Source organism: Amblyomma americanum, chromosome 1 (assembly GCF_052857255.1).
Source record: "Amblyomma americanum isolate KBUSLIRL-KWMA chromosome 1, ASM5285725v1, whole genome shotgun sequence".
NCBI lineage: Eukaryota > Metazoa > Arthropoda > Arachnida > Ixodida > Ixodidae > Amblyomma > Amblyomma americanum.
In genome coordinates, this window is record NC_135497.1 from 173,047,975 (window position 1) to 173,111,563 (window position 63,589).

Here is a 63,589-nt window from a genome sequence, read left to right on the forward strand (position 1 = left end):
TTTTTAACGGCAGGCTCATGATTCACCCAAAGATGAGGAAGACAAGGTTTGCGACGTTCCGCAATGTGTTCATCTCTAAAAACTCAAATTTCCTTTAAATAATATATAGTACACTTTTTACGCACTTTTTGGCCTTCGCCGGATTCTGAGCTGATCCCTCTTAATGGGAGTGAGTCATTAACCTTGCGAGACCAACGACAACCAAAGACGGTTGACCACAAATCACCTACTCCTTCAGTGCAGACGCCCGCCGCGGTGGATCCGTGGTTAGGGCGCTCGACTACTGATCCGGAGTTCCCGGGTTCGAACACGACTGCGGCGGCTGCGTTTTCATGGAGGAAAAACGCTAAGGCGCCCATGTGCTCTGCGATGTCAGTGCACGTTAAAGAACCCCAGGTGGTCGAAATTATTCCGGAGCCCTCCACTACGGCACCTATTCATTTCTTCTTTCACTCCCTCCTTTATTCCTTCCCTTACGGCGCGGATCAGGTGTTCAACGATATATGAGACATACTGCGCCATTTCTTTCCCCCAAAAACCAATTATTATTATTATTCAGCGCAGATCGGGTTTGGGGTAGATGTCGCATTTGTAAATATACCAGCGCAAAACGTAAGCCCATGTTACGGCAGAAGGGAAGACATCCATTGCTCTCCTCACTGTAGTCGCGTCTCTTTTTGTGTACTCACTTCGTTTTTACAATGCGTGAGTACCGTTACAACTGATCCTGGTTGGACGAGCGTAATGAAAACGCCTGCTCGATGCTGCGGGCATCTTGGAAGCCTTAACGCGGGAAGCAACGCGCAAGCTGTGCAACATACTCTGAATAGCTGTTAAAATTGTATGCACTGAATTTCGCGAGATAGGGGTCACAGTCATGTTCTCACAAAAAAATCCTCAGCATATTTAATCCAGTTAATGAACAATTTCGAGCGTAAGGAGGCCCGTACCAAATCGTACTCAGCTTGCCACCGTTACAAATGCTGGTAAGGAATTGTATGTTTTGCTGCTGGGGCCTGATGTTTAATTCACAGGAAGAGTTTTTAAACACCTGTTTTGATGCACAGCACGGGGAAGGCGCAAATGCAACCATTTTTCGCTTAATTTTGTACACTAGGTATGCGGATATCCATGGCTATTGAGGAAGGCTCCAATTTTGTTCCTCTTACGTTATGTTAAGGTATGTTTACACGATGAACACCATATCGGAGACGCCGCAGTGCCTTTGGCGGTCGTCTGCTGATGCCAAGGTCCCCAGTTTAATTAATGCCGCGGCGGCCATATTTCGAGGAGGCGTAATACAAAAATACCCGTGTTCTGCAGCGACAAGTGGCGCATGTTAAAGATCCCCATTTGTGCTAAATTATTCTGCAGCCCTTCACTACGGTGTTCCTCATACCCCATGTGTCGGTTCGAGACGTTAAACTCGACAATTACAAAAAAGAAAATCTGGAGACTAGTTTTTATGGAGGAAAAACGCTAAGGCGCCCGTGTGCTGTGCGATGTCAGTGCATGTTAAAGATCCCCAGGTGGTCAAAATTATTCCGGAGCCCTCCACTACGGCAACTCTTTCTTCCTTTCTTCTTTCACTCCCTCCTTTATTCGTTCCCTTACGGCGCGGTTCAGGTGTCCAACGATGTATGAGACAGATACTGCTCCATTTCCTTTCCCCCAAAACCAATTAAAAAGGATCAGTTTTTGTGTCGCGAAACAGGCTTCGCGTGACGTTCTACTTTCAGTTCGTTAAGTTCGCGCCTGGCCCGTATCTGGCCTGGCCCCGGTTGATGATGATGATGATGATGATTTTGGCCTCTGGTTGAATGGTACGTACCCACGGTGGGGGATTGGACAGGGTACATTGGCCCCGGTTTTCTGCGCACCAGGGGTTCCAGCAGAAATTCCGATATCCTTTTTTCTGACGGCGGACCCCGGATCCTTGGCTGCCATGTTGGTGAACGTCGCACAGTGAAATGTGATGCGCATGTCTAATCCTGTTATCAGCACCTGTGATGCTGGAGGTCGGAGCAAGCGGCTGTAAGTGGATTAGGCATACGCACGGCCTGTCGCCGTGCTACGTTCACCAAACATCAGACAATTGTCCGCGGGCAGTGTGCATACCTAACGCACCGAAAGCAGAACACCGCCCGGACCAAGGAACGGCAAGAGGCCCGTTTTGTGAATCACATTTACTAAAGAATTCCATGATCCATCAAAAGTATCGATCATTATACCTAGTAAAATCACTGCAAGGATGACCAATTTCTGCGCAAATTGTCTGTGTTAATAGCTTGCTGTTCACCAGGAATATATTGGCACAGCCACCCAATCTGAACCTGAAAACGTTTGGCAGAAGGTTAGGCGGGCGGATGAGATTAAGAGGTTTGCAGGCATAAGGTGGGCGCAGCTGGCAAAGGACAGGAATAACTGGAGAGCCATGGGAGAAGCCTTTGCCCTGAAGTGAGCGTAGTCGGGCTGATGACGACGATGATGATAATGACCCACCCAAACCCTCAATCCAACCTCCCATACCCACACCCAACCCCTTCCTCCCAATGGGAAGCCACTGTTTCGAGAGCACAAACCAGGATGACCAACGCAGACTGATCGAACAGGCAACCCCGATTGGAACAGATAATGAGGCCCTGGACTCAGGTCTCTAACCTCTTGGGGCTACAGTCAGGCTGCTGCTGCTGCTGCAGATGAGAATGAAATAAAGTTTTCCAATCGGTCGGTAACATTCAAACTTTAGGACCGACCGCACGCGCACAAATCGAAACTGTAGAAAAGTGAAAAAATTATGCTGCAGAATGCACGTTAGTTCTTTCGAGCGAAACCAATTTCGAACACCGAGAAAAGAAAGTAGAAGAGGCCGAGTTTGCCCCTGCAGCCAGTTGAGAGAACCCCGTTGTGCCGGAAGCTTTGCGAAACGAAAAATAGTTCGCGTTGTACGGCGCAAATCCTTTACACGGCATCCTGTACGGGAAATCAAGGCCTTATATATAAGCTCTGAAGCGCATTTACTATGGCAGGAACAGGCTGCGGCACTACTTTTTGCGCTATTGAGTCGACACACGTACACATAGGAACAGAGTTGAGGAAGAAGTGAGCGTTGATGCGGCGCAAGGCTACAAATACGCGGACCCTTGACCCGGGCAGGCAGTCGGCATCTTGACAGCTGAGTCTCGGAGTGGCATCGAACATGCGCGAGATAGTCCACATCCAGACAGGCCAGTGTGGCAACCAGATCGGGGCGAAGGTAAGCCACCTCTGCTACCTCGTGGGTTATTTCACGGCTCAGGGGATCGCGGTTGCCATTCGGTCCCAGTGCCGGTCCCGGCGCGTTTTACGTTGGTGATTACGTTGCGTCCTAAACGCCACGTACTAGAATCTCGTTTCAGGATACGGGCGAAAGCAACTGCCTGTGAAGCAGTCGCGGCTTTTACCGGACGTACTGCTTTCGTTCTAAGTTGTGGCCTCTTTGCGTTGGACAATGTTGAGCCCTAGCTAATGCTCATCGAATCTCTTGTTCTTGACCACTCCTTTCGCTCTGACCTTTTAATTACTGCTCGCGGTTTGAGAGCGTTGAGATAATATTGTTATTTTATGGCATATAGCTCAGATTTTATTCCCGGTTTTAAAAAATTATAGACAATCGGTCTTGGCGGAGAGGTGACATGGAACAGTTTTATGGCAAATGACTGCCGAAATGCGATCGGCGAGGATTCTTTGCCGGAATTTTTTTTCGCAGGACCTAGTTTTCGCGTATGATGTAATTCAAAGGCCTCAAGTGATCTTAGGCTCTGCCGGGTTTCCGCCATCAGCAAGACACATGGCGGGTGAGAATCAATGGCAGTTGACGAGTTGACTACAAAAACCAGTTGACAAGGGGAACTGTAGCAGTTATGTTGCTTTCGCTGTGAATTACAGCCTATAAATATGCTTTGACTGTCGCCACTGCGCGATGTGACGCCGCTCTGATTACTGAAATCTTTTCCCGTCTGCAGTTTTGGGAGGTGATTTCCGATGAGCATGGCATCGATCCAAGCGGGGCGTACCATGGCGATTCGGACCTCCAGTTGGAGCGCATCAATGTCTACTACAATGAGGCCTCCGGTACGCGTCTGGCTGTATTTCGGCTGATAATTTCACTTTGAAGCTTCCCCGTCGAGTTGATCTTGCCTTGCGGCTTTTTCGCACTGCTAAGCATTACGGAAATTTGCCGGGCCGTTTGCCACATGACTTCTACAGAAACAGCAAGAGGAAGACAAAACCGAACGCTGTGTGTATGGTTGTCCCTTTTTCTCGGTCTTGCCTTAATAGAGCTGTTTGTGCTGATAAGCTGATATCTGGCCTGTCAATGGAGCTTCTTCAACGGCAGGCCATTGCTCTTCAAGCTTCAAATTCTACAACCGATCGCGCAAATCTAGTTAGGTCAAAGTGCAACGTCTAGTGACCTCTTCTGCTTGCGGCATGTTATGTTAGGCCATTGCAGCTTTTCAAGTTGCATTGCCACAAGTACCGCAGGGATTAGCTTGAAGGTTCTTGACCAAAGGCTTTTTTCTCATAGGCAATGAATGTTCACAACGCGAATGAGTTTTTAATAATAATAATAATAATTGGTTTTGGGGGAAGGAAATGGCGCAGTATCTGTCTCATATATCGGCGGACACTTGAACCGCGCCGCAAGGGAAGGAATAATGGTGGGAGTGAAAGAAGAAAGGAAGAGAGAGGTGCCGTAGTGGAGGGCTCCGGAATAATTTCGACCACCTGGGGATCTTTAACGTGCACTGACATCGCACAGCACACGGGCGCCTTAGCGTTTTTCCTCCATAAAAACGCAGCCGCCGCGGTCGGGTTCGAACCCGGTTTCTGAATTCCCTCGTCAGGGTTGACGAGGACATAGTACGTCTCCCCTCTACTACGTTTCCTCTTGCTGCAGTGAGTTTGTAAGGAGTTTTTAACTCTATGTTTGCTAATACCGCCGCTGTGCTTCATTTGGAAGGGGCTCGATCATGACATCCATGATTCGGCGGACGAATTTCTATGGAGGCGAGATCATAAAGAGCCGTGTGTTCTGCGATCTTATTGCGCGTAAAGTAACCCGAGGTGGTGCAAATTTATCCACAGGCCGGCACTACTGCGTTGATGACAGCCCATGTACAGTATTCGGAATGTTAATCCCATATAGGACACCGTAAGTTTAGTAATACGAAACAGAATCGAAACAGGAGTCGCAACAGGACGTTAATGTAGTGACATCATTTTGATCCATCTCAATTTATCTATCAACATTTCACCTTCTGTTTTTCTCTGAAAGATATTTAAATATTTTATTATTAAATATAACTGGATCTGCTGTTTAAAGGCCGGGAGGTGGCGCAAGGACCAAGTAGTGCCGCTTTTATTTGCTATGACACCTACAGTTGGCGCGCTCCATTCTCATTTCTTTAACTGGCTTTGTTGTGACGCAGGTACTTGTAATAACTGCACGGTATCTTTGTTGCCGCTAAGTGATATTTGTTTTTTGTTTGAGGAGGTAAATACGTGCCTCGGGCCATCCTGGTTGACTTGGAGCCGGGAACCATGGACGCCGTCCGCTCGGGACGGTTTGGACCACTCTTCCGGCCGGATAACTTTGTGTTCGGTAAGGGGCTTCTCGGCTTAAAACCTACTACATAAACACACCCACAAGAGCGCACAGTATAGACTAATCTTTAAAGCGCACAACTGGCTGAATTTGTACCCACATCTCTGTACGCACAGCGAATCCTCGCTCAGTATGATCCAGTCCGAGTGGCAGTCAGTTTAATACAGCCACGCAATCAAGAAATTCGAGTTTGATCTATGGACATTCTCATCAGTTCCTTGCGAAACCTAGGCCGCCAAGATTGAGACGCAAGCTTGGTGGTTCATCAAGAATGTAGTGCGCCGTGAAAAGAGCATATTACGAGAGAGGGAACACATGGGCCATTTCGAAAATAAAATGAATTGGAATCGAGGATATACAAGGCAAAAGCTGTCGGCGTTCAATGTGTTCATTGACGTGGACACCGTTCTAGACGCTTAAGGAAGTGCGTAAACTCGCTCCCCGGGTCAGTGGACGCTTCACTCGCCCTTCGAGGTACGTGACGATGGTGAAGACATGTGGGCTGCATACATTAATAATAATTGGTTTTTAGGGAAAGGAAATGGCGCAGTATCTGTCTCATATATCGTTGGACACCTGAACCGCGCTGTAAGGGAAGGGATAAGGGTGGGAGTGAAGAAGAAAGGAAGAAAGAGGTGCCGTAGTGGAGGGCTCCGGAATAATTTCGACCACCTGCGGATCTTTAACGTGCACTGAAATCGCACAGCCTACGGGCGCCTTAGCGTTTTGCCTCAGTAAAAACGCAGCCGCCACGTTCGGGTTCGAACCCGGGAACTCCGGAGCAGTAGCTGAGCGCCCTAACCACTGAGTCATCGCGGCGGGTCTCTGCATACATTAGCACTGATAACTTCGTGGTAGACACGCGGAACTGCAGTAATAGGCCGCAGCGTTCATTGGGTGATCAACCTCTCGCGATCATCAACTGCAACCTGCCACAGAGGCAGGGTGAACGCGCTGCATATCCAAAGTGCGGAAGGCAATCAAATGGGGTTTTAAAGTGAAGGCTTTACTGGCCGCAAACTTGCGATTTCGCCGTGGCGGTGCTCCGAGGAAGCACGTAACGTCACAACGCGCGGCTCACCACGCGTATTTCTCTCTTTCTCGCTCCCTAGTCACTACTGAGCATGCGCCACTAGTAGCATCGAGCCACAGGTGTCCGCCGCTGCGCAGCGCCACGCCTTTCCTCAAAATCCAACTTTCAATTTCCAGTTTTCTCTTTTTTTTCTTTCCCTCCCACCTTTATCGCTTCCTTTACGGCGCGGTTCGGGTGTTCACCGAGATATGTGAGACGGTTACTGTGTCATTTCCTTTCCTCCAAAACCAAACAAAACTAGTCAGCCGAGGCTGTTCATAGTTCATTGGCGTTGACAACTTTGAAAGGGCCGTTCATTTTCACGAAAGGAAAGGCGTAATAATAAATGTAATAATTGGTTTTTGGGGAAAGGAAATTGCGCAGTATCTGTCCTGTATATCGTTGGACACCTGAACCGAGTCGTAAGGGAAGGGATAAACGAGGGAGTGAAAGAAGAAAGAGGTGCCGTAGTGGAGGGCTCCGGAATAATTTCGACCACTTGGGGATCTTTCACGTGCACTGACATGGCACAAGACGCGGGCGCCTTAGCGTTTTTCCACCATAAAAACGCAGCCGCCACGGTCGGGTTCGAACCCGGGAACTCCGGATCAGTAGCCGCGCGCGCTAACCACTGAGCCACCGCGGCGCACAACCGGCTCCGTGGGTCAGTGGAGACCTAAATCTCGCTTTCATGCACGTGGCGCTGGTTTCCAACTGCAAAAGACTGCTTTGATGGCGTTCCCCACACTGGATAGGCAGCGCGCCCTCCCTGCCACCCTGGGAGGTGGCACGCAGTTAATGGTTGATCGCGAGATCTTGATCAGCAAACGAACCCAGCAGCCTAGCTATTGCTGCAGTGCCGCATGTCAGCCACAACGAAGTCAGCGCTATTGCATTCAGGCCACATCTCTCTCCCACCACTGCCACGTGCATCAAATCACGAATGAGGCGCCCACATATCCAGGCAGTCAGTTATGCGCCCTTCCTTTGTACAACTCCATCGTCGTCTAGAACATTGTCAACGCAAAGAACACAGTGAACGCCGACACCTTTCGCTTTGTATACCCTAGATTAACTGAGCTAATCCACATTCATTTTTTGCAGTCGCATGCCAACGCCACGTTACATGAAAGCGAAAGTGAGGTGTCCACTGACCCAGGGAGCCAGTTTTGCGCCTTCCTTTCGTAAAAATGAACGGCCTCTACGTTGTCAACACCAATGCACCAAATGAGCGCCGGCGGCTCATTTTGTTTTGGTTTTGAGGAAAGTAAATGGAGCAGCAACTGTCTCATATGTCTCGGTGGACACTAGATCGAATGGATAAAGGCGGGATGAAAACAAGAAAAAAAAACTTGAAAATCGAATTTAAGGAAAGGTGTGGCGCGACGCAGCGGCGGAACACCTATGGCTCGGTGCAACTAGTGGCTCATGCGCAGTAGTGACTAGACACGCTTACCCGAAATGGGCCGCTGGCTATAGCCTAGCGTAGCTCTCGCTACAAAAAATTCCATCCGCCTTTGACACAACACCACATCACTCGGCAAAACGCATAGGTGGCGCATTACACAAGGAAGGGAGGCGGCCGTCTGCGGGGACAATCCGGCATAAAACAAAATATTACAGACAGGTATAACACAGGATATGAGCACAGCTGGCGGTTCTCCCTCCCCTGCGTTCATGTCATTTGTCACCCGTTTTACATAGGGACTCGCTGGAGAGATTGTGTTCTGTAGCTGAGTACAATGCGAGCCATGACTTTTTGAACATATATTTTCAACTTCTTTCACTCGTCGCTTTATTGGGAACTTCCGCAAGCTGTTAACTTCAACTGTGTTGAGCGTTGTTCATCTCTCTTCTCGCTACCTCCACCACGCAGCATATGTATTGTTTTTTCCGCCCAGGGCATGGCTTTCTTTCATGCCCAGCTTTCTGGGACATCTACTACTTGTGCCATCTACCGGCAGTGGCGTCGACAGGGAGCGTAACTGAATGGGAAGGGGTACAAAAAAAAATCGTAAAACGTGAACAAAATCACCTACAAAAATGCCTCGGGTGTTTGTGTAACCCGGGTTCGAACCCGACCGCGGCGGCTACGTTTTTATGGAGGAAAAACGCTAAGGCGCCCGTGTGCTGTGCGATGTCAGTGCACGTTAAAGATCCCCAGGTGGTCGAAATTATTCCGGAGCCCTCCACTACGGACCTATTTGTTCCTCTCTTCTTTCACTCCCTCCTTTATCCCTTCCCTTACGGCGCGGTTCAGGTGTCCAACGATATATGAGACAGATACTGCGCCATTTCCTTTCCACCAAAAACCAATTATAATTATAATAATTTGTGTAATATACACTTAGCTGAGGAATGTGCCGAAGTTTCTGTCCTGTGCTATTAATACACGAGCTTCCCAGCGCGTTTGAATATTATACGATGCTGCCTGCGGGAGGGGGCCAAAGTTTTGGCATTTTTACAGACTTTGAAACTGTATAGCACCTTAACACGAATAGATATCGAAAATGCTTCCCGGTTTTAGGTACCCAAATATATGGTGTTTAAAATGGTGTGCAACGATCTGGCATAGCTTTGATCAAGAAGCTTCCTGAGGCCTTTTAATTGGAACCTGATATTGCCTAAAATATGAAAGATGGCGCCCGGTAGCGAGCTACACTGCAGAACTGGTTCGGACTGCTGAAGTTGCGTCCATTTCGACGCTTACCTTTTTATCGGGTGACTTTTGCCTTGCAGACAAGAACACATGTCAGAGCTCGAACCCAGTGTCTCGACCGGAGCTTTAAATAAAGAAGGTTGTTACGATGACCTTGCATTAACGCAGCTACATAAAATATTCGCGGCTGTTCATATATGCTTGTCGTGGAGCAACTTTGCAAATTGTCAGCCCTTTGCTATTATCTAAAAAGTTTATTGGGGTGTGTGATCATGATATATTAGGGTATGAGCTAGCTCGCCTGAATTTTAGCTATTCTTGTTACAATTAAAGAGCGTAGCGGCATTCAAACGGCCGACATCAAAAAGTATTCGCGGATATAAATGTTTAAGTTTATTCTTTTAATACTTATTTAGGAAAATTTGATATAGCTTTACTCAGAAACATTCTGAAGCTGTTCAGCTGTTGTCGGGCAGAACACAGAATTTGGAGTCTAGAAGCAAATAGCGTCTAGATAGACGTTCAGGTTGTTACTGTCACGTTCACCTGTAATGCTTTCAAATTAGTGACTCTAGCGTTGTCCGAATATGGTGACTCGAGTTTGCACTTAGAGTTTTAACCTGGGTTCAGAACCTTTTGTTTTGGTCAACTAATTTTAATAAATGTGCTCGTTTCTATAGAAAATATATTAGTATGAATGTATGAATGAAAAATTTCACGCATGATCACTATTCATACTTTTATTGCTGCAGCTATTGTCGACTTTTTTTGCTGTTCTTTCATTCTGACTTCTGTAATATGCATGCATGATGTATTGCCGGGATCCATCCTGTGTAACACAACTGAAAAAATGAGGCTTCGCTTTTGAGGTACGAAACTTCGCTTTTAATGACACCGCAAGATACCGCCAACATTTTCCATTTTTGCAAACAAATTGGTGAATTTAATTGTGTCCACTTCTGAGCTACGAAAAAGCGCTTTTACATGGACGTCATCAAGGAAGCATTTCATAACGGTATATATAAATGGCAAATATGGTGGCTGTCGTAATTTGCGACGCTGCCAGCCGCTACGCTGCTTCGTCGGTCGATTGTCATGATATCGCATTTAATTCTCCCGCACCTCTCAGAGTGACTTCGCAAGGGGCCGCCAGGTGCAAGAGGGTTAACCACGGATTAACAGGGTTAGTCGCGATGTCATATCAATCGTCTGAAGCGACTGTCTTGACAGTCTCCTTTGAAGAACGTTTGCATCTGTCCTTTGAGGCTGGGCTGTAATCATTTTAAGCAATAAATTTTTCTTTTTCACCAGTATAATAGATGAGTTGCGTTATCGCAAACAGCATGCTTTTAAGATTCATCTTCTTTAAAATGCTATGAGAACGTGTAAAAAATTGACCGCCAATAGCAAGATCAAAGGATGTCAAGGGGTATAAATTAGAGGGGGAAGAAAAATAAAAAACAACTAAGTGTCCTGCCCACGCCAGTACAAATACTACATGAAGACTGTTAAAAGAATGAAAACTAGAAGTGCCCCCCGTTAGAACGGCCAATAAAAATCAAGAGAAACACCCCCACCAATACATTCAAAGAGAGAGAGAGGGGCGGGTGGGGGGTGGCAAAGTCTTGCACAGGGTGCGGGTGATGTAAGGCCGGCTCAGGACCCAGCCGCTATGCCCACATTTCAGTGTACGCGAAATGCAACAACGCTCCGGCTGTTTACCCCCGGGGGGTCGAATTAGTTCGAAGCGCTCCAGTGCGCTGTCCCTTATAGCCTGTAATAGAACTAATTTCTATTATTTCATTGTATCTTTTCCCAGTTCCCAAGTTACTCTGCCTGCAGCAGCTTTGATTTCTGTGGTCAGGTGAAAAACTAATTATACTGCACTGAACAATACTATCGCTTACTTTTGAAGCAGCAACCTTTGGTAAATCAAACCAAATACAATTGTAATAGAGAAGTAGAGCGCAACAAAAATAACCAGACGCTAAAAAGGAATGTATACCAATAAAAAAAGTCACGAATTGCATTCTATGTTACAAAGTTAATGAGAATATCAAATAGGCGGGGATGTCATTATAGCAGGCGGGGATGTCATTATAGCACGTAGCGGAAAGCACAATGTCAGCAAATTACCATGAATGAAGGGGAAGCCTTCGTAACGATAACACTCATGGGAAGTGATCTGTTACGTTTACAGTAATATTCGAAGGACTGGAGGTTATATTTCTTTTCTCCTTTGCACCTTTGGGGAGGAAATCGAGCAAATGTAGTAGGTATAATTTCATGGCGTCGCTGTCAATAAACTTGCACTTGTCACACTATCTGATAGCTGGTGCGGAAGGGGTTATAATTTCCCCGCAAAAAGGCAAGGACAAGGGCTATAGTGCCGACATAAAATATTTTATTATACACTTTTTATACAACATTTGGAAACAAAATGTGTACAATCAGAATCACATAGCGTCATTACCTTGTGTTCATGTTACATGTACAACCAGAACGATGCACTCCAAACGTAACGAATATGAATATAACTAAACACACTTCACAGCAACATGGCATACAAAAGAAGCAATACTTTGCGAAAAGAATAAAGAACAAGGCAAACTTTTAATCGGTTGCCAAACAAAATGAGTCAGCAAAGAAGGACATACAAATGAACATAAACGATGGCATAGAATGTGCGCAGTACTGCTGTCGTCACTTTTCTCGAGCCTGTTTGTGCGCATTGTGCACTTGATGCCAGTATTATATGATCTACGCCCGATACGACCAATCAGTTTTCTTAAATTCGCTGCAAAATTTTTTCCTGCAGCCCCGCAGAACTTAAAGGCGTGTGTGCATGTTCATTTTCAAAGCACCCCCCCCCCCAAGTACTTTTTCTAGCTGTACTGATTGCGCTATAAATCGGTTTTCCATGGTTTGTTTACATAAAAGAATTTTCTTACGCAAAAGACAAGCGAAAAGATCATTTTAAAAGTGACAACGCCAATACTTACAAAACACACATATCACATTTATATTACACCAAAAAATTGCTCAGGGCTTATATGGCAGGTAAACAGTCACATAATACAAATACACTATTTTAGTACACACCGAACACTCCTTTAGAAGCAGGTTACATAAGGCATCAGGAAGAGTACTCTTCATCTTCAAGCAGTGATGCACTTTCTAAACTAGAGGTACAACACAGCACTATAAATATAGGAGGAAACACGCAAAACTAAAAGGCACATCTCACCACATAACTGTTATCTCCTCCTATGGCTACAATCATTGCTTTTCTCTTTCTTTCCTTACAAGGTTGCGAAGTTTTTCTATTGATTTGACTTTCGTCGACATTCCCATAGCCCGAAGCTCCGTGCGCAATTCTCCTGCATCCATGTCGTCCACATTTTGCAGACAGTTTCTTTCACTCACTTTTTCATCTGCACAGAGTAGCCTCTTCGCCCGTGTCTCTTGAATAAGTCCCTCAAACCAATATTCTTGGTCCCGCTTTTTATATGCACGGCTTAGTATGATATTCTCACTCCAAGCCTTTTCGCCAGCTTGAGAGCGTCAGCGGCTGCATTCCACATGTTAGACTTCCCATGGTGTAGATGCTTTAGCACGTCGTTTTTTTTCTCTAACCCTTGGCTTGAAAGTCAACCAAGGCCCTTGAACCTTTCGTGCTTTGCGGAAGCGTGGTGCGCGAGAATATGAATGTACGGCGTAACTCTATCGCCACCATAGCCTTTGCAACCTTGGGCTTATAATTCTAAGAACGTGTGAAAGAATTCTGAGGTTTCTCTTTCTATGCTGCGACCTTCAACATCATTTTCCAGGTGGTACAAAATTTTCCGCATAGGCTTCCAAAGGAGCAAAGTTTTTTTCCTCTGTTTGAAGGTGCAATTTCCCGGCCAGTTTTTCAGGCAAAGCCTTCAGCAGACGCTCACAATCGCCCCCCGATACCGACGTGAATGTTTTTCCCTTGTTTCCTTCATTGCTTTCCCAGACGTGAAATTTAATCCCACAGTTATTTATGGCGTCAACGATGTCCTGAACGTGTATGGTCATACCACGTCGGTTGCGGACTTTTTCACAGTAATCTCTGTCTTCTGCTTCTGAAAGCAATCCATCTACAAGGCGGTTAACTATTCTTAACTTCATGTGCAATACATCAGGAATTATTAAATCAAAGTCGAAGTTGAACAATGGCACATTATTCATCCCGTTCGCTTCTGCGCAGCAATCAGCTCTCATGTTCTCAAGAGTGCGGATCAAAGGAGGCTCAATAAAGCTCCTGTTACTTGTGAGAACTGAGCACCTTGTCTGTGGGTTTGCTCGACAAAATGGACAAGGATAGTGTGATGCAGCAGACTGCAGACCCTGAACAACAAGCAAACATTTCAAATCTGACCCTAGACAGATGTGAATCGGAATCTCATGGTCCCCTACAGATATGCTACCCCTTCGTGCGACAACATTAATTTCTTTCATCAAATCCCGAAAAGCATCTCTTATTTCAAAATAACCTACCGAGATCTCCGCCACACCGAGAAGGCGATGAAGGTTATGGCTTTGTAGGTGCCGCGTTTTGCAAATGATGACGAATGATAATGTTGTCCAGGTCGTGCGTCTACTCGCAACGCAGCCATCACCCTCTATTTTTACAAGGAGTGCCTCGGTGGAGATCTCTGTCTCTGAGTGGCTTTCCTTTATTGCATATTCCAGTACTGATTTTCTTCAGGATACAGTTTGTGCAAGTATACGCCTTTCACAACCCGCCCTTCAGGTCAGAGTGGCGCTGGCAACAATTGGGCCAAGGGCCACTACACCGAGGGTGCTGAACTGGTGGACTCGGTGCTCGACGTTGTGCGCAAGGAAGCGGAATCCTGTGACTGCCTGCAGGGATTCCAGCTGACCCACTCCCTGGGCGGTGGTACTGGATCTGGCATGGGCACACTGCTCATCTCGAAGATCCGTGAAGAGTACCCCGATCGCATCATGAACACCTACAGTGTAGTGCCCTCTCCAAAGGTGTGTGGCATTATCTGCAGGACCCAATTTCAGCATCTTTGAAACAAATCAAACATGACATTTTGGCCTTGCTTTATAAGGCGTCTTCCTTGAATTTTGATTAGTCGTTATGCACAAAGTTCTCATTCTCTTCCTGCGGCTACCTCTAGGTTTCGGACACTGTCGTCGAGCCCTACAATGCTACTTTGTCAGTGCATCAGCTTGTGGAGAACACCGACGAGACCTACTGCATCGACAACGAAGCACTCTACGACATCTGCTTCCGGACGCTTAAGCTCACGACTCCCACCTACGGAGACCTTAACCACTTGGTTTCTGCAACGATGTCGGGTGTGACCACATGCCTGAGGTAAGTATTTCGCAGCTTCGTTCAAGGGGTCAATTAAGCGCCTCATGCATGTTCATAAAGAGCCCAAAGAGATCGACACTATCCGCCGAATTGCTAGGTCCGACAACAGTGATCGGTTCAGTATGGAACAAGCACTGCAAAGACTGCGGTCGCCAAGGAGTTTTACAAAATATTAAGAGTAATACACTACAGCTAATCTTCATGTATAAAGTGCATGTGGTGGCAATATTTTCAGAAAATACAATGACGAACAAGAAAGCAAATAAAAGCGCCCACACCGTCCGCATAAAAACTAACAAACACCGCACCTGCTATAGCCAGGCAAGCAGCTGCTCAAGGAAGCTTTGAAAAGCACTTCAAGGAAAGTGAATTTGGCAACGGCAGCAATAACGAGAAGGCGGCTGTCGTCGGGAATAATGGAGCGGCGCCTAATCTACGGCATGCGATTGCGCACATTGGGAATAAAATGGCCGTGTTTAACTACTGTACCTCAGAAACTCATGAGTCGAAAAGGTAAATTAAGGCCTGGCGCTGTAAATGATGAAAAACTACTGTGTTCAAAAAGGAAACATCTCAAATCTCTTGGAAATAATTTAGGTGTGTGTCAGTGGAGAATGCTTTTTGAACTGTTTCTCCTTTATAAAGCGCACATTTATCTCGTTCAGCTCGTTAATCCTAGCGTACAGGACCTACATATAAAGCCTCACGTACAGCGAAATCAGTTATCCCCGTTTTCTCTTCGGGAAAAGAGAATACAAATTCTCACGTTTTGGTATGGAAGTTTTTCGATAAATAGTGGCACTTTCTCTGAGGAAGTTGGGAGCAGAGTACCACATTAGATTGCTGAGCAGTCAGTATGGAATACTGGTTGCCATTGTTGGGGGATGGTGTTTTAGGGCCTGGAGAACGATCACATAATTTTAAAGTGCCACGACAACCGGCAGACCATTGAAGTTAATACTTGTCGATGTTCTCCTAATGTAGTAATTTGTATTAACTTTGAAGCTGGATACACAGCAGTGACCATGTGAAGAATCCATTTTTATTTTTGTGATTTTGCCAATGAATCGAAACAGCAACAGAAGAAATCTTGTTATCTTACTAGAGCTGGTTTGTTTCTCCGCCGTTGTAATTTGGCTGAGGCAAATAACAGGCATGCAGTTTCAATGTTCTCTTGAACAGACTGGCAAAGTGTAAACTATGTCACTTCTGAAATTTCCACGAGTGCGTTCTTTTATTGGGCTTCGTTGTCTGCACTGGCGTGAAGAGAACTGAATTTCAAATTTGATGACCCGATATTCAAAAGCTTTGAATGAACAGCGGCAACAATCGCGACATTCTACAAGATGCCTCCACTGACCATTGTAGCTGCTCCATAATCTTACCACAATCTTGTTCTGACTGCTCCCAAACAAGAGCGCCCAACATACCTCTGTAAATTCTCTCTCCCCTTGTGAATTAAGCGGGCTTCTAATCAAGCACCGTCTCATTCCTCACAGATTTCCTGGGCAGCTGAATGCTGATCTTCGCAAGCTGGCCGTTAATATGGTGCCCTTCCCTCGCCTCCACTTCTTCATGACTGGCTTTGCTCCACTCACGTCCCGCGACTGCCAGCAGTACCGGGCTCTGACTGTGCCGGAGCTGACGCAACAGATGTTCGATGCCAAAAACATGATGGCTGCTTGCGACCCCCGCCACGGTCGTTACCTGACAGTTGCTGCAGTCTTCAGAGGCCGAATGAGCATGCGGGAAGTCGATGACCAGATGCTCAACATCCAGAGCAAGGACTCGAGTTACTTCGTTGAATGGATCCCGAACAACGTAAAGACAGCTGTCTGTGACATACCGCCTCGAGGTCTGAAGATGTCTGCTACTTTCATTGGGAACAGCACAGCCATTCAAGAGCTTTTCAAGCGGATCTCCGAGCAGTTTACAGGTGACCATCGTGTTTGATTTGAAAGTGTTTCTTAAAAGCACATACTTTCATTGTAGGTGCCCATTACTGTCGATTTTCTGGAACAGCGCATTTTCGGGGACAGTTCCAGGAGTGTGACCCCGCCTGTTTGATATATTATTTTTTTTGCAGCTATGTTCCGCCGCAAGGCCTTTCTGCACTGGTACACCGGAGAGGGCATGGACGAGTTGGAGTTCACCGAGGCAGAGTCCAGCTTGAACGAACTGGTGTCAGAATACCAACAGTACCAGGAGGCCACAGCCGAGGATGAAGGGGAATTCTAGGAGACCCAGGCAGAGGCCTAGTTTTTTGTGTGCAGTGCTTTTTTTCTTTCGCTTTACAATAAAGTGTTTGTCATGGATCCTTCTTTTTGAGCCAGGTGCTTGTGCACTTCAGTATGTCGTAGGCCCGGACTGCGTCACAAGGATGGTCACGCAAAGCAGCTAAACTTTACTGTATTGCAATGTGCGCACATCTGTAAATAGCCGTGTGACCGGCGTTTTCGGCATTTTGACGAAAGTCTAAAATCTGTTAAAACCTTGTCATCGAACCACTTTTAGAGCGAACGCAAGGTGATCTTAAGGAAAATAAGTTTTGATGAGCTATTATTGGTATCGGATACTTCCTGTCTGATGATGTGGCAAATTCTCTGTGCTGTCGAAACTGATACGAGACGAGCCGGTTTTAGAACATCGCTACGGAGAATACATTTTTCTTATTCTCAGTGTTACTTGACTGAGTTTTTTTGGCGTATTATCTAGCCATCATCTTTTGTCTCATTTTTACGATTTTTAACAAAAAATTCAGTGACGGGATCTTCGTCAATACTAGGACGATCGAATCACTTTCCTTGAGAGGGTCATCTACTTGAGGGAAGGAAAACAAGTTGAGAAGACGCCGACAGGACATCAAGTAGCATTTGAGGCTGCTTGACCAATTCATTGTTCAGCGATAGGCGAGCTCCTCGGGACTGCTGAACCTGTAGCGATCGAATCACAAGGCCCATATATCGTCCTTCTGTGAGCGGCATAGCCCTAACCCGGGACGCAGCGCAGAAAGGTTCGTCGCCAAAGGCTTTGGCGAGTCGCCACTGTGAGGAGCCCTCAACCCTTAATACTCAACGAACATTGCCCGTGTTGCGCTATTGATTCAGAATCCCTTACCATGGTGTCCACAGAAACGGAGGGTAGGTGATTTGGAAGCCACGCGAGCTTTCGTGATCTGAAAGCCCTATGGTTGGAGCCGGGAGCGATATTTCCGGCGAGGGCCTGGGGTAAACAGCTCTTTGTCTCTATAGCAGTTTAGCTTCAGCATCACCAGCTCTTTACGCGATAGCGGTAAAGGCCCCGTTCACCCGAAAATCCAGTGCCGATGTTCGTGTTTTCGGTGTTGTGAGTGAAAAATCGCAAGCTCTTGATTGCCCAGGTATTGAATGCCCAGGTATTTTTGGATGCAAAGTAGAGAACGACCGTTTGCATATATGGTAATTAACCGATTGCGCTACCGCGTTATACCCTTAGGGCGGAGCTTAAGTGATCCTTCCAAGTTTTGCATGACAGGTAGGAAAGCGCTTCCTAATGTCCCTGAGGGGCTCAAGTATGTCTCCGTAGTACGTTTGCATTACAAGATAAGTTCCCACTTCGTCGACTATCGCTTGGTTTTATGACCGCGAGCTGTGGCGTTCGTGATTTGATTTCCGGTGTGTAGAGCCCATGTCATGGTAAGTGGTTCTCAGCTGGTACCCCATGGCGGAATATTTGGGAAGCCTTCTCGATGGGGCTACCGCTGGTATAATTACGACTGATTGTCTGCGAGTCGAGGTTACTGTCAAGGATCTGTGCCATCTGTTGCCGTCGGCGACTGCGAGGATTTTCGTGGTCAAATAGCATCCAAGTCGCGGCAGTGTAACGCGAAATTCGGCGACAACTCGTGCACTACTGGATTGGAACTCGTTGCATTTTTATCGCCTTACCGTAATATCCGGTATACAGTCCGCACGCAGTGTGTAGTCCGCAACGCACAATTTTGGCTGCATATGGATTGTAAAACTTTTATTTCCAACAGTTTGAGAGGCTTTGCGCCCTTCGCCTAAACGACAGCCAGAATGCCCTGGCTTGTGGCGGCGTCTTCGGCCAGTTGTACGACCTTTGTCTGAATCATCAGATCGGTGCTGAATAGGAGAGCCTCCCATTGGTCAAGCGAGAGAATTTTTTTCCCTCCAGGGGGGAAAAAGGGCATTTCTAATATATATGGTTGAGATCCGCGTTGAGCTTGTACAGATTTGAATATTGTGACGGATAATAATGACTACACATAACTGGGTTCTGGAATGTATGAGTCTGGAGACGGCTGATAAGAAAAAAAATACTAGACTTTCCGCACTCGTTACATACACTGTCAGAATCAGGCGTGCGAACAGCACATAAAATTATATTTGGCGCAGTTCAAGTATCACAAAACGTGGCAATAGAGTAAGCTTCGCGAACTTTGTGCCACATTCAGCGATGCTGAAAAAGAAAAAATGCTGTGCAGTGCGTATATACAGATGGTCCGCAAAGCGTAAAATATAAATTTTTTAGCATGTATAACTCGCAGACTGTATACAAGAAACAATAGTATATGTTACACAATTTCTGTCCCTCCCCCTAAAAAAGCCGCTTGCTATATATATGTATATATATATATATATATATATATATATATATATATATATATATATATATATATATATATATATATATATATATATATGTATGTATATATATATATATATTAAAGAAGCCAACAGTCACCGAAACGAAGGTGCATAAGGGAATTTTTTTATTTTTTTCATTTTTTTATTATCTAGTGCCAATCAATTAGTTTTTAAAGGAAGGTACTTATAAAGCAGCAGAAAAAACAACCATGCCGCCGGTGGGATCCGAACCCACGACTTCCGAATATCGCGTCCGGTGCTCTTACCAACTGAGCTACGGCGACGGCTGTCCAATCTGCTGCTTTCGTGGGTATTTATGTTTTGCGTGTAAGCGAACCTTGAGAGTGTTCACCAGCGCCATCCTCGTTCATAGCGGTGGACGTAGCACGTCCTCTAATACCGCACGTGTGACGTAGAACGCCATCTAACGACGAGGGCGGAAACTGTGCGAGAGCCCTCTTATGCTACCTATGGCATCAAGACTGCCAGAACCGCGACCCCCGTTAAGCTATTAGCAGAGAAGGCAAATGAAGTGATAGGCTCGTCTGACAAACAAATTAAAGAAGCCAACAGTCACCGAAACGAAGGTGCATAGAAAAATTTTTCTTTTTTTTTGTTTTTATTTTTTTATATGCAGTGCCAATCGATTAATTTTTAAAGAAAAAACTTATAAAGCAGCAGAAAAAAACAACCATGCCGCCGGTGGGATCCGAACCCACGACCTCCGAATATCGCGTCCGGTGCTCTTACCAACTGAGCTACGGCGACGGCTGTCCAATCTGCTGCTTTCGTGGGTATTTATGTTTTGCGTGTAAGAGAACCTTGAGAGTGTTCACCGGCGCCATCCTCGTTCATAGCGGTGGACGTAGCACGTCCTGTAATACCGCAAGTGTGACGTAGAACGTCATCTAACGACGAGGGCGGAAACTGTGCGAGAGCTTGTTGGCTTCTTTAATATGTTTGTCAAACGAGCCTATCACTTCATTTGCCTTCTCTGCTAATATATATATATATATATATATATATATATATATATATAGCAGACAAGTTAAAGGAAATGAGGGGCCCGTTTGACAAATTTTTATGAAGGGGGCACACAGTCACCGAAACCAAGGTGCATAGGGGAACGTTAATTTTTTTTTTTAAATGTGTTATGCTTATGAGTGGGATAATAATACTTAGATTAATAAATTGCTTAAAGATAATTACTTATAAAGCAGCAGAAAAAACAACCATGCCGCCGGTGGGATCCGAACCCACGACCTCCGAATATCGCGTCCGGTGCTCTTACCAACTGAGCTACGGCGACGGCTGTCCAATCTGCTGCTCTCGGGGGTATTTATGTTTACTAGGTGTAAGCGAGCCTTGAGAGTGTTCACCAGCGCCACCCTCGACCATAGCGCCGGACGTAGCACGTCCTGTAATACCGCGAGCGTGACGTAGAACGTCAACTAACGGTGAGGGCGGAAACTGTGCGAGAGCCCTCTTATGCTACCTATGGCATCAAGACTGCCAGTCCGAGACCCTCGTTAAGCTATTAGCAGACAAGTTAAAGGAAATGAGGGGCCCGTTTGACAAATTTTTATGAAGGGGGCCAACAGTCACCGAAACCAAGGTGCATAGGGGAACGTTAATTTTTTTTTTTTTTTAAATGTGTTATGCTTATGAGTGGGATAATAATACTTAGATTAATAAATTGCTTAAAGAAAATTACTTATAAAGCAGCAGAAAAAACAACCATGCCGCCGGTGGGATCCGAACCCACGACCTCCGAATATCGCGTCCGGTGCTCTTACCAACTGAGCTACGGCGACGGCTGTCCAATCTGCTGCTCTCGGGGGTATTTATGTTTACTAGGTGTAAGCGAGCCTTGAGAGTGTTCACCAGCGCCACCCTCGACCATAGCGGCGGACGTAGCACGTCCTGTAATACCGCGAGCGTGACGTAGAACGTCAACTAACGGTGAGGGCGGAAACTGTGCATATATATTTATATATATATATATATATATATATATATATATATATATATATATATATATATATATATATATATATATATATATATATATATCAAATTCTTTCTCAGTACACAGGAAATGCTAGGCATCTCATGGCAAGGAAATATGCTACAGATTAGAAATTACGACCTACACTGCGCTCATCATCCTCGTTCGTAGCGTTTTCCTCGTTCCATTCACTGACACGCACAAGGCTCTCCGAGCGTATGGAAATTCTAAAGCTTTATTTGGGTAAGCACAACGAATGAATGAGTCAAATAACATTTATTTACTTACATTCAACCGCATAAACGAACAGTTCGATGAGTGTTTATATTTTTTAACGGCAGGCTCATGATTCACCCAAAGATGAGGAAGACAAGGTTTGCGACGTTCCGCGATGTGTTCATCTCTAAAAACTCAAATTTCCTTTAAATGATATATAGTACACTTTTTACGCACTTTTTGGCCTTCGCCGGATTCTGAGCTGATCCCTCTTAATGGGAGTGAGTCATTAACCTTGCGAGACCAACGACAACCAAAGACGGTTGACCACAAATCACCTACTCCTTCAGTGCAGACGCCCGCCGCGGTGGATCCGTGGTTAGGGCGCTCGACTACTGATCCGGAGTTCCCGGGTTCGAACACGACTGCGGCGGCTGCGTTTTCATGGAGGAAAAACGCTAAGGCGCCCATGTGCTCTGCGATGTCAGTGCACGTTAAAGAACCCCAGGTGGTCGAAATTATTCCGGAGCCCTCCACTACGGCACCTATTCATTTCTTCTTTCACTCCCTCCTTTATTCCTTCCCTTACGGCGCGGATCAGGTGTTCAACGATATATGAGACATACTGCGCCATTTCTTTCCCCCAAAAAACCAATTATTATTATTATTCAGCGCAGATCGGGTTTGGGGTAGATGTCGCATTTGTAAATATACCAGCGCAAAACGTAAGCCCATGTTACGGCAGAAGGGAAGACATCCATTGCTCTCCTCACTGTAGTCGCGTCTCTTTTTGTGTACTCACTTCGTTTTTACAATGCGTGAGTACCGTTACAACTGATCCTGGTTGGACGAGCGTAATGGAAACGCCTGCTCGATGCTGCGGGCATCTTGGAAGCCTTAACGCGGGAAGCAACGCGCAAGCTGTGCAACATACTCTGAATAGCTGTTAAAATTGTATGTACTGAATTTCGCGAGATAGGGGTCACAGTCATGTTCTCACAAAAAAATCCTCAGCATATTTAATCCAGTTAATGAACAATTTCGAGCGTAAGGAGGCCCGTACCAAATCGTACTCAGCTTGCCACCGTTACAAATGCTGGTAAGGAATTGTCTGTTTTGCTGCTGGGGCCTGATGTTTAATTCACAGTAAGTTATTTTAAACACCTGTTTTGATGCACAGCACGGGGAAGGCGCAAATGCAACCATTTTTCGCTTAATTTTGTACACTAGGTATGCGGATATCCATGGCTAGTGAGGAAGGCTCCGATTTTGTTCCTCTTACGTTATGTTAAGGTATGTTTACACGATGAACCCCATATCGGAGACGCCGCAGTGCCTTTGGCGGTCGTCTGCTGTTGCCAAGGTCCCCAGTTTAATTCCTGCCGCGGCGGCCATATTTCGATGGAGGCGTAATACAAAAATACCCGTGTTCTGCAGCGACAAGTGGCGCATGTTAAAGATCCCCATTTGGGCTAAATTATTCTGCAGCCCTTCACTACGGTGTTCCTCATACCCCATGTGTCGGTTCGAGACGTTAAACTCGACAATTACAAAAAAGAAAATCTGGAGACTAGTTTTTATGGAGGAAAAACGCTAAGGCGCCCGTGTGCTGTGCGATGTCAGTGCACGTTAAAGATCCCCAGGTGGTCAAAATTATTCCGGAGCCCTCCACTACGGCAACTCTTTCTTCCTTTCTTCTTTCACTCCCTCCTTTATTCGTTCCCTTACGGCGCGGTTCAGGTGTCCAACGATGTACAAGACAGATACTGCGCCATTTCCTTTCCCCCAAAACCAATTAAAAAGGATCAGTTTTTGTGTCGCGAAACAGGCTTCGCGTGACGTTCTACTTTCAGTTCGTTAAGTTCGCGCCTGGCCCGTATCTGGCCTGGCCCCGGTTGATGATGATGATGATGATGATGATGATGATGATGATGATGATGATGATGATGATGATGATTTTGGCCTCTGGTTGACTGGTACGTACCCACGGTAGGGGATTGGACAGGGTACACTGGCCCCGGTTATCTGCGCACCAGGGGTTCCAGCAGAAATTCCGATATCCTTTTTTCTGACGGCGGACCCCGGATCCTTGGCTGCCATGTTGGTGAACGTCGCACAGTGAAATGTGATGCGCATGTCTAATCCTGTTATCAGTGTGATGAACCAGTTTCTTAAAATGGCCCTGGGTCCACACTGGGCATGAGGAGATTGATGCACAGACTCCAGAATGATTTTGAAGTGATTTAATTAAAGCATCTGGCTCGATGCCGCTTACGGGACAGAAGCTGGGCTCGTCGTCGCCGGGGCTGAGTCAGCGTGGTGTGGCACGGGCTCGATGAATGGCTGGTTGTCTGCAGCGGCCGGGCTGGGAGTTCCTCGTGGCTGTGCTGCCCTCGTTCTCGGCTGGTCGTTGGATGAGCTGCCAGGCGTGGAGGCGCGTTGGCGAATGTCGAACGTTAGCGACGGCTAGACCCCGGGCTCAGGTCAATGCGCAGCCCCAGTCTTCTGCCTCGCTCCGTCTCCGGCCCTCTCGTCCACTCGCCCCGATCGCTCTCCCCTTTCCTCCCGTCGGCTTCCGCTTTTAAAGCCTTTGCCTCTTTCTTCAGCCGTGGCCGCGCCTTTGTCCACTCCCCCGTGGCTCTCGAGGGGTGCATAATGACGGGGACACTCAAGCGTCGTTCGACAGGGCCGTCGGCGGTTACCATATATGGTCATGTTTCTCCGCCACAACCAAATATGGTCATGTCTCTCCGCTGCGACCCCACGCCAGGACGGCGCGGCCAACCGTCTCCAGGAAAAGTCACTGACCGGCTCGCCGTGGCACCGGTGCATGTGCACGAATCGTCACATCCGCTCCTTCTTAAAAGGAATGTTCATTGAACATTAGGAATTCGTCGTACACACACACGCGCACACACACACGCCGCGCTGTTCGGGCCAGTATCCCGCACAAGTCGCTCCTTTCTTCCCCACGAGCACCGAGCCAGAGCGGAGTTTCAGAACAATTCTTCACCGTAGATACCACTCGAGTGCACAATATAAGACCATAATTAACAGTATGTACAAAATCTCAAACAAGAGAACGAACAAAAAATGAAACTAAACGAAGCGCACTTGTAATGTACAAAACAAGGAAATGTAGTCTTAGCGAGGTACCTCCCTGTCCACTACTCGGTTACGGAGGTAATACCTAGCGGCTGGAATACGTCGGCCAGATTGGAATGCCTCCTCCTCGAGAAGGGCGCCTCCGAGCTGCGACTGCATGAAGTGTTCCAGTTCATCACATGGACTGAAATTTTTGTGCCGGCCGCTCTGACCGCTTTTCTGCAATGTAGGGTTATTTACAATGGCGGGCTCCGTGCGAAGGTTATCCTCCCCCTCCTGTTCCCTTGAGGCAGCCGTTTCAGAAAGAGGCGAGCATGTTGGTGCTTGCTTTAACCGGTTAGCATGGACCACAGCGGTTGAGGCCCCTGCGATCTCCCGAATCCGAAAATTAACCGGCGATAGCTGCTCTACTATGCGGTAAGGTCCTTTCCATTTGGGCGTTAACTTACGGGCAAGCCCTGCCTTGACCTGCACACACTCAAGGTATACGCGGTCTCCCACCCTGAAAGGAACCGCCCTAGCCCTAAATGTCGAACCGCCTTTTTCTTTTGTCGGCTGCTTCCCGTAATGCTTCGGCTGTTACGTCATGGGCCACTTGCAATCGAGACGTCAGTTCGGCTCGATAATCCTCTAGTGACCCGTATGGCACCCGTCTCTGTCCATCAACCACCGCATTCGGCGTGTCTGGGTCGCGACCGTACAAGAGGTAGAAAGGGGAGTCACCGGAGCTCTCGTGCACCGCCGTGTTGTAAGAAAAAACAGCAAACGGTATCCAGAGGTCCCAATCCTGTTGGTCTCGCGAAACATAATGGGATAACAGTTTGCTTGCTGTTTGATTAAGCCTCTCCACAGCACCGTTACAAGCCGGGTGGTAAGGGGTCGTCTGTCTTTTGTCAATTCCCAGAAGGTTATACACATCTTTCATCAACCTCGACACAAAGTTTGACCCTTGATCCGTTAACAACTGCCGCGGAACGCCGTGCCGCAGAACCACTGTTTCTATAAAGGCACGTGCCACAGTTTCTGCTTTTTGGTCGGGCAGTGCTGTTATCTCAGCATACTTCGTTAGGTGGTCAACGCACACCAGTACATATTTGTTTCCTGTTGTCGTAGTCGGAAGTGGGCCTAGGATATCCATGCCAACCCTCTCAAAAGGCGTCGAGACTTCCTCGAATTCCTGAAGGGGGGCCGGCCTGCGGTTTTTCGGAGTTTTTCTTTCCAGGCAAGAACGGCAGTTAGCGCAGTACTCTTTAACATCTGAACGCATGCCCTGCCAATAGTAGTAGCGCTCCAACCTCCTTTGCGTCTTCATTACTCCAAAATGGCCCGCGTATGGGGCATCGTGAAAAACCCTCAAGACGTGCGGCACCATTGACTTTGGTACCACCACTCTTTCCCACACCTGGCTAGCCTTCCTTCCTGAACGCGTAGGCCGGGTGCGCTTTCGTAGGGTTCCTTCGTTGTCAACAAAGTAACAATTGTCGGGATCCCGGGCGATCCCCCCAGAAATGGCATGAAATGTTTTCTCTAGCCCTTTGTCCTTTCGCTGCTCGGTGCGGAGATCGTTTGTATCTATGGCCGGACAAAACTCATTCACGGTGCGTACCAGGTTAGCTCGACTTAATGCGTCCGCGTTAGTGTGCGCCTTGCCTGGCTTGTGTTCTATCTCGAAATCGTATTCCTAAAGTTGCAGATTCCAGCGCGCGAGGCGCGAGCTCGGATCCTTCACGTTTAGAAGCCACTTAAGGGGTTGGCAGTCGGTCACTAGCCTGAATCTGAGGCCATTGAGGAAGTGCTGGCCAGATTGCGAGCTGCTGGCTTAAAATTGAAACCTTCAAAGTGCCAACTTCTACAGCGGCAGGTCAAATACCTTGGACATATCGTTTCCGCAGACGGCGTAGAACCTGAAGCGGGAAAGTTAAGTAGCGTCCGCGACTTCCCTAGACCAACTGGAGTTCGAGGCGTTCGCGAGTTTCTTGGCTTAGTCGGATACTACCGAAGGCATGTGCGAGATTTCGCCCGAATCGCAAAGCCACTGACTGCACTAACAGCAAAAAACATAGAGTTCGTATGGTCGGAGGAGGCAGAGGTGGCGTTCGAAGAACTAAAGAAAAAATTAATAACCGCTCCCTTGCTAGGATATCCAAACTTCAGCCAGCCTTTCATTGTAGTGACTGACGCCTCGAAGTTTGCAGCGGGTGCAGTGCTGTCTCAGAATTTTGACGGGAAGGAGCACCCTATCGCGTTCGCGAGCCGGCAATTCAGTCCAGTCGAGCAGCGGTACAGTGCCACTGAGCGGGAGTGTATTGCAGTGGTTTGGGCCGTGCGGCACTTTCGGTGCTACCTCTATGGCCCACACTGGGCATGAGGAGATTGATGCACAGACTCCAGAATGATTTTGAAGTGATTTAATTAAAGCATCTGGCTCGATGCCGCTTACGGGACAGAAGCTGGGCTCGTTGTCGCCGGGGCTGAGTCAGCGTGGTGTGGCACGGGCTCGATGAATGGCTGGTTGTCTACAGCGGCCGGGCTGGGAGTTCCTCGTGGCTGTGCTGCCCTCGTTCTCGGCTGGTCGTTGGATGAGCTGCCAGGCGTGGAGGCGCGTTGGCGAAGGTCGAACGTTAGCGACGGCTAGACCCCGGGCTCAGGTCAATGCGCAGCCCCAGTCTTCTGCCTCGCTCCGTCTCCGGCCCTCTCGTCCACTCGCCCCGATCGCTCTCCCCTTTCCTCCCGTCGGCTTCCGCTTTTAAAGCCTTTGCCTCTTTCTTCAGCCGTGGCTGCGCCTTTGTCCACTCCCCCGTGGCTCTCGAGGGGTGCATAATGACGGGGACACTCAAGCGTCGTTCGACAGGGCCGTCGGCGGTTACCATATATGGTCATGTTTCTCCGCCACAACCAAATATGGTCATGTCTCTCCGCTGCGACCCCACGCCAGGACGGCGCGGCCAACCGTCTCCAGGAAAAGTCACTGACCGGCTCGCCGTGGCACCGGTGCATGTGCACGAATCGTCACATCAGCACCTGTGATGCTGGAGGTCGGAGCAAGCGGCTGTAAGTGGATTAGGCATACGCACGGCCTGTCGCCGTGCTACGTTCACCAAACATCAGACAATTGTCCGCGGACAGTGTGCATACCTAACGCACCGAAAGCAGAACACCGCCCGGACCAAGGAACGGCAAGAGGCCCGTTTTGTGAATCCACATTTACTAAAGAATTCTATGATCCATCAAAAGTATCGATCATTATACCTAGTAAAATCACTGCAAGGATGAACAATTTCTGCGCAAATTGTCTGTGTTAATAGCTTTCTGTTCACCAGGAATATATTGGCACAGCCGCCCAATCTGAACCTGAAAACGTTTGGCAGAAGGTTAGGCGGGCGGATGAGATTAAGAGGTTTGCAGGCATAAGGTGGGCGCAGCTGGCAAAGGACAGGAATAACTGGAGAGCCATGGGAGAAGCCTTTGCCCTGAAGTGAGCGTAGTCGGGCTGATGACGACGATGATGATAATGACCCACCCAAACCCCCAATCCAACCTCCCATACCCACACCCAACCCCTTCCTCCCAATGGGAAGCCACTGTTTCGAGAGCACAAACCAGGATGACCAACGCAGACTGATCGAACAGGCAACCCCGATTGGAACAGATAATGAGGCCCTGGACTCAGGTCTCTAACCTCTTGGGGCTACAGTCAGGCTGCTGCTGCTGCTGCTGCTGCAGATGAGGATGAAATAAAGTTTTCCATTCGGTCGGTAACATTCAAACTTTAGAACCGACCGCACGCGCACAAATCTAAACTATAGAAAAGTGAAAAAATTATGCTGCAGAATGCACGTTAGTTCTTTCGAGCGAAACCAATTTCGAGCACCGAGAAAAGAAAGTAGAAGAGGCCGAGTTTGCCCCTGCAGCCAGTTGAGAGAACCCCGTTGTGCCGAAAGCTTTGCGAAACGAAAAATAGTTCGCGTTGTACGGCGCAAATCCTTTACACGGCATCCTGTACGTGAAATCAAGGCCTTATATATAAGCTCTGAAGCGCATTTACCATGGCAGGAACAGGCTGCGGCACTACTTTTTGCGCTATTGAGTCGACACACGTACACATAGGAACAGAGTTGAGGAAGAAGTGAGCGTTGAAGCGGCGCAAGGCTACAAATACGTGGACCCTTGACCCGGGCAGGCAGTCGGCATCTTGACAGCTGAGTCTCGGAGTGGCATCGAACATGCGCGAGATAGTCCACATCCAGACAGGCCAGTGTGGCAACCAGATCGGGGCGAAGGTAAGCCACCTCTACTACCTCGTGGGTTATTTCACGGCTCAGGGGATCGCGGTTGCCATTCGGTCCCAGTGCCGGTCCCGGCGCGTTTTACGTTGGTGATTACGTTGCGTCCTAAACGCCACGTACTAGAATCTCGTTTCAGGATACGGGCGAAAGCAATTGCCTGTGAAGCAGTCGCGGCTTTTACAAGACGTACTGCTTTCGTTCTAATTTGTGGCCTCTTTGCGTTGGACAATGTTGAGCCCTAGCTAATGCTCATCGAATCTCTTGTTCTTGACCACTCCTTTCGCTCTGACCTTTTAATTACTGCTCGCGATTTGAGAGCGTTGAGATATTATTGTTATTTTATGGCATATAGCTCAGATTTTATTCCCGGTTGTAAAAAATTATAGACAATCGGTCTTGGCGGAGAGGTGACATGGAACAGTTTTATGGCAAATGACTGCCGCTAAGCGATCGGCGAGGATTCTTTGCCGGAATTTTTTTTCGCAGGACCTAGTTTTCGCGTATGATGCAATTCAAAGGCCTCAAGTGATCTTAGGCCCTGCCGGGTTTCCGCCATCAGCAAGACACATGGCGGGTGAGAATCGATGGCAGTTGACGAGTTGACTACAAAAACCAGTTGACAAGGGGAACTGTAGCAGTTATGTTGCTTTCGCTGTGAATTACAGCCTCTAAATATGCTTTGACTGTCGCCACTGCGCGATGTGACGCCGCTCTGATTACTGAAATCTTTTCCCGTCTGCAGTTTTGGGAGGTGATTTCCGATGAGCATGGCATCGATCCAAGCGGGGCGTACCATGGCGATTCGGACCTCCAGTTGGAGCGCATCAATGTCTACTACAATGAGGCCTCCGGTACGCGTCTGGCTGTATTTCGGTTGATAATTTCACTTTGAAGCTTCCCCGTCGAGTTGATCTTGCCTTGCGGCTTTTTCGCACTGCTAAGCATTACGGAAATTTGCCGGGCCGTTTGCCACATGACTTCTACAGAAACAGCAAGAGGAAGACAAAACCAAACGCTGTGTGTATGGTTGTCCCTTTTTCTCGGTCCTGCCTTAATAGAGCTGTTTGTGCTGTTAAGCTGATATCTGGCCTGTCAATGGAGCTTCTTCAACGGCAGGCCATTGCTCTTCAAGCTTCAAATTCTACAACCGATCGCGCAAATCTAGTTAGGTCAAAGTGCAACGTCTAGTGACCTCTTCTGCTTGCGGCATGTTATGTTAGGCCATTGCAGCTTTTCAAGTTGCATTGCCACAAGTACCGCAGGGATTAGCTTGAAGGTTCTTGACCAAAGGCTTTTTTCTCGTAGGCAATGAATGCTCACAACGCGAATGAGTTTTTAATAATAATAATAATAATTGGTTTTGGGGGAAGGAAATGGCGCAGTATCTGTCTCATATATCGGCGGACACTTGAACCGCGCCGCAAGGGAAGGAATAATGGTGGGAGTGAAAGAAGAAAGGAAGAGAGAGGTGCCGTAGTGGAGGGCTCCGGAATAATTTCGACCACCTGGGGATCTTTAACGTGCACTAACATCGCACAGCACACGGGCGCCTTAGCGTTTTTCCTCCATAAAAACGCAGCCGCCGCGGTCGGGTTCGAACCCGGTTTCTGAATTCCCTCGTCAGGGTTGACGAGGACATAGTACGTCTCCCCTCTACTACATTTCCTCTTGCTGCAGTGAGTTTGTAAGGAGTTTTTAACTCTATGTTTGCTAATACCGCCGCTGTGCTTCATTTGGAAGGGGCTCGATCATGACATCCATGATTCGGCGGACGCATTTCTATGAAGGCGAGATCATAAAGAGCCGTGTGTTCTGCGATCTTATTGCGCGTAAAGTAACCCGAGGTGGTGCAAATTTATCCAGAGGCCGGCACTACTGCGTTGATGACAGCCCATGTACAGAATTCGGAATGTTAATCCCATATAGGACACCGTAAGTTTAGTAATACGAAACAGAATCGAAACAGGAATCGCAACAGGACGTTAATGTAGTGACATCATTTTGATCCATCTCAATTTATCTATCAACATTTCACCTTCTGTTTTTCTCTGAAAGATATTTAAATATTTTATTATTAAATATAACTGGATCTGCTGTTTAAAGGCCGGGAGGTGGCGCAAGGACCAAGTAGTGCCGCTTTTATTTGCTATGACACCTACAGTTGGCGCGCTCCATTCTCAATTCTTTAACTGGCTTTGTTGTGACGCGGGTACTTGTAATAACTGCACGGTATCTTTGTTGCCGCTAAGTGATATTTGTTTTTTTTTTGTTTGAGGAGGTAAATACGTGCCTCGGGCCATCCTGGTTGACTTGGAGCCGGGAACCATGGACGCCGTCCGCTCGGGACGGTTTGGACCACTCTTCCGGCCGGATAACTTTGTGTTCGGTAAGGGGCTTCTCGGCTTAAAACCTACTACATAAACGCACCCACAAGAGCGCACAGTATAGACTAATCTTTAAAGCGCACAACTGGCTAAATTTGTACCCACATCTCTGTACGCACAGCGAATCCTCGCTCAGTATGATCCAGTCCGAGTGGCAGTCAGTTTAATACAGCCACGCAATCAAGAAATTCGAGTTTGATCTATGGACATTCTCATCAGTTCCTTGCGAAACCTAGGCCGCCAAGATTGAGACGCAAGCTTGGTGGTTCATCAAGAATGTAGTGCGCCGTGAAAAGAGCATATTACGAGAGAGGGAACACATGGGCCATTTCGAAAATAAAATGAATTGGAATCGAGGATATACAAGGCAAAAGCTGTCGGCGTTCAATGTGTTCATTGACGTGGACACCGTTCTAGACGCTTAAGGAAGTGCGTAAACTCGCTCCCCGGGTCAGTGGACGCTTGACTCGCCCTTCGAGGTACGTGACGATGGTGAAGACATGTGTGCTGCATACATTAATAATAATTGGTTTTTGGGGAAAGGAAATGGCGCAGTATCTGTCTCATATATCGTTGGACACCTGAACCGCGCTGTGAGGGAAGGGATAAGGGTGGGAGTGAAGAAGAAAGGAAGAAAGAGGTGCCGTAGTGGAGGGCTCCGGAATAATTTCGACCACCTGGGGATCTTTAACGTGCACTGAAATCGCACAGCCTACGGGCGCCTTAGCGTTTTGCCTCAGTAAAAACGCAGCCGCCACGTTCGGGTTCGAACCCGGGAACTCCGGAGTAGTAGCTGAGCGCCCTAACCACTGAGTCATCGCGGCGGGTCTCTGCATACATTAGCACTGATAACTTCGTGGTAGACACGCGGAACTGCAGTAATAGGCCGCAGCGTTCATTGGGTGATCAACCTCTCGCGATCATCAACTGCAACCTGCCACAGAAGCAGGGTGAACGCGCTGCATATCCAAAGTGCGGAAGGCAATCAAATGGGGTTTTAAAGTGAAGGCTTTACTGGCCGCAAACTTGCGATTTCGCCGTGGCGGTGCTCCGAGGAAGCACGTAACGTCACAACGCGCGGCTCACCGCGCGTATTTCTCTCTTTCTCGCTCCCTAGTCACTACTGAGCATGCGCCATTAGTAGCATCGAGCCACAGGTGTCCGCCGCTGCGCAGCGCCACGCCTTTCCTCAAAATCCAACTTTCAATTTTCAGTTTTCTCTTTTTTTCTTTCCCTCCCTCCTTTATCGCTTCCTTTACGGCGCGGTTCGGGTGTCCACCGAGATATGTGAGACGGTTACTGTGTCATTTCCTTTCCTCCAAAACCAAACAAAACTAGTCAACCGAGGCTGTTCATAGTTCATTGGCGTTGACAACTTTGAAAGGGCCGTTCATTTTCACGAAAGGAAAGGCGTAATAATAAATGTAATAATTGGTTTTTGGGGAAAGGAAATTGCGCAGTATCTGTCCTGTATATCGTTGGACACCTGAACCGAGTCGTAAGGGAAGGGATAAACGAGGGAGTGAAAGAAGAAAGAGGTGCCGTAGTGGAGGGCTCCGGAATAATTTCGACCACTTGGGGATCTTTCACGTGCACTGACATGGCACAAGACGCGGGCGCCTTAGCGTTTTTCCACCATAAAAACGCAGCCGCCACGGTCGGGTTCGAACCCGGGAACTCCGGATCAGTAGCCGCGCGCGCTAACCACTGAGCCACCGCGGCGCACAACCGGCTCCGTGGGTCAGTGGAGACCTAAATCTCGCTTTCATGCACGTGGCGCTGGTTTCCAACTGCAAAAGACTGCTTTGATGGCGTTCCCCACACTGGATAGGCAGCGCGCCCTCCCTGCCACCCTCGGAGGTGGCACGCAGTTAATGGTTGATCGCGAGATCTTGATCAGCAAACGAACGCAGCAGCCTAGCTATTGCTGCAGTGCCGCATGTCAGCCACAACGAAGTCAGCGCTATTGCATTCAGGCCACATCTCTCTCCCACCACTGCCACGTGCATCAAATCACGAATGAGGCGTCGCATATCCAGGCAGCCAGTTATGCGCCCTTCCTTTGTACAACTCCATCGTCGTCTAGAACATTGTCAACGCAAAGAACACAGTGAACGCCGACACCTTTCGCTTTGTATACCCTAGATTAACTGAGCTAATCCACATTCATTTTTTGCAGTCGCATGCCAACGCCACGTTACATGAAAGCGAAAGTGAGGTGTCCACTGACCCAGGGAGCCAGTTTTGCGCCTTCCTTTCGTAAAAATGAACGGCCTCTACGTTGTCAACACCAATGCACCAAATGAGCGCCGGCGGCTCATTTTGTTTTGGTTTTGAGGAAAGTAAATGGAGCAGCAACTGTCTCATATGTCTCGGTGGACACTAGATCGAATGGATAAAGGCGGGATGGAAACAAGAAAAAAAAACTTGAAAATCGAATTTAAGGAAAGGTGTGGCGCGACGCAGCGGCGGAACACCTATGGCTCGGTGCAACTAGTGGCTCATGCGCAGTAGTGACTAGACACGCTTACCCGAAATGGGCCGCTGGCTATAGCCTAGCGTAGCTCTCGCTACAAAAAATTCCATCCGCCTTTGACACAACACCACATCACTCGGCAAAACGCATAGGTGGCGCATTACACAAGGAAGGGAGGCGGCCGTCTGCGGGGACAATCCGGCATAAAACAAAATATTACAGACAGGTATAACACAGGATATGAGCACAGCTGGCGGTTCTCCCTCCCCTGTGTTCATGTCATTTGTCACCCGTTTTACATAGGGACTCGCTGGAGAGATTGTGTTCTGTAGCTGAGTACAATGCGAGCCTTGACTTGTTGAACATATATTTTCAACTTCTTTCACTCGTCGCTTTATCGGGAACTTCCGCAAGCTGTTAACTTCAACTGTGTTGAGCGTTGTTTATCTCTCTTCTCGCTACCTTCACCACGCAGCATATGTATTGTTTTTTCCGCCCAGGGCATGGCTTTCTTTCATGCCCAGCTTTCTGGGACATCTACTACTTGTGCCATCTACCGGCAGTGGCGTCGACAGGGAGCGTAACTGAATGGGAAGGGGTACAAAAAAAATCGTAAAACGTGAACAAAATCACCTACAAAAATGCCTCGGGTGTTTGTGTAAACCGGGTTCGAACCCGGCCGCGGCGGCTACGTTTTTATGGAGGAAAAACGCTAAGGCGCCCGTGTGCTGTGCGATGTCAGTGCACGTTAAAGATCCCCAGGTGGTCGAAATTATTCCGGAGCCCTCCACTACGGACCTATTTGTTCCTCTCTTTTCACTCCCTCCTTTATCCCTTCCCTTACGGCGCGGTTCAGGTGTCCAACGATATATGAGACAGATACTGCGCCATTTCCTTTCCACCATACTTATTTAAGAAAATTTGATATAGCTTTACTCAGAAACATTTTGAAGCTGTTCAGCTGTTGTCGGGCAGAACACAGAATTTGGAGTCTAGAAGCAAATAGCGTCTAGATAGACGTTCAGGTTGTTACTGTCACGTTCACCTGTAATGCTTTCAAATTAGTGACTCTAGCGTTGTCCGAATATGGTGACTCGAGTTTGCACTTAGAGTTTTAACCTGGGTTCAAAACCTTTTGTTTTGGTCAACTAATTTTAATAAATGTGCTCGTTTCTATAGAAAATATATTAGTATGAATGTATGAATGAAAAATTTCACGCATGATCACTATTCATACTTTTATTGCTGCAGCTATTGTCGACTTTTTTTGCTGTTCTTTCATTCTGACTTCTGTAATATGCATGCATGATGTATTGCCGGCATCCATCCTGTGTAACACAACAGAAAAAATGAGGCTTCGCTTTTGAGGTACGAAACTTCGCTTTTAAAGACACCGCAAGATACCGCCAACATTTTCCATTTTTGCAAACAAATTGGTGAATTTAATTGTGTCCACTTCTGGGCTACGAAAAAGCGCTTTTACATGGACGTCATCAAGGAAGCATTTCATAACGGTATATATAAATGGCAAATATGGTGGCTGTCGTAATTTGCGACGCTGCCAGCCGCTACGCTGCTTCGTCGGCCGATTGTCATGATATCGCATTTAATTCTCCCGCACCTCTCAGAGTGACTTCGCAAGGGGCCGCCAGGTGCAAGAGGGTTAACCACGGATTAACAGGGTTAGTCGCGATGTCATATCAATCGTCTGAAGCGACTGTCTTGACAGTCTCTTTTGAAGAACGTTTGCATCTGTCCTTTGAGGCTGGGCTGTAATCATTTTAAGCAATAAATTTTTCTTTTTCACCAGTATAATAGATGAGTTGCGTTATCGCAAGCAGCATGCTTTTAAGATTCATCTTCTTTAAAATGCTATGAAAACGTGTAAAAAATTGACCGCCAATAGCAAGATCAAAGGATGTCAAGGGGTATAAATTAGAGGGGGAAGAAAAATAAAAAATAACTAAGTGTCCTGCCCACTCCAGTACAAATACTACGTGAAGACTGTTGAAAGAATGAAAACTAGAAGTGCCCCCGTTAGAACGGCCAATAAAAATACAGAGAAACACCCCCACAAATACATTCAAAGAGAGAGAGAGGGGCGGGTGGGGGGTGGCAAAGTCTTGCACAGGGTGCCGGGTGATGTAAGGCCGGCTCAGGACCCAGCCGCTATGCCCACATTTCAGTGTACGCGAAATGTAACAACGCTCCGGCTGTTTACCCCCGGGGGGTCGAATTAGTTCGAAGCGCTCCAGTGCGCTGTCCCTTATAGCCTGTAATAGAACTAATTTGTATTATATCATTGTATTTGTATTATATCTTTTGTATTATATTTGTATTATATCTTTTCCCAGTTCCCAAGTTACTCTGCCTGCAGCAGCTTTGATTTCTGTGGTCAGGTGAAAAACTAATTGTACTGCACTGAACAATACTATCGCTTACTTTTGAAGCAGCAACCTTTGGTAAATCAAACCAAATACAATTGTAATAGAGAAGTAGAGAGCAACAAAAATAACCAGACGCTAAAAAGGAAGGTATACCAATAAAAAAAGTCACGAATTGCATTCTATGTTACAAAGTTAATGAGAATATCAAATAGGCGGGGATGTCATTATAGCAGGCGGGGATGTCATTATAGCACGTAGCGGAAAGCACAATGTCCGCAAATTACCATGAATGAAGGGGAAGCCTTCGTAACGATAACACTCATGGGAAGTGATCTGTTACGTTTACAGTAATATTCGAAGGACTGGAGGTTATATTTCTTTTCTCCTTTGCACCTTTGGGGAGGAAATCGAGCAAATGTAGTAGGTATAATTTCATGGCGTCGCTGTCAATAAACTTGCACTTGTCACACTATCTGATAGCTGCTGCAAAAGGGGTTATAATTTCCCCGCAAAAAGGCAAGGACAAGGGCTATAGTGCCGACATAAAATATTTTATTATACACTTTTTATACAACATTTGGAAACAAAATGTGTACAGTCAGAATCACATAGCGTCATTACCTTGTGTTCATGTTACATGTACAACCAGAACGATGCACTCCAAACGTAACGAATATGAATATAACTAAACACACTTCACAGCAACATGGCATACAAAAGAAGCAATACTTTGCGAAAAGAATAAAGAACAAGGCAAACTTTTAATCGGTTGCCAAACAAAATGAGTCAGCAAAGAAGGACATACAAATGAACATAAACGATGGCATAGAATGTGCGCAGTACTGCTGTCGTCACTTTTCTCGAGCCTGTTTGTGCGCATTGTGCACTTGATGCCAGTATTATATGATCTACGCCCGATACGACCAATCAGTTTTCTTAAATTCGCTGCAAATTTTTTTCCTGCTGCCCCGCAGAACTTAAAGGCGTGTGTGCATGTTTTTTTTCAAAGCACCCCCCCCCCCCAATTACTTTTTCCAGCTGTACTGATTGCGCTATAAATCGGTTTTCCATGGTTTGTTTACATAAAAGAATTTTCTTACGCAAAAGACAAGCCAAAAGATCATTTTAAAAGTGACAACGCCAATACTTACAAAACACACATATCACATTTATATTACACCAAAAAATTGCTCAGGGCTTATATGGCAGGTAAACAGTCACATAATACAAATACACTATTTTAGTACACACCGAACACTCCTTTAGAAGCAGGTTACATAAGGCATCAGGAACAGTACTCTTCATCTTCAAGCAGTGATGCACTTTCTAAACTAGAGGTACAACACAGCACTATAAATATAGGAGGAAACACGCAAAACTAAAAGGCACATCTCACCACATAACTGTTATCTCCTCCTATGGCTACAATCATTGCTTTTCTCTTTCTTTCCTTACAACGTTGCGAAGTTTTTCTATTGATTTGACTTTCGTCGACATTCCCATAGCCCGAAGCTCCGTGCGCAATTCTCCTGCATCCATGTCGTCCACATTTTGCAGACAGTTTCTTTCACTCACTTTTTCATCTGCACAGAGTAGCCTCTTCGCCCGTGTCTCTTGAATAAGTCCCTCAAACCAATACTCTTGGTCCCGCTTTTTATATGCACGGCTTAGTCTGATATTCTCACTCCAAGCCTTTTCGCCAGCTTGAGAGCGTCAGCGGCTGCATTCCACATGTTAGACTTCCCATGGTGTAGATGCTTTAGCACGTCGTTTTTTTTTCTCTAACCCTTGGCTTGAAATTCAACCAAGGCCCTTGAACCTTTCGTGCTTTGCGGAAGCGTGGTGCACGAGAATATGAATGTACGGCGTAACTCTATCGCCACCATAGCCTTTGCAACCTTGGGCTCCTAATTCTATGAACGTGTGAAAGAATTCTGAGGTTTCTCTTTCTATGCTGCGACCTTCAACGTCATTTTCCAGGTGGTACAAAATGTTCCGCATACGCTTCCAAAGGAGCAAAGTTTTTTTCCTCTGTTTGAGGGTGCAATTTCCCGGCCAGTTTTTCAGGCAAAGCCTTCAGCAGACGCTCACAATCGCCCCCCGATACCGACGTGAATGTTTTTCCCTTGTTTCCTTCATTGGTTTCCCAGACGTGAAATTTAATCCCACAGTTATTTATGGCGTCATCGATGTCCTGAACGTGTATGGTCATACAACGTGGGTTGCGGACTTTTTCACAGTAATCTCTGTCTTCTGCTTCTGAAAGCAATCCATCTACAAGGCGGTTAACTATTCTTAACTTCATGTGCAATACATCAGGATTTATTAAATCAAAGTCGAAGTTGAACAATGGCACGTTATTCATCCCGTTCGCTTCTGTGCAGCAATCACCTCTCATGTTCTCAATAGTGCGGATCAAAGGAGGCTCAATAAAGCTCCTGTTACTTGTCAGAACTGAGCACCTTGTCTGTGGGTTTGCTCGACAAAATGGACAAGGATAGTGTGATGCAGCAGACTGCAGACCCTGAACAACAAGCAAACATTTCAAATCTGACCCTAGACAGATGTGAATCGGAATCTCATGGTCCCCTACAGATATGCTACCCCTTCGCGCGACAACATTAATTTCTTTCATCAAATCCCGAAAAGCATCTCTTATTTCAAAATAACCTTCCGAGATCTCCGCCACACCGAGAAGGCGATGAAGGTTATGGCTTTGTAGGTGCCGCGTTTTGCAAATGATGACGAATGATAATGTTGTCCAGGTCGTGTTGTCTACTCACAACGCAGCCATCACCCTCTATTTTTACAAGGAGTGCCTCGGTGGAGATCTCTGTCTCTGAGTGGCTTTCTTTTATTGCATATTCCAGTACTGATTTTCTTCAGGATACAGTTTGTACAAGTATACGCCTTTCACAACCCGCCCTTCAGGTCAGAGTGGCGCTGGCAACAATTGGGCCAAGGGCCACTACACCGAGGGTGCTGAACTGGTGGACTCGGTGCTCGACGTTGTGCGCAAGGAAGCGGAATCCTGTGACTGCCTGCAGGGATTCCAGCTGACCCACTCCCTGGGCGGTGGTACTGGATCTGGCATGGGCACACTGCTCATCTCGAAGATCCGTGAAGAGTACCCCGATCGCATCATGAACACCTACAGTGTAGTGCCCTCTCCAAAGGTGTGTGACATTATCTGCAGGACCCAATTTCAGCATCTTTGAAACAAATCAAACATGACATTTTGGCCTTGCTTTATAAGGCGTCTTCCTTGAATTTTGATTAGTCGTTATGCACAAAGTTCTCATTCTCTTCCTGCGGCTACCTCTAGGTTTCGGACACTGTCGTCGAGCCCTACAATGCTACTTTGTCAGTGCATCAGCTTGTGGAGAACACCGACGAGACCTACTGCATCGACAACGAAGCACTCTACGACATCTGCTTCCGGACGCTTAAGCTCACGACTCCCACCTACGGAGACCTCAACCACTTGGTTTCTGCAACGATGTCGTGTGTGACCACATGCCTGAGGTAAGTATTTCGCAGCTTCGTTCATGGGGTCACTTAAGTGCCTCAATACTTGTCGATGTTCTCCTAATGTAGTAATTTGTATTAACTTTGAAGCTGGATACGAAGCAGTGACCATGTGAAGAATCCATTTTTATTTTTGTGATTTTGCCAATGAATCGAAACAGCAACAGAAGAAATCTTGTTATCTTACTAGAGCTGGTTTGTTTCTCCGCCGTTGTAATTTGGCTGAGGCAAATAACAGGCATGCAGTTTCAATGTTCTCTAGAACAGATTGGCAAAGTGTAAACTATGTCACTTCTGAAATTTCCACGAGTGCGTTCTTTCATTGGGCTTCGTTGTCTGCACTGGCGTGAAGAGAACTGAATTTCAAATTTGATGACCCGATATTCAAAAGCTTTGAATGAACAGCGGCAACAATCGCGACATTCTACAAGATGCCTCCACTGACCATTGTAGCTGCTCCATAATCTTACCACAATCTTGTTCTGACTGCTCCCAAACAAGAGCGCCCAACATACCTCTGTAAATTCTCTCTCCCCTTGCGAATTAAGCGGGCTTCTAATCAAGCACCGTCTCATTCCTCACAGATTTCCTGGGCAGCTGAATGCTGATCTTCGCAAGCTTGCCGTTAACATGGTGCCCTTCCCTCGCCTCCACTTTTTATGACTGGCTTTGCTCCACTCACGTCCCGCGACTGCCAGCAGTACCGGGCTCTGACTGTGCCGGAGCTGACGCAACAGATGTTCGATGCCAAAAACATGATGGCTGCTTGCGACCCCCGCCACGGTCGTTACCTGACAGTTGCTGCAGTCTTCAGAGGCCGAATGAGCATGCGGGAAGTCGATGACCAGATGCTCAACATCCAGAGCAAGGACTCGAGTTACTTCGTTGAATGGATCCCGAACAACGTAAAGACAGCTGTCTGTGACATACCGCCTCGAGGTCTGAAGATGTCTGCTACTTTCATTGGGAACAGCACAGCCACTCAAGAGCTTTTCAAGCGGATCTCCGAGCAGTTTCCAGGTGACCATCGTCTCTGATTTGAAAGTGTTTCTTAAAAGCACATACTTTCATTGTAGATGCCCATTACTGTCGATTTTCTGAAACAGCGCATTTTCGGGGACAGTTCCAGGAGTGTGACCCCGCCTGCTTGATATATTATTTTTTTTGCAGCTATGTTCCGCCGCAAGGCCTTTCTGCACTGGTACACCGGAGAGGGCATGGACGAGTTGGAGTTCACCGAGGCAGAGTCCAGCTTGAACGAACTGGTGTCAGAATACCAACCGTACCAGGAGGCCACAGCTGAGGATGAAGGGGAATTCTAGGAGACCCAGGCAGAGGCCTAGTTTTTTGTGTGCAGTGCTTTTTTTCTTTCGCTTTACAATAAAGTGTTTGTCATGGATCCTTCTTTTTGAGCCAGGTGCTTGTGCACTTCAGTATGTCGTAGGCCCGGACTGCGTCACAAGGATGGTCACGCAAAGCAGCTAAACTTTACTGTATTGCAATGTGCGCACATCTGTAAATAGCCGTGTGACCGGCGTTTTCGACATTTTGACGAAACTCTAAAATCTGTTAAAATCTTCTCATCTAACCACTTTTAGAGCGAACGCAAGGTGATCTTAAGGAAAATCAGTTTTGATGAGCTATTATTGGTATCGGATACTTCCTGTCTGATGATGTGGCAAATTCCCTGTGCTGTCGAAACTGATACGAGACGAGCCGGTTTTTAGAACATCGCTACGGAGAATACATTTTGCTTATTATTCTCAGTGTTACTTGACTGAGTTTTTTGGCGTATTATCTAGCCATCATCTTTTGTCTCATTTTTACAATTTTTAACAAAAATTTCAGTGACGGGATCTTCGTCAATACTAGGACGATCGAATCACTTTCCTTGAGAGGGTCTTCTACTTGAGGGAAGGAAAACAAGTTGAGAAGACGCCGACAGGACATCAAGTAGCATTTGAGGCTGCTTGACCAATTCATTGTTCAGCGATAGGCGAGCTCCTCGGGGCTGCTGAACCTGTAGCGATCGAACCACAAGGCCCATATATCGTCCTCCTGTGAGCGGCATAGCCCTAACCCGGGACGCAGCGCAGAAAGGTTCGTCGCCAAAGGCTTTGGCGAGTCGCCACTGTGTGGAGCCCTCAACCCTTAATACTCAACGAACATTGCCCGTGTTGCGCTATTGATTCAGACTCCCTTACCGTGGTGTCCACAGAAACGGAGGGTAGGTGCTTTGGAAGCCACGCGAGCTTTCGTGATCTGAAAGCCCTATGGTTGGAGGCGGGAGCGATATTTCCGGCGAGGGCCTGGGGTAAACAGCTCTTTGTCTCTATAGCAGTTTAGCGTCAGCATCACCAGCTCTTAACGCGATAGCGGTAAAGGCCCCGTTCACTCGAAAATCCAGTGCCGATGTTCGTGTTTTCGGTGTTGTGAGTGAAAAATCGCAAGCTCTTGATTGCCCAGGTATTGAATGCCCAGGTATTTTTGGATGCAAAGTTGGGAACGACCGTTTGCATATATGGCAACTAACCGATTGCGCTACCGCGTTATACCCTTAGGGCGGAGCTTATGTGATCCTTCCAAGTTTTGCATGACAGGTAGGAAAGCGCTTCCTGATGTCCCTGAGGGGCTCAATTATGTCTCCGTAGTACGTTTGCATTACAAGATAAGTTCCCACTTCGTCGACTATCGCTTGGTTTTATGACCGCGAGCTGTGGCGTTCGTGATTTGATTCCCGGTGTGTAGAGCCCATGTCATGGTAAGTGGTTCTCAGCTGGTACCCCCATGGCGGAATATTTGGGAAGCCTTCTCGATGGGGCTACCGCTGGTATAATTACGACTGATTGTCTGCGAGTCGAGGTTACTGTCAAGGATCTGTGCCATCTGTTGCCGTCGGCGACTGCGAGGATTTTCGTGGTCAAATAGCATCCAGGTCGCGGCAGTGTTACGCGAAATTCGGCGACAACTCGTGCACTACTGGATTGGAACTCGTTGCATTTTTATCGCCTTACCGTAATATCCGGTATACAGTCCGCACGCAGTGTATAGTCCGCAACGCACAATTTTGGCTGCATATGGATTGTAAAACTTTTATTTCCAACAGTTTGAGTGGCTTTAGGGCTTTCGCCTAAACGACAGCCAGAATGTCCTGGCTTGTGGCGGCGTCTTCGGCCAGTTGTACGACCTTTGTCTGAATCATCAGATCGGTGCTGAATAGTAGAGCCTCCCATTGGTCAAGCGACAGAATTTTTTTCCCTCCAGGGGGGCAAAAGGACATTTCCAATATATATGGTTGAGATCCGCGTTGTGGTGACATAGCTTGCACACATTTGAATATTGCGACGGATAATCAAGACTACACATAACTGGGTTCTGGAATGTATGAGTCTGGAGACGGCTGCCAAGAAAAAAAATTCTAGACTTTCCGCACTCTTTACATACACTTATCAGAATCAGGCGTGCGAACAGCACATAAAATTATATTTGGCGCAGTTCAAGTATCACAAAACGTGGCAATAGAGTGAGCTTCGCGAACTTTGTGCCACATTCAGCGATGCTGAAAAAGAAAAAATGCTGTGCAGTGCATATATACAGATGGTCCGCAAAGCGCAAAATATAAATTTTTTATAGCATGTATAACTCGCAGACTGTATACCAGAAACAATAGTATATGTTACAGAATTTCTGTCCCTCCCCCTAAAAGAGCCGATTGCTATATATATATATATATATATATATATATATATATATATATATATATATATATATAATCAAATTCTTTCTCAGTATACAGGAAATGCTAGGCATCTCATGGCAAGGAAATATGCTACAGATTAGAAATTATGACCTACACTGCGCTCATCATCCTCGTCCGTAGCGTTTTCCTCGTTCCATTCTCTGACAAGCACAAGGCACTCCGAGCGTATGCAAATTCTAAGGCTTCATTTGGGTAAGCACAACGAGTGAATGAGTCAAATAACATTTATTTACCTACATTCAACCGCATAAACGAACAGTTCGATCAGTGTTTATATTTTTTAACGGCAAGCTCATGATTCACCCAAAGATGAGGAAGACGAGGTTTGCGACGTTCCGCGATGTGTTCATCTCTAAAAACTCAAATTTCCTTTAAATAATATAAGGTACACTTTTTACGCACTTCTTGGCCTTCGCCGGATTATGAGCTGATCCCTCTTTATGGGAATGAGTCATTAACCTTGCGAGACCAACGACAACAAAAGACGGTTGACCACAAATCACCTACTCCTTCAGTGCAGATGCCCGCCGCGGTGGCTCGGTGGTTAGGGCGCTCGACTACTGATCCGGAGTTCCCGGGTTCGAACCCGACCGCGGCGGCTGCGTTTTTATGGAGGAAAAACGCTAAGGCGCCCGTGTGCTGTGCGATGTCAGTGCACGTTAAAGATCCCCAGGTGGTAGAAATTATTCCGGAGCCCTCCACTACGGCACCTATTCATTTCTTCTTTCACTCCCTCCTTTATTCCTTCCCTTACGGCGCGGTTCAGGTGTCCAACGATATATGAGACAGATACTGCGCCATTTCCTTTCCCCCAAAAAACCAATTATTATTATTATTCAGCGCAGATCGGGTTTGGGGTAGGTGTCGCATTTGTAAATATACCCGCGCAAAACTTAAGCCCATGTTACGGCAGAAGGGAAGACATCACGACAAATCCATTGCTCTCCTCACTGTAGTCGCGTCTCTTTTTGTGTACTCACTTCGTTTTTACAATGCGTGAGTATCGTTACAACTGATCCTGGTTGGACGAGCGTAATGGAAACGCCTGCTCGATGCTGCGGGCATCTTGGAAGCCTTAACGCGGGAAGCAACGCGCAAGCTGTGCAACATACTCTGAATAGCTTTTAAAATTGTATGTACTGAATTTCGCGAGATACGGGTCACAGTCATGTTCTCACAAAAAAATCCTCAGCATATTTAATCCAGTTAATGAACAATTTCGAGCGTAAGGAGGCCCGTACCAAATCGCACTCAGCTTGCCACCGTTACAAATGCTGGTAAGGAATTGTCTGTTTTGCTGCTGGGGCCTGATGTTTAATTCACAGGAAGTTATTTTAAACACCTGTTTTGATGCACAGCGCGGGTTAGCCGCAAATTCAACCATTTTTCGCTTAATTTTGTACACTAGGTATGCGGATATCCATGGCTGTTGAGGAAGGCTCCAATTTTGTTCCTTTTACGTTATGTTAAGGTCTGTTTACACGATGAACCCCATATCGGAGACGCCGCAGTGCCTTTGGCGGTCGTCTGCTGATACCAAGGTCGCCAGTTCGATTCCTGCCGCGGCGGCCATATTTCGATGGAGGCGTAATACAAAAATACCCGTGTGCTGCAGCGACAAGTGGCGCATGTTAAAGATCCCCATGTGTGCTAAATTATTCTGCAGCCCTCTACTACGGTGTTCCTCATACCCCATGTGTCGGTTCGAGACGTTAAACTCGACAATTACAAAAAAGAAAATCTGGAGACCAGTTTTTGTGTCGCGAAACAGTCTTCGCGTGACGTTCTACTTTCAGTTCCTTAAGTTCGCGCCTGGCCCGTATCTGGCCTGGCCCCGGTTGATGATGATGATGATTTTGGCCTCTGGTTGAATCGTACGTACCCACGGTGGTGGATTGGACAGGGTACATTGGCCCCGGTTATCTGCGCACCAGGGGTTCCCGGAGAAATTCCGATATCCTTTTTTTCTGACGGCGGACCCCGGATCCTTGGCTGCCATGTTGGTGAACGTCGCACAGTGAAAGGTGATTCGCATGTCTAATCCTGTTATCAGCACCTGTGATGCTGGAGGTCGGAGCAAGCGGCTGTAAGTGCATTAGGCATACGCACGGCCTGTCGCCGTGCTGCATTCACCAACATCAGACAATTGTCCGCGGGTAGTGTGCATACCTAACGCACCGAAAGCAGAACGCCGCCCGGACCAAGGAACGGCAAGAGGCCCGTATTGTGAATCCACATTTACTAAAGAATTCCATGATCCATCAAAAGTATCGAACATTATACCTAGTAAAATCACTGCCCGGATGAACAATTTCTGCGCAACCTGTCTGTGTTAATAGCTTGCTGTTCACCAGGCATATATTGGCACATAGCCACCCAATCTGAACCTGGCAACGTTTGGCAGAAGGTTAGGTGGGCGGATGAGATTACGTTTGCAGGTATAAGGTGGGCGCAGCTGGCAAAGGACAGGAATAATTGGAGAGCCATGGGAGAAGCCTTTGTCCTGCAGTGAGCGTAGTCGGACTGATGACGACGATGATGATAATGACCCTCCCAAACCCCCAACCCAACCTCCCATACCCACACCCAACCCCTTCCTCCCAATGTGAAGCCACTGTTTCGAGAGCACAAACCAGGATGACCAGCGCAGACTGATCGACCAGGCAACCCCGATTGGAACAGATAATGAGGCCCTGGACTCTGGTCTCTAACCTCTTGGGGCTACAGTCAGGCGGCTGCTGCTGCTGCTGCCGCCGCCGCTGCTGCTGCTGCCGCTGCCGCCGCTGCCGCCGCTGCCGCTGCCGCTGCCGCTGCTGCTGCTGCTTGCTGCTGGCTGCTGCTTGCTGCTGCTGCTGCTTGCTGCTGCTGCTGCTTGCTGCTGCTGCTGCTTGCTGCTGCTGCTGCTTGCTGCTGCTGCTGCTTGCTGCTGCTGCTGCTTGCTGCTGCTGCTGCTTGCTGCTTGCTGCTTGCTGCTTGCTGCTTGCTGCTGCTGCTGCTTGCTGCTTGCTGCTGCAGCTCGCTAGAAATGCCGCAAAATAAGTATTTACACTGCATGATGCATGGTTGTATATTGTACAGCTGCCAATTGCAAGAAATCAACTACTTCGGACAAGCAAAGAAGGAAAATAATACATGAAATAGAATAAGAACTGGAGGAATTCCGGAATTACTTGAACTCTCAACTGTTGCCACGTGACCCGGCCGTGGGAAAGGATACCTGTATGACGCTTAATGGATGAAAGCCGGAGACGTCGCCGGTAACCTGCCTGGTGAGTCGTTGTCCCGCAGGGGGCACATCCCTCAGATCTAATGTTCTTAGAACTTTGCCACGCGCACGTCTGTTACAATCTTGCTGCGGAGCATTGCGAGAGATGTTTCGATCGTGTGAAACTGATCTTGGAGGGCCCAGCCTGCGCTGTTTCTGGTCATTTTTCCGACGAGCTTTCGCCAAACGGTACCTCCATGAATAACGTTGGCAAATTTCAAATAAACCCGTGCCCCTCTCTCTATTCTTTCCGCAAGAAACACAACTCAGTAGGTTTATGTGTGATGCACACGCCCACAGTGATTTTGGAAGTAACACAGCAGGCCTGACCGACCGTATTTCTCGAAATGAGAAGCACGTGCGTTGATGAAATGACAACTGGAACAAGGGGAGTATCAGACATGGCGAGCGACTTGTGAATATTAAAAAAAACTGCGCTTGAAGGCACAGACGCGTGCGTACCTTCAAGGAAAAATGGCATGAGTCGGTGAGATGAAGGCGGCAGAAACCGTTTCTTACAGCAGTTTCAAGACTTTTCTGGAACGAGGTTTCTTGTAGTACATATTCGCAACTGCTTTCTTGTCTGTTATGTCAAGTGCATGGTTTGTTAGCAATGGTTTGATGAACTTCTTGCATATAATATATAGTAGTGCTTCCCTGTGGACGCTATCCTTGTTCTCACAGTTCAGCTATGATAGGCAAACCCGCGATTTTATTCACGCTAGTTGCAGAGCAATCATGTTTCCAGTGGCCTTTGAAGATGCGTTCGGTCTTTGAGCCTGATATCGACGAACTTCTTGAGGCCATGTAACACTCTTCGGAGCGCTGACGTCGGGTAAAAGATTCCATCCCTGTCTTGGTGGGCAAACATTCTACAGTAGCATTTCCTTGGCTGGAAATGCAAACTACAAACTGCAGAATAATTTGGTGTTGTGCTTGGCTGCCAGCTTTTTCCTCTAATTACCTTGAGCCGTCTTTCCCGGAGTTCTAAGTCGGCAGGAATTTCATGGATCGAAACTCCGGGCTTTTTGTTTCGCTGACTGGACGTGCAAAACGGAACGCAGCAGCAACGCATTTTCGCTCGCTACTCCCTCCACCAACTGCAGTCATCGACGCGTCACTTGTCAAACGATAACACCAAATACACTACATAAATAATATAAGAAACAGCGCACCAGAAGACATACTTTTGCTGCAACTGCAGTCACAAGAAAATTCTGTTCTGCCTGCGTGTCGTCTGCTAGGATGGATGGATGGATGGATGGATGGATGGATGGATGGATGGATGGATGGATGGATGGATGGATGGATGGATGGATGGATGGATGGATGGATGGATGGATGGATGGATGGATGGGTGGGTGGGTGGGTGGGTGGGTGGGTGGGTGGGCGGGTGGGTGGGTGGGTGGGTGGGTGGGTGGATGGATGGATGGATGGGTAAGTGGGTGGGTGGGTGGGTTAGTGGGTGGATGGATGGATGGATGGATGGATGGATGGATTAATGGATGGATGGATGGATGGATGGACGGACGGACGGACGGATGGACGGACGGACGGACGGACGGACGGACGGACGGACGGACGGACGGATGGATGGATACGGCTGAACCCTTTAAATCGAGCGGTGGCTCATGCCACCTAGCCATGACTTATGAAATTTTACTCTTGATTTTAGCCACCAATCAGATAGCCTTCGCTTGGGTACTTCCACCCGCTTAAAATCTACTTTCCCTTCACTGTCGTTAAACCCCAATGCCATGGATAAATCAGCCCCGCTGTTTTGCACTGTAGGGTGAAGCCCTTTACAGAAAAGTTTCTCAAGTGTTCAGCCGTTTCCTCCTCTCCGCATGCAAAGCACACCGCATCGATCTCGTGGTACCTGACTCTATATGTCTTAGTCCGCAAATTTCCCGTCCTTGCCTCAAACAACAAAGAGCTTCCCCTACAACTATCATAGATATTTTCTTTGGCAATTTCCTGCTTAAAGATCCTGTATGTTTCCAGTGCTGATTTCGTCAGCATCCCTGTTTTCCACAGAGCTCTCTCTATTTCTTTAACCTTTTTCTTAACTGATAATTGCTGATTTGCCCCTACTGCTGTTCAGATATTTGCTTGTGAATTTTCTAGTTCGCTTTCTCCGTGTCGTATCACCATTTCTTAGATGCAGGTATCTGAAAACTTTCCTAGTCCACTGCTTTTCCCCATTTTTCTCAATCGCTCCTCAAATGCTATCTTACTGCTGGCTTCTCTGCTCTCGAACGACGCCCATCCCATATCACCCAGTACCCCCTGCAGTGATTTGGTGTATTGCCATGTGCTCCCAAAGCTAGCCTCCCTACGCCACGTTGTTTAATTTCTAACCTTGCTTGAACATCTGGTCTCATGCACAGGACCGCATTACCGAAAGTCGGGCTAGGAACCATCACCCCTTTCCAGATCCCTCTTACAACTTCATACCTATTGTAATTCCACAGTGCCCTATATTTCATGACAGCTGCATTCCTACTAGCTTTATTCATTACATATTTTTTATGCTCTGTCAGATACTCAGCACCGTTATTTATCCACACCCCAAGATACTTGTACTCATCCACTACTTCTAGCGTGAACTCCTGTATTCTATGCTGGCCGACCTTATCATTAAATATCATGATTGCAGATTTTTTCTTACTAAACTTGAAACCTAATCTATCTCCCTCTGTACAACATATGTCTATCAACTTCTGTAAACCTTCCTTGTTGTCAACCATTAGCACTACATCATCCATATAAATTAGTACCGGTAATGACTGTTTAATCAATTCTCCTTGCTTGAAAAAAGAAAGGTTGAAGCTTAGTCCGCTCCTCTCTAGCTTGGTCTTTAACCCTTGCAGGTACAACATGAACAACAAAGGAGACAGAGGACATCCTTACCTAATCGATCCCCCGCTGTATCTCTACAGGTTCTGTTTCATTTTTTCCCATTTTATAAGCACTCTGGTACCCTTATATATATCTTTTAAAAGATTAATTTCTCCATCTTCCACATCTAATGTGCCCAGAATGTCCCACAGATACTCTTGAATAATGTTGTCGTAGTCTCCCTTAATATCCAGAAATGCTAGCCATATAGGGGCCTGTGTTCCTTTTCAGCAATCTCTATACACTGTGTAAATGAAAACAGATTGTCCTCCAACCTCCTTTGTTTCCGGAACCCATTTTGTAGTTCCCCTAGAACCCCCTCTTTCTCCACCCGAGCCTGCAATCTGTCCTTTATAATCTGCATCACCACCCTGTACACCACAGATGTCACTCTTATGGGACGGTAGTTACGTCAGCTTTGTCTTCCTTTCCCTTATATATCATGTTCATTCTACTTAATCGCCATTCATCGGGGACTTTCCCATTCACTATCATTTTATTAACTACCTGTATTAATGTTTGCTTAGATTTTGGTCCTAGCTTCTTTATTAACATAATCGGAATACCATCTAGTCCTGTTGACGTGCCACTAGGAACCTTCTTCTCTGCCCTTTCCCACTCTCTTTGCTCAAGTGAAGCTATGGCAGTAACCGGGCTATCCTCCTTCGGTAGATTATGTGCAACATTTCTTTCTTTAAATATTTCTGTCATCCTTGTTCCTATGTGTTTTATCGCTTCATCCCCTTCTAGTCGAATACCCTGATCTGTAACAATAAACCTTTCTTCTAGCCTGGTCTTATTACTCATTGAATTTAATGCTTCCAGAATTTTCGAACTGCTTTTCTATCCTTTTTATTTACTGTTGACATCCATTGGGCACTCCTTCTTCTAATTTTGTCATTAATCAAATAGGATGCTTCCCTTCTACACTTTATGAAGGTATATCCAATTTTCTGTCTACTTCAACTTCTGGTTCCCCCTTCTTGGAATCTCTGTGTTTCCTGGACGCTTCCTGACGTTTCTCCATCGCCCTCTTGACCTCCTCATCCCAACAACTCTTGGGTTTGCGTCTTTTCTCTTTTAGCTTTACTCGCACCTTAGCTAGCTCTAGCTCCAGTAATTGAGTTAATTTGGTACAAGTCCATTCTGTTTCACTATCCTCGAAAATTACTTTCTCAGTTTGGCTGCTGCTTCCAATCGCTTTTCTGAGTAAAAATTCCCCTCTGATTGTTCATCTCGCTTCAGTCCTACTTTGGTTTCACTTCTGAAACTCAACTCGATACGCTTGTGGTCACTACCTAGACTTCAGGAACCATGTCCATCTATGCTCATTGCCCCTAAAAAGATGGTCATCTGACAGCGCCGCCATACGGTGGATGCGCACTCTACGGCGGGCAGAAGAACTTCTGACGCTTCAGGCATGTTCTTCAGGAGGCATTGCTTGTACAGTCAGTGGGTCAGCAGTGGCCTAAAGGCCATTTACATCACGTCGCCATGAGCTAGAATAGCCAACCTACGATACCAAAGCGTCGCAAGGTGTACTTGGCTAACTAAAGCAGCGCAGCGGTCACTCACGTCGAGCGAGACTGCTGAAACGCCGCTTTCGACGTCTGGTAACCGGAACCCAACTTGTCTCCTGCTCCGCTCGCGTTTCATGCAGCTCTAGTGACGCTGAGCCTAGCAGTGAATCCCACTTTGGGGCTGTGCCGTTGGCGGACGCCACAGGCGAAACTGGCAGCAGCGATGAATGCTGTCACTTGTACGACAGCAGAGACGACGACACCAGAGGGGCCAACCATAGTTTCTCTCGCACACGGACTGCGTGGAACCGCAAATAGACGCCACAAGCGAGGGTGACTAAAGCAGCAGTGATGAGTGCGGTGACCCGGACGACGGTCAAGATGACGATGCCGGAGGACCGCACGGTGGTGATGTGCCACAGTTTAACGGTGCAGTGCTTCTTGCTCAATGTGTATTGTACGTATGACGCCAAAAACACTGCCTGGCTCGTCGACGACATTGGCTGAGGCAGGTGTTCTGATAATGGTCTTTGTTGTCGCTAACGGGCTGATTTGAGCAGCGCTTGATGCCTTGTTCGGATATCGGTCGGGCCTGCCGCACTGAGATCACCTCTTCAGAAAGTTGTGAGTGCCGAAATGTGCAAGCTTCGTTCATAGCCATTTTTGCTGCGAAGTGTGCATGTCTCCCCTCCAGGCCAGCAAATACAGTCAGAAGCTAGATTGCAAAGTGTGCAAAACACAACCAGCAGAGTGCATTTTTAGGAAAAGAGGCTGTTTTTTGTGATAATGAACCTCAGGGAACAGCGTTGCCATCTCACGGACAAAGAATTTTCTGCTGAACACCGCTTCGTTGCGCCTTCAAAAGCGCACCTAACATAACACGTTTTCTAAAGAGTACTTGTAGCTAGGCTCATTGGCGCTTATTCATGAAAGGTACAGGAGCGCGAAGTATGGACAAAGGTGAAGTGATTTTAACATGCCAGCAAATTTACCCTTATGTAGACGGACAGACCGCATTCATCCATTTATGGACAACAGCTATACTCGGGTACAACTTCAGAACACGGCGGCTTTTCCCCGCCAAAGGACCCCCTTCCAGCCAGTGGCGTCGGCCGATTCTCATGACCCTGCTGATGTGACCAAGCAGGGAGCGGCAGACGAAAGGGGGTAATCCCTTCCCACTGTGTCCGGACATACACCTCTGTCTTCATTGCGAACTGCCTGCAAGGTTGAGCACTACGATATTCTTAACTTAGCACCGGTGCTGTGTGATGAGCATGTAATGCTTCGTGCTCCTCAGGGCATCGATATTCCAGCACAGTGCATGTCGCACGTCCGGCTTTTGTGCTTCTCTTCAGCGAATAATTGACCACACAAATCTGAGGCTTCTACTTGTAGACACTCATGCTGGCAGCATTGTGTTCCTAAGCTAAGTTTTGAGCGGCTTTTACTGCATATTAGAGCAAGTTACTTAGAACTTGTAGTTGATAGCATGGTAGCAGATAATCCACTCCGATATGAAACAGGCTGGCAGATGCAAACAGCCACCCTGAAACATTCAATCAGAGATACTACCGGGATACTGTGCAAACCTGAAGAAATAAATGAGAGACGGGAGATGGCGAGAATTCGTTTTGGCATCTGCTCGTGGTTCCCTGCCTTCTGGTGGTACTGAGTAGTTGGGGTTGTTATGGCTACCCTTTTGAGGTCATTAGCAATGCCGGCAGTCAGGGTGAGCTTGTCGAGGCCCACTGTGTACGGATTACTAATCCCCAGGAGAGTTGTCAGCATACTCTCCACAGCATTTTGAACTTGTTGCAGCCCATGTTGCCCATTATTTCTGTCCATTAAAAAAACAGGTAGTCGCTGACATACTCCAAAATCCTGTTATGAAAGCTTTCCAACGCAGTTTGCAAGGCCCTCTTTTTATAGCTAAAAAAAATCTTGTTCGCGATACATGGGACACTGGCAGATACTGGCTTTTTGTATGTACAGTTTCGATACCCATGTAACCACGGTGGGATTCAAAATACAAATGAAAGATGAGAAGCTTCAAAACTGCCCTCAACAGACATATAGCACTTGGCTTTAAAGGCAAGTTCATCATTGTTTCATTCTGTTCCTTTTTAGAATGAAACGACTAACTCATCTAGCTCTCCATGTTATCGTAATTGATGCCTCTGACACTTGCAGGTACTGAGCAAATATGTTGAACGATGATAGTTATGTTAGCATAAAGTTAAAAACATGCCAATATGTAACATGTGTGCACGGGCCCCTTCCTTTCTTCTGCACATTTTGTGCTGCAGAGTTCTGGCTATAATTCTACCGTACTGATAACATTTTGATGACTGTAATATAGAAACCTTAATTGTACACAGGTCAATGTATTTGTTGTAACCCACAGCTGACTGAAATGTCAGTAAACAACCCTCACAAACCTGGGATAAATTGTATATGTGTTGCATTAAAAGGTATCTTAAAACTGTTCTTAGCCTTAACCAAGGTATTTTTGGTGTGAACTGTCTTTGCAACCTCTGTTTTACATGGCCAACCAATTCAATTCATGAAAGCTCATCACTGACTTTTTTTGTCATTGTGTGAACACCAAAGGTGCAGTGTTAGGTATCGTGTTTAAATGGACACTAAAGACAAATTCAAGTTGCTATGTATACACATATCTCTGCATTCCAATGATGAAGTGGTTACCTTCATTGAAAAACTTTTTAAGCTGGTAAAGGTAAAAAATTGAATACAAGTATCACCACCATCAGCCCTTTTCTCAAGGAAATTGTAATGTGGTGCCAAGACTGTTTTCCCACCATTCACTTTCTAGCAGTTACGACCGAGTATTTCTCAGTCTAGATATGAATTTGAATGAAGTAGCGACAAAAAACATCTTTAAGTCCATTTTTCCCAACAATAAATATATATTTTGCTGCTGAAGAAGTAACAGAATGGCTGGAAAGGGCCGTACAACATATTTTGCTGAGAACAGAAATTGCATGGACATGTCCTTAAGTGCCCCTTTGAGAAGCAGTACGTATTATCTTTTGTGTATTGTGTAAACTATAGTTGAATACAACTGAAGAATGAACTGGCAAATGCTTCTCTATAATTGATCTCGCAAGTTGTTTGCATGGATGGTACGACATCCTGAGCCAATCAGGATGGCGCACTATACATAATTGGGTTGCTGCATGCCTGCCCCGCCCATTGCCTTGCGACAGGTCGCTCCATTTTTGTGAATAAATGTGTACTAGTGTTTAGGCTGTATATTTCTTCAGCAAGTGACACTTTATGTCTTTTTATTTTTGTTTTGTTTTCAGATGGATGGACATGTTCGCACAGTGAAGAGGGCCTATGTGGCCCACTTTTCTTTTTGTCATTACCTGTCCATATTCAGTTCTTTAGTTGTAACGTCACAGTTGTTTGGATGTATCTTTATTCACTCCATTGTGGTCTGTGCCCAAGGAAGCTGAGTAAAATCCAGGCGAGGGCAGCTGCATGTAGAGGTGAAGTGGAAAACACGCCTCTTTGCTGTGCGTTGTCAGCGCATATGCGGTTGAAATTAATCTGAAGCCCACCACCATGGCGTCTCCAATAGCTCATCAGAGACACTGTCATTCTCATTTTAGCTAATCTCATTGTGGCAGTGCTCAATGTGCTCGGCTTGTATACGCAGACGTTTAATGAATCACATTGGCCTGTTAACGGGCTGACATCTCATCGTCATCATCAAAACTCGCATGAACATTGTTGGTTGTGTCCTCCACCTCCATGCTCATTACAACGCCTGGTCCTTTGAGAGGCATCTGCCACTTCATTCTTAAGTTGTATTCATGTATAGTAAATATGGAGAAATGTACCTAATATTGTATGCCACTTGCTGCGGTGTTGTTCGTGTGGTCTGTGTGCAAAACTCTTACTCTTGTGCCATGATATATTATGTAGTGTTTTTGTGTATTATGTAGGGTTGTTTCATTGAACAGATGGTATTTGTGGATTCTGTTTGTACGAGGGGTGTTCATTATATTTTTTACCTCCTGGTCAGTAACACATTAACTCATGAAAGAGAGACGTTACAATGAAAAGAAAATTTGATGTTCCCACCTTACATAATGTTATCATTTTGCACATGGCACCATTGATATTGAAGTAGTCACAGGGAAACCTGGTATACATCAGTGCACGGTTAGAACAGTTTTTCGAAACCAAATTTTGCATGGCAGAAGGTCTTCTCCTTATCACTATCCACCGTCGAATGAGTCCTATTTATGGTAATGTGTAAGTTATGTTTCCAGTCAGAAGGTGGGTACAAACTGTACTTACATGCAACATCCAGCTGTGTTGAGTGCGAAAGACGAGGAGCGCTGTGGATGCTCTCTGTCTGCATCTCACACCTGAGCTCGTGGCACATGCGGATGAATTTATTCGTGATGATTGTCACATTAAGCAGACAGTTATTGTGGGCATTCTTGAACTTGAGGATGCTGAACGACCGTGCACTCTTGCTTAAAGTTTTTCCTAAAAAATCCATCATCTAACGTGACAACGCTTGGCATGGCAGTTTCGCGATGTTCTGCCTCACCCACCCATAGTTCTCACCTAGTGTCTTGTAGCTTCTGGCTATTCCGTAGCTGTAGAAACATTCGAAGACCTTTAGTGCACAGTTGGGGCCATCAGCCTCATTCTTCTCTGAGGGCATGTAAACAGTAGTGCATCGATGACGCAAGGGCATCAGTGTAAGTGCGGAACTATATCAAAAAATTAATTACACCTATGAAAAAAGACATCTGAAGCTTTATTTTTACAATATTATGTTTCACTTTCAGTAATTAGCACATTATAGACAAGAAGGCAAATTATTCAACACACCTCTCAAGTTTAGGATATATGTATAGGAAATTTTTGCATCTGTGTAGTCACTTCCTTATTGTTGGAGGCTACTTGAGTCATTTATCCCATGGACCAATATTTTGTCGCCTTATTATCTATTTTGTTTTAGATAGTGTCCTTGGCTTAATTATACTTCATTTCCTGATGGTTCTCTAAAATTTTTTTTCGAATGTGCGTGCTTCAGCTGAGATGTATCTTTGAAACAGCACAGCATTGGAATGCCATATTATTGTTCATATATGTTGTGCTTAGCTGATACAACGTGGAATGGTACTATTCTTGGGATTTAACATCCCACCACATTAGCGGGACCTATTTTGATCACCTGTGTTCTTTAATTATGAGCTCAAGTGCACCGCGTGAAAGACAAGATGAAATGTAATCCATTTATTTCATATGAGCCATATAAAAGGCACACATGGAGGTGACTGAGAGACGCAGTCACCAATATGAGGGATACGAGAGCTGCATATGGCTCAAATGAGTGATACGAAAGTCACATATCGGCTCATTCGAGTGATACTAGAGCCATATTTCGGAGCAAACAACTGATACGTGAGACTCGTATCAGCCCGCAAGAGGAGCACGAGGGACACATAGCAGTCCGTACGAGGGATATGAGGGACACAAATCAGCCATAAGACACATATTGCCTTTTCCAAGACACATACTGCACACATATCATCTCGTATGGTCACATACTAGACATATATAAATTCGTACGAGACAACCATGTATCCATATGAGATTTTTCGATAGCAATTTTATGGGTTTATGGGGGTTTAACGTCCCAAAGCGACTCAGGCTGTGAGCGACGCCTTAGTGAAGGGCTCCGGGAATTTCGGCCACCTGGGGTTCTTTAACGTGCACTGACATCGCACAGGGCACGGGCCTCCAGTTTCGCCTCCATCGAAATTCCACCGCCGCGGCCGGGATTGAACCCGCGTCTTTCGGGTCAGCAGCTGAGGGCCGTAGCCGCTGAGCCACTACGGCGGCTCATGGATTAGATTGTAAAACATTTACTGCGTCGAGAGCAGCTTGCAGGAGACACTTACTAGATGGCCGTTAGCCCATGGCTGGCGGCGACCTCACTGGCCCGCTCGATTGCCCGTACTTGAATCTTGGTGTCCGGGCTGACCAGCACGGCCTCCCACCGCTCGGGAGAAGAGAGCTTTATCAGCTCCGCCGGAGGCAGATAACTTGCTCAGTTCCACAGAATATTATGTGGCCCTTTCAATTCATTTATAGTAGTATGGGTCGTACTGGCCAGGGTGCATGAGGGCAAGCACTGCCGGATTCAGAAGGGAGCGTGTTTGCAGTCGGCGCCAGGTAACTTCCTGGGCTTTTGTTAACGATTTGTGGGGAGGGGGATATGCGCGCCTCTCCAGCCTGAAGTGAAGGGTGATGTCATGAAATGAGATCAACGCGTTCCTCGTGAAATTCGGGTCGGAGGGCGCGCTCGCTGCCCGAATGCGATAGCAAACCCTCTCCGACGGCACTCTTTCCAGCCCCCTCAGCGGAGGAATGGGACAAGCTCTTAGCCAGTTCAAGAAAAACAAGGCAGCTGGCCCTCAACACGCAAGTTCAAGAGGTCGCCCCGACTGGAAGCCACACTGCCTCGCCCCAGCCCCAACTAATCCCTTCCATTTAGTGCCAATAAATGTTGTAACCGCCACCTTATTGTAGCAGAACGCTACGGCGCTAGCAGCGCTGCTACTATCGAACGGATGGTAATTTGAAAGCGGGTTGTTCCACCGAGAAGTGAGAGAATTGCTTCGCCGTTTCCTTTCCTCAATTTATCGTAGCCCAGCGCTATACGGCATCGGGTCTCAGCACTTTGCGAACTGCACGGCATTCGAACATAAGCCTTCTGGAAGGGCGTTGAGGCAGCACAACGCTGCGGCAACGGAGTTACACCATCATCTAGTGTTCATAACATCAACTAAAGAGAAAAAAACGTCACATGGCGCTTCCTAAGTTTTCTTAGCGGTTTTTATTAAAATATCAATACAAAGGAAGGAAAAAATTTTTGCTGGCCTCGGCATCTGCCATCTATACTGAAGCACCTGAGCTGGGGCAGAAGATATAAAGGATAGCAGGCAGAACGGAGAAATGAAATGACAGAGACGAGGGGACAGGAAGTGAGGATAGGGGAAGAGGTAATGTACACAAACTATTTACATAATAAGATTAGTAGTAGTAAGTGGTTTTTTTATTAATAAAATAATAAAAGGAAGGAAAGGATCTTTGCTAGCCCCGGCATCTGCCATCGGTACTGAAGCATCTGACCTGGGGCCGCGGAAATAAAGGATAGCATGCAGAATGGAGAAATGAAATGAAAGAGGGGAGGGGACAAGAAGACAGGATAGGGAGAAAGTAATATACACAAACTATCTACACAATAAGAAATGTGTCCAGGTTGTGCTCGTGATTAGTTCATGTTGGAGAAATAAAAACACACGCGCACAGCACTGTGTTGACTACAACTGTAGTGGGGCGTCCAGTTATTAATCGTTCAAGGTAGAACTCGCGGAGCGCTCGGTCACTGCGTGTAACTACCTGGCGGAGAACAGGTGGGACGTCAAGCCAGTGTGTTCGAGGAATGCACAGAGGCTCACCAAGGTTCACTCACGGGTGCGCGCACTGCCCTGCGGCCACAATAGCGTCTTGAGTAAGTCTGGTAGTATGCCCACCGCCCTATAAGCCGCAAGCATATGGCGACAAGCATCGGCGAACGCGGCACAGTGAAGGAGCAGGTGTTCTCGTGTTTCCACTGCACCGCATCCGTCACACACATCACTCGTCGCGATTCCGTGACGCTCCCGTCGTTCCCCGGGCCACACGCAGTCATTGCGTGCGCGGAGGATCATTTCACGTTGCGACCGCGTAAGTGAGTGCGCGACAGCCGGTGATGCTGTCGACTTGGAGCAGGGAGCAGGGAGGTTGCGTGTTTAAGGAGATGTAGGGGAAAATAATAGAAAATGCAAAGCTATCAAGCAAGGCTTGCTACGAACAGAGGCTTATATACTTACTCTATCTCTTTTACTCTACAATTTATTCATAAGCTACAGTGTTCGTCAAAAGTTCCTAGGCCAGAGGGTCGCCTTTTGAGCCCTGCAGTGAGGTATTTCGACACTCCAGAGTCTCAAAATCTGTTGCGGGATAGGAGAATCATCATTCTCACCCCTGAGCCTTGGTAATTTCATAGGCGCCTTAGGTGCCAAAATACACTACCATGGCCTTACATGTAAGCCTGTGAGCCTGTGTCCCTAAGGCCTAGGATCTTCTGACGCATTTTGTAGGTTGCACTCATGTTTCTGTCTTGACATGCGGCAAAGGCAGCAACATAGTAAACGAACACAAAAATGATGGTTACTTAGAAAAGAAAAATGGCTAGCGGTTTAGCATTGCTAAGCACGAAATAATGTGCGAAACCACGGTGGGCCACTAAAATTTCAGAGAGCCACCCAAAATTTGGGGTGGGCGAAGCCCAGTTTGGGGGTGTCCGAGGTCGGTTCCGAAAGTGGGCAACTCAATTTTCTAATTTTCGGGGGTGGTCTAATTTTGGGGGTGTCTCAAGTCGGCTCCGAACATGGATAAACTCAATTTTCAAATTTCCGAGGGTGAGCCGACCTAATTTTTGGAGGTGGGCCAATCCCATTCTGAGACTAGGCCAAGCTTCTCTTCCAGCCGACCACACCCAGATCCACTGGCTGTCAAATTCGACTAAGGTTATTCCAAGGGCAATTTTCGTGTCTCAACCATATCTGGGACATGCCTGATGTGTCATAACCATGTTTTCCCATCCTTACCGTGAAGGAATAATCCCCAAACTGAGCTTTGTTTGGTGTCTCAGACGCCTTTATATCGACTAAGGTCATTCCAAGAAGGAATTTCGGGGTGGTCCTAACAATGTTTGGGACATGCTTTAAGTGTCATGCCATGTGCTGCCATCCTTACCTTGCTGGGTCGTCGCCAAAATTGAGCTTTGCTTGGTCCATTGTCATGTATTGCAGAACATCCTGGGCGAGTTGGTGCATAGCTTTCTTGGTATGGCGTTGCGCACACGACGAGACGAACACAGGAAACAGTAGGACGACAGGAAGAGCGCAAAGAAAGAGCGTTGCGCTCTTTCTGTCGTCCTACTCTTTCCTATGTTCGTCTCGTCGTGTGCGCAACACCATACCAAGAAAGTCCATTGCCATGCACACCCATTGCCTTACTGATACTATAGCCGAGGCTGCATTTCCTTCGCGTGCGACATCGTCGAAATAGCTGGGAGTAGGCAAGAAGCGCTTTCGCACTAAAGCAGCATTGCATGAAGCCACGAGTTTTCTGTTTTCAGGCCACTGTGGCACCGCTCAGAATGGTTGTTTATGGGTCCAGCTACTTTGCTGCGTGTGTTGGTTAAGAAAAACTGCCAGCATATCCCGCAAGCTTCTGAAAAATAAAAGCATCCTTATTTACTTAGCAAAAACTTGGAACACAGAGAGTAGGCAGCGTTACACGTAGATCTTGAAGAAAAGGTGGATTAGGTGGAAAAAGTGACAGGCTCCCACCACCATAGAAATCATCTGTGGGGGAAAAGAAACGAATGCATAAACAGTTATTACCTCTCAGTAGAGTTTTTTTCTGTTCTGTAGAGACACAGTCTCAATAGCCGAGCGATGGTTATGAGGTCAAAGGTCAGTACAGGGCATGTGAGTCATGTAGAAAACTGCAAAAAATAATCGCTGCTTCCTTACTCGTTGTGATTCCGGTTCTGGAGGCAGGCTGGGTTCAGCGCTGCATTGAATCAAAACGACTAAGCAATGATCATATCGCAGTGTTTTTAATGCCTCACATTACCTTTACGACCTTTGACGTCATAGTCGTCGCTTGGCTGTTGAAACCGAAACCGATACAGGTGAGTGAATGAATTTGATTATGAATTATTTAGCAGTCGTAGGCTAATACCACGTGGTTATCCATGTACACTAACGTCTTACGCATTATTACAAAGAAGAAAACACGCAACCGAAAATTCGGCATCTACACTACTATCGGAATCACATCAAATGATTGCTCAGCTACAGCGTCAAGTCTCTTCCATATCCAGTCCAGCATTTCCGGAGAAGTGGTCGCAAGCTGTGCTTCCCCTTCGACTTACCCCAGCCATGGTCAGGCTGTCCTCGTCACTGACGAGCATCATGGCACCAGAGACGTACGCCAGTGTTCCGAAGCATTGATGGGTGGCGTACTGCAGTGCACAAGACGACACAAATATGACGGCAGTGTCATATCTGCGCAAGATGACTACAGCAGAGCGATGTTTGCGTGAGATTTTGTCTGTATTCAAATCGACTAGCTCTTTGCATTTTTCAACTGGAGTGCTTGGCCAGAAACAAGCTGCATACGATAAGACAAACTAGGTAGAATGAAAAGTCGAATAAAGCGAAGCATATACCAGCTTTCACCAATGCTATTGAGAAACCGAAAAGAAAAAAAATCTGCAAAAATATTCCCCTGCGGGCAGCGCATTCCCTCGCTTAACTAAAATTGAAGCTGAAGTGCATTGGCAGCGTTATGAGGGTTAAATAGAACTGCGGTGATTGTGCAGCAACCCGCCTTCGTCTCAAAAAGGGAGTGAGCAAGGGTGATATTCCGTCGTTAACCGAGGCGATTTGAGGGGGAAAAATCGAAAAGCAATTCGGTAAAAGCAACCAAGCGTCCTCTTGGCGAGGAACTATTCCTCGTGGAAAGACGCGCGCGGACACAATGCGAAAGCGCCCGCCCGCCGCCGTGTCAGCCGCGGAGGTGTTTTATGTCGCCCCTGCATTTCCTGTCCTTTCCCCTTGTGTGTGTGTAGCACTACAGCATTATGAGAAAAGGGCAAAGAACTAAGACAAAATGACGTGATAGTGTTAATGGGTTAGTGCCCATATATGTGGAATTGATCATCCTCAACTTTACATTCATAGATCACTGGGAGTCCTCACAGCACTCCTTCAGGAATGATGTAGCGCTTAAGGGATGCACCACGGCCCTGCGATAGCAGGCGCTGCCATCGGTGGGGCTCGTGCAACCCAAGTTGCTCTTCCCGAGCGACCTTTCGTGATCAGTCATTGATTTAACAGTCAGCTGTCACGGTGGTCAGTTTGCTCACAATCCGGTGGGCAGGCTGTGATGACGACACAAGGTCACGTGAACTAGGTGGCCCACCTAGGTTGCTTCTCCCGACGGGTGGCCACCTGGGCCACTCTACTACGACACTCTATTTTTCGCTCACAACACCGACGCCGGATTTTCTGCGCGGCAACGGGGCAACGGGATTATTAGACTTGCAGTCCTCTGTAGTGCGCCGTTCAAGGCGCGAGGCGCCAGCACTGCTGAGCCTCTCCTTGTACGGAGCGTTTCGCAGCAGCAGCTGCAGACGGAGCGTACTCATTCTCCTCCGCTGTCCCCAAACCCTCCTCCTTTTCACGGTTTCCATCCTCCTGGCGGATTCCTTGGCAACCGCCCTCCATTTGAACACTATACGACGCAAAACCCGGCGAACGAGCCTTTAACAGCTGTCGCTATAAAAAAATGGCAGACGATTACGCTCCTCAGTAATGCAATCTTTTAGCAAAACTGCTACGGTATTTGAACCATAGGCGACCGCAGACGGAACACGCAGTGCGGAACGGAGACGGATCTGGGTTTAGGCGCTTCGGCAGCGCACACAGCAATCTGCCGCCGCTGAGCGTATAGCTGAGCCTATGCTCAGGCGAATCCTATTTGGAAACATTTGCAATTTATATTACAGCATTAGTCACGTGACAACGATGCAAGAAAAGATGTCAGCTCAGACTAATGTCATTCGTCGGGAGTGGCAATAAATTCGCCAGCTGATAGGGACTATGGCAATTGCTTGGAATTCAGTGGGTTCTGCAGTACAATTCTGAGTCATATGCGCCATCTGCCCTGCTCTCCTGCAGATTCCTTATAATCTTTCTACAAAATTCGCGCGGCAGAAAACGTCGTGGCAGCGCGACGCTCGGCTGGACATACGTGCAGTGAAGAGGCGAAAGCAAATGCGATCAGCAAGTGTCAAATACCACGCAGCGAGCAGGTCTTTGAGTGCAAAGACGCTGACCATCTGTTAAAATTACGAAAGTGTTCATTTCGACACCACGGTACTAATTTTAGCACGCGTGCATAGATATTCGAGGATTTACGTTCTCGATTGCATGAAGTCGCGTACCCTGGGATGCCCTCTCAGCCGCGGAGAGCAGCGACGCGGTTTTCTACGAAACTTTTCGCTTCACGGAGGATAGGCACTTCGACCCAAGATTATGTTGTCTTCTCTCAAAAAAACGTCATTTCATGCTTCACGACGCGGTTAGTTTTACGATAATAACACTTCCGTGCCAAAATTCCTGCGTAGCTCGTCGGCCAAGGCAGTCATAGTGTTGGCGGCGGCAGGCGCAAG

At 47.0% G+C, this 63,589-nt stretch overlaps 1 protein-coding gene and 1 pseudogene across 1 annotated transcript; both read left to right on the forward strand.

The window, feature by feature from the left end:
* Window positions 1-3,146: 3,146 nt before the first annotated feature.
* On the forward strand, window positions 3,147-17,067 carry LOC144093593 (tubulin beta-4 chain-like). The gene is made up of 7 exons (XM_077627149.1): window positions 3,147-3,256; window positions 4,005-4,113; window positions 5,534-5,644; window positions 14,159-14,403; window positions 14,553-14,752; window positions 16,252-16,688; window positions 16,839-17,067. Exons 1-7 carry the CDS (start codon window positions 3,200-3,202, stop codon window positions 16,988-16,990), a joined length of 1,311 nt encoding a protein of 436 aa, XP_077483275.1. The 5' UTR covers window positions 3,147-3,199; the 3' UTR covers window positions 16,991-17,067.
* Window positions 17,068-28,888: 11,821 nt separating this feature from the next.
* Window positions 28,889-41,190, forward strand: LOC144093600 (tubulin beta-4 chain-like; annotated as a pseudogene).
* The last annotated feature ends 22,399 nt before the right edge of the window (window positions 41,191-63,589 follow it).

Excerpts from the sequence above, each read along its gene's own strand:
- LOC144093593 (XM_077627149.1), top strand. The coding sequence starts at position 3,200 with ATGCGCGAGATAGTCCACATCCAGACAGGCCAGTGTGGCAACCAGATC. Across the intron at positions 3,257-4,004 it reads GCAACCAGATCGGGGCGAAG|TTTTGGGAGGTGATTTCCGA; the intron begins GTAAGCCACCTC and ends TCCCGTCTGCAG. Across the intron at positions 16,689-16,838 it reads GATCTCCGAGCAGTTTACAG|CTATGTTCCGCCGCAAGGCC; the intron begins GTGACCATCGTG and ends TTTTTTTTGCAG.